Below are 59,661 nucleotides of genomic sequence, written 5' to 3' on the forward strand. Positions count from 1 at the left end.
TTGACTTTGCATTCAACTAAAGCTCCTCGGACCTCAGATGATCTCTTTCTTAGCTCTTTTTCACTTTCTACCTGGGAAGGAACTCCCAATCATCACCGAGCCAGAATAACATCTTTTGGAGTTCATCACCCTTCAAACCCGGAAGAACTTGAAGAACTTCAACACCACCAAACCTTTAAACCATCAGAGCATTCATCCGAGACTGCATCCAGACACAAAGGAAATTCAAGTATCGTACATTTACCTAAACAAAACAGAGGTTTAGTATAAATTATAGACCCCGTTATAAACGGCGCTGATGTGTTTATTCAGGTGGTTCTCTGGTTTCTTGATGTTTTCATCCATCAACTCTCATTTGTCCTTTCCCCATGTATGAGTGATTGTATGTTTGTTTGTTTGTTTGTTTGTTTGTTAGACTAACAGCATTTTCTAGAAGATTTCTCTATTAACTATTAACTATTAACCATAACAGGCAGCTCTCATCATGTAAACACTTGCATGCATTTTTAAACAGGATGTGTAAAAATAAGCATGTAAATTCACTGGCTCTGGAAACAACAAATTTATGAACAAATATTTAGAAATTGGCATGTATAGGATGATACATCATAATAAGAAGCTGTTGTTCCTTTTCTTTTTCTGTTCAAGTAACAAGGTCACACTTCAAGAATTTAACAAAGCATCCACTTCGATATTACTGTAAAACAACAACAACAACAACAACAACAACAAAACACTTTATATAAAACAAAGAAACATGGACAGGTAAATCTCAAAGACCTACAAGGCATTTTGTGCTAAAATAAGGAATATACAGGCTTATACAAACTACATTGTTGTGCTCAACAGCAAAAGTTTAGCCATTGTGAATCGGAGTGACTTCTGTATTCCTTACACAGTGAGTACAATAACTACTGGGATTCATTCTTGCATTTAAATGCAGTTATCACTCTCAAAACTTGGTCATCACAGTAAGTAAACTGCCAGTAGGCAAGTAAAAGCTTGAGAATAGGAAATGAGAAATAAAGAGAAATTCAGGATGAAGCTGACATTTCTCACCATCCCAACAGCATGTCAAACAGAAGTCTCGTCCTCTTCAACAGATGTAACTGTTAATTAAATACACAAACATCTCAATATTCACTTGTTTTTTTTCCTGTGTTAATTGCAACAGTCATCTTTTAACTCTTTTAAAGCAAATGATTACAGTGGCTTCAAATAAATCAGTCAGACTTTTTACCTCTTATCCTGTAGCATCTGAAGATCAGCACGACTGTCACTAGCAGATATGGGCAAACTGCCAGTACAGAACTGAGTGTGTGGAGGACAGAGATCTGAGATTCTGAGTGAGACACTGAAAAAGAGACACAAATTAACTTTATTAAGCACTATATCCGAACGAGAGCATATGAAGAAATAAATCAGCTAACAGTTTCATTGACTCTCACCTCTGACTGAGATCCAGCTCTTGGGTGACTCTCCTCTCTCCGGGTGTTTGCAGTAGTAGAAACCCTCATGTGACTTTGAGACATTAGAGATGATCATCTCTGTAGTTTGCTTCTGGATCAGTGATCCATCTTTATAGAAATCAGCTCTGAGGTTTGGTGGGCTTGTATACGGATATAAACAGCGTAGAGTCAGAGTATCTCCTTCAGTCACAGGATGAACAGGACTCTCCAGAATAACACCAACTACATAACAGAGAAAACACAAACTTTATGTAAACAGAGTAGTTGACTGCACTGTATAGCTGTCACTGTTATGGTTAAATTCCCATTCCACTGCCCTTGTCTCAACTTTTTAAAAGCAGAAATGTGTTCTGTGTAAATGGCTCCCTAACCCCGCTTTGCTGGGCCAAAGTTGTACAGTGTGAAATAATGCCGTGTTAAAATGTTACGGTTAGATGCTTAGCAACAAACATCCAATCACGTGTCTCATTCATGTGCTTTAAACAGTCACAGAAACACAGCAACAGACCATTATGCCAGTTGCCTTAAACTGATATTGCAATTATCTTTACCTCCATTATAATCGTCTTCCATCAAACCTTTACTGGTAAGATACTGGTTTGCTTTATTCAGGCCATGCAGACTAGTCCTGAATTTTACGAAGCTAAAACAATAGTCTTTGTGTGCAAAGAAAACAAATGACGACTTTATTCAACAATTCTTCTCCTCCAAGTAACTGTCCTCCTCCATTATCGAAAGTATGCATGCGTGTGCATTTTTCTGCTCGTAAACAAGGTGCAGCGCATGCGTGTTCTCAACACTATCTCATGACCAATTCGTACGTATTTTACGAGGTGGCTAATTCGTACGAATTTGTACGATTTGTCTAAACTCCAGTGACGGATAGGTTTAGGGGCGGGGTTAGGTGTAGGTCATTTGTAGAAATTCATACGAATTGGCAACTCGTAAAATACGTACGATTTAGCAAAAATCATATGAATTTGTACGAGTGAGGTCGTACGAATTAGCCACCTCGTAAAATATGTACAAATTGCCATAAGATTGGGTTGGTGTTCTACGTCGGCAGCAATTATGAGTAATTAATGACAAAATTTTCATTTTTGGATTAACTAACCCTTTAAAGATAATTAATAGAGTATGTTTGTTCCCACCAAGCGTTGCACAAGTTAAGTTTATGTATGATGACGAAAGCACATTAGTGCTAGCCCTCCCGGAACACATAGGTAGAGATTGCAAAGGCAGAACAAACAGTCTAGTATTGTGACAGCTAGAAAAACACTGTTGTTGAACGTGATATAAAAACATTATATTCCCCCAACAATGCCATTTTTTCTTGTGTATCTAACACCAAAATGTTTTTTAGTTCATACCACAGCAACTTCTTGATTGCTCGCTGAGTGACTTAAGCACTAAAGAATTATGTAATTACTTTCTACACACTTAAAAATAAAGGTTCAAGAAGGGTGTTTTCGTAGTGATGCCACAGAAGAACAATTAAATAAAGAAACTTTTGTGCAATGGAAAGGTTCCCTTTCATAGGTTTACTTCAACGCTACAAAGCCGTTGCTATGTGAACACCAAATGACAAATGTCTGAAGCCCTTATACCATCACAGCATTTTATTGGCCAGTAGTACTTAGCACCGGCCCGAAAATACGTCACGTATGCTCATATCATGTACAGTATTTGTGCTGTTTTCGATATCTTAAAAACATATTAATGGCTGATTTATTCAGCAAAAGACTGGGCTACAATCATATGTAAGCAACATGAATGCACATATTTGTTTTTTTGAGAAAACAATGTTTATGTGTGGTTAGTGAAAAACTAAAATTTTTAAGTCACTGAAATGGTTCTAAAAAGCACTAAAAGTGTTTCTTTGGCTCGTAATTATAGGGGAATCATAATATAGGTATACAGCACCTATGCACTCAACTGTGTATGAATTATAGCCTATAAGGTTATTGTGTCATCCAACATCAGAATCTGATAGCCACACCCGCTCCAGTTTGTAATTAAAGCTGTGATAGTACATGAAGTGTACAACAGTACAAGTGAGCAACATTCCCACACTTATTTTTTTTTTAAAGTGCATCATCTGGGTATTTGATGTGCATTTTTTCTTTTTGGAATTTTCTGTGTGAACACACTAATTACACTATTTATGCTTTAAAAAAACTAATACTGGTGTCCTTAGCCTCAAAAAAAGATAAGGCCCCCTGCTTCCTGTACTAACCAGCTTTATGCACTGACTGTAAACTGCCTGTGAAATGAATAAATAAAGAAATATATACTCACTGTGTACAGTGATATTAACAAGATTATAGCTATCTCCAGATTCAGACTGACACCAGTACACTCCAGTGTCTTTTGGGACGGTGGAGCTGATTTTACATGTAGATCCTGTCTGTGATGCCCAGCGTGATAGTAAACAATCTTCCAGCTGCCCATGTTCTGTGTATCTTCTCACTGTCCATCCAGTAGAGTTGCTCTGGTCCTCACAGCTCAGAGAGAGAGAGACCAATGTGAAGTGTTGAGTTCTGCTTGGACTGATGATCAGAGAGACTCGAGGAGAAACACCTGAGAAGGAAATTACAGCTACAATTTAGAAATGTTTTAAATTTGTGCGTTCAAAAATGAAATAAATAAATAAAAATACTGACTGGCGAGCCATAGTGGTTGTGTGTTGCTGTAGATTGTTTTATAAGCAGGGTTTTCTCTCTCTGCTCTGCACACGTAAGCTCCTGTGTGTTTTAGAGCAGCTGAACTGACAGTGTAGTTTCCTCCAGCTCCTCTGCTGCTGTCTGAGAGCAGTTTATAACGATGACCGCTGTCTGTATAAAGTGAGAATGTGCAATTGTTACCGTAAAGATGTATTTCTAGGTATTCTGACCTTTAAAGTGAATGTAATTGCATATTAGGCTGAGCTAGGAGATATTAACATTTAAAGCAGAGACGGAAGTCATCCATAGTCATCAAAACATTGCTAAGTTTGTTTGAACATCCAGATCAGTCACGACAATTGTAAGAGTTTGGGGTAGAATGTTATTGATGTGTGGTTGACTCAATCACATTAAAGGGATAGTTTACATTAAAAATATTATGAAAAAAAAAAAACACGACACAAAATCCATGCACTTTCTTTTCTGCGGTGACAACAACAAGTTATAGCTTTCATCTGTCAATGTCATGACAACAAGAGATATTCATGCCATGTTTTTTAAATCAATTAGGAAAGAAGGGGGTGAGTGCGGGAGCACACTTTTTTTATTATTCATTCGAATTTTTGCCTTGATTTAAATAATCTTCTGATCCATCAGGTAATGCCTCAGTGTTTGTAAAGTTTTCAGTGGATAAAATAAACTTCTAGACGCAATTGTAAAGGATGACTGATGTGTCACAAGTTAGCCTCATCTCTTGTGGTTTTGGTTTATTTTTGGCTGCTTCACGTCATTTATAGAGAATAACCAAGTTAGGATTTTCATTAAATAATGTATTGTTTTTCACCAAACTATATCATGTACCCCAAGAACACCTGAAATATACAGCAGGAGTCGCATGGTACCATTCTCTGATTCATTTGCGTCTTTTTTCAAAAGCTTGATGCTGATCATACCCATTGCCATCATACAGTGTGGATGAGTGTGCACAGGTGGTCCGAAAAAGAAAGAAAGAATGCATACATGCATTTAAATGAAATTGGGTGAACTTTCCCTTTAAGCAGTAATTTGCTTGAATAAAACCAGTTCATTCAGATGTTAGCACATGAAGCACATTATAACTTATACCTGATGAAACAGTTACAGTGTACCAGCTGAATGTCCATCCAGTAGAGGAGCCGTAAACTTCACAGATCAGAGTCACTGGATCTCCTTCAGTCAACCACTTCTGTGGAGAAACACTTAAAACTGCTCTGAGATCTGGAATTGACAAATGACAAATAAAACCAATGACAAATAAAAACATGTTAAATAAGTGTGTGTTTATGAAGAGATGATCAAACGCACCTGATACTGCCAGTGTAACTGCATCACTGATGTTTGATGTTCGTGATCCTCCTCTCTCTGCTCCATAACAGGAGTATTTACCTGCATCAGACTCAGTAACATGACTGAATGTGTGTTCCTGTAGTTCACTGAAAACACTGGCTGAACCATCTTTATACCAGCTGTACTGCCAGCTAGTGACTCCTCCACCATCGATGTCACATCTGAGAGTGACTGTGTCTCCTCTGAATACATGTTGAGCAGGTTTAATGCTCACTTTGGGTTTAGTTATTTCTGTAAAATGACAACAATTCACAATGAAAATAATCTACTGTTTTTACTGCATGACTGCAGTTACTTAATTTTGGATTACAACGTTTTATTTCTACAGGAAAATGTGCTGCAGAAATATATCATGATTTCTGCATCATAAAATGCAGCAGCTTATTATTGACTCATCAACAAGGCTGTAAATGGCTAATGGTTGTGTAAACTGAGGACAAGTAAAAAGACTTAACACATTTTACAATGACTGATGATCGAGACAGAAACTGAAATCAACTTGTCCAATCTCAAGACTTCAGAGGTATGAACATATTTCTGAAGATTTTGTATTCACTGGAAATGTTTTTTGTTCCTTGTCACACCTCAGAACTGTCATGTGAGTAATTTGCCTTGAAAAAAAAAAGGTGTTTGTAATGCAACAAATGTAACACTCATTGTACAAAAGGCTACCTGGGAAGAAAAAGTAAAACTTTTATTTTGATATTAATCATTTACTTCCCATTAAGAGGCAATGTTATTATAGTTCATTGACTGTTGAGTACTGTTATAGTTCACTGCTTGCAGAGTCATTGTGTAATATAGAGATTTTATGTGCATATAGGTTTTTGCCTGCCTCATTTGGATATCCATAGGCAATTTGGTCTCCAAAATGTTAGTACATGACTTCAAAATATGGGCTTGTCCAAATAACCACACTTGTGGTCTTTTCACTTGACCAGTTGTCTACTTATGACATTTTTTCCTGTGTTTGGTCTAAGTTTTCAAGTGGGCGTGAATACCACAAGTCTGTGTAGAACTTTTCATTACTTTATGGGTCACACTTATTGAAACACAACTGTTTACAAAGCTTTGTTTTGATTTTCAATGCTTTGGATTTAAAAATAAACTTACGTCTGTTCTATTACAGATGACAATTTAGCAATTGTGGTGCTTCAAATCAAGTGATAAAAATCAGTTGCAAATGTTGCACAAAGTGATGAACCGATGGTGCAATTGTGCAATACTTTATGTTTTAATATAATAAATTCTATGTAATAATTCATTATTATTAACATTTAACTTACACTGGAAAGTTTTCTGCTACCTCTCGCGAGATCTCGGCAAAAGTCTCATGATTTATTTCCAGAACATGATGCATGCTGCGTTAAGGGCACTGCGCTTTGGCGTTCACATAAATCCACAAGTCGTTCTTTTAGGTTAGGCTATTTCATTCAAGTCGAAGCAATTATGCTGTCTAGCATTCTTTTACGTTACTGAACATAGCAAATAAATTGGTTGCAAAACGGTATCCACTCACATGTTTTACTTTTAGTCTTCTTGTTACGGTCAAAATAATAATAATAATAATAATAATAATAATAATAATAATATTAATAATAGCCTATAATAATACACATTACTATATGCAATAGCCCCATGATCACTAGATTTTATACACTATAACGATTTTGTAAATGGTGATCAGCAACTAAATACTGATAATGTGGAAGTTACAGTCTTTTGCCTGGGTGCGACTTATCACTTTTTGCAGACAATGCAAAGGCAGAGTACATTAACTTAAAAATAGCGGTAAAAATCAAGTTTGAGCTCACAATTTTTTAATGTAGATAATTTGCATTACTAAATCATCTAATTGCCAAATTTCCAGTGTCCTACCTATAATTAATTTGGCTAAACAAGTAAAAAACTTTAAAGTAATTTTTCTCAGTTTCACACTCTAGCGAGCTAAGGTCTCTTGCTTTTGTAGTGCAGAATGCACTCCTTTGTGCTGCAAACAAGGGCAATGCACGAGACTCACACCAGTGCTCATATTGCAGAGGTTATGCAGAAGGCTACGGAGGAATGGAAGCTGACTGAAAAAGACCTGACTGTACTGACAATGCGTTGAATATGGCTGTAGCTTTTGAGCTGTTTGAATAATAACACGTGTTTTTCGCACATAATTAACCTGGTGTCATAGTGTGCTTTAAAACTGCCAGCCATCACTCGACTGCTTGTCAAAGTTCTTTGCAGAACTTCCAGAGAAGCACCGCAAGTGGCGGTTCTACATTGAATTACTCCCGGCGAGACCCCTCTGAGCGCCCCCATTCGAGAAATTTTTTTTTTAGGTTTTCTTGCTAAAAAATTTGGCACAAACAGTTTTACTATAACAATATAAGTGTAAGACAAGCTTATATTTCTCAATTGCACAAATCCTTCAACATGAAAAACACAATTCTGCACAAAACAGTATAAGTTATCAGAACTTAAATAAATATACTCTATATACATAATAAACACTCTGTGTTTATTTGCCACTCGACAATCAACAGATTTCCCATCCCCCAACACTGTCACTCACGACCAGAAGTCAAGACTAAACCACAAAGTGAAAATAGCAGTATTCTTTAGTGATATGTTATTTACACAGTGCAAATAGCTTTAGATTCTATTTATTCTATGTTAAAATAAAATAAAAACATGGCGAAAAACATTATTAGAGAAAAACATTACTTATTGCAAAAATAGTGGTAATTATCTGCACTTCTGCATTGTAATACATTATAAAATAGTATGCAATAACTTATTGAGTGTAATTTTTAAATTTTATTTCTAATTATTAAATGGATGCCACCTTATTGGGACAAAAGCCCTCTCTACACCTACCCTAACCCTACCCGATACTTTATGTTCAACTCTTTGATTATTTCCTTCATTTTTATAAAAAAATAAATGCTTTTCTGATGTGATGTGATTTGAAATTTAAAAAGGGAGAAAAAAAGTTCGCCAAAAGGCAGAATCGAATCCTGGTCGATCGTGTCGAAAGAAGTGTAACGCAAATTTTACCATCTGCACCACTGAATCTGACAGCTAGTAACCGTCTTTTGCATATTTGACTATCCCAATCATACATTTGTGGGTGGAGTTAATCTAAATAGCCTCTGCCAGCAACATAGCTATTTGCACTTAAATAGACCCCAGATAGCAAGCACACTCGGGCCGATTCTGGCTGAAATGCGGCACTGTCGGCTCAGTCACGACGTCGGTAAGAAGATAATGGGCCAGAGCCGCACCGACTCTACAAAACACTTCTGGCTGACAGACTGCTTTTTCTCTCTGGGCCGATCTCGGCTGAAAGCTGTTGTACGTGCGGCAATTCCGCACTCGGTGTAGTTGTGTGTATTTACCATTGGCCCGAGTTGGTTTTGTCTCCGGCGGCCGCTGCTAGAATGAAAGCCGCCTGAGAGAAAGATTTGGCGGTTAATCCTGAGGAGATTTCGGCGGGCACAGTTCTCAAGAGGAATTATCTTCAGCTGCAAACTGGTAAATTAAGTTATTTAATGATCAATCTAGTGTTGTTTGATGTTTAAATGCCACGAAGAGTATAGGTTTTAGATGGTTTCTGTTAGGGTTGCGATGATAATAGCATCAGAAAAACCGTTCGGTCCCGGATTGAGTGTTGATGATAGGCCTAACTGTCAGGCGCGGTCTCTTTAGGAAAACAATATGTAATTTTTTAATATGAAAAACCGATGAGTTGTATCCAGTGCACGATAATGTTAGGTAATTAAATTTTAATGAGTTAAATTCTATTTTGTTTGCTAGAATTCATTCGATTCGTCTTTTTCAACGAGTGATTGTTATTGAATCATAGGAGTCGGACTGCGCTGGAGGCGCCATAAACATCTATACGAGTGACTCTCTGATTCGATTCACTTAACCATTCAAATGAGTCATTTGTTTGTGAATCAAACTGAGCACGCTGTTGTAGCATTACACCTGCTAAGACAATTCAATATGTGCAATCTGAATTTAATAATAATATTTATTTTGTGGTAACACTGCCGTGTGGGAAGCTCTGACAGAGAAAAACACTATAGACACGTAAGAGAGAGCTGTAAAATGTAAGTGCATCATCTTTTGTTCTTCAATAGAGGCCTAATCTGTCTGCTGCACTTGAGCAGGTTCAGTTTTTAGAGTGAATGAAAACTTTTGAAGCATAGATATGCCGTGTGATGTGATTTAAAATCATACTTAGTTTACTGTGGTGGGGATTATTATGAGCAAACAAATTTATATATAGTGTTCAGATTAAATTTTTATGTAATCTGACATTTTTTTTTTATTTTTTTTTTTTTACAGAAATTCTGAGCTGCTGCATGAACATTCATCAAACTTATAAGGTGCGAATTCTGGGTCTGGTTCTAATGATTGTAAAAAAACTGTAATGCTTAAGATTAAATAATTACCTTACAATTATATATTTATACATATTTCAAGGCTGCAATTTGGAAAAACTTTCAAGCCAATGCTGCTGAAATAGAGGTCAAGGGACTGAAGAGGTGGCTCCAGCTGATCAAAAGGGTGGACTTCAGGAGGCAGACACACTCTGTGAGTTTAAAAGACCCATCTCTTTAACCTTCCATACACATGACACACAATAACATTTCTATAATTCAAATCTCTTAAAGGATCTTTATGCTGCACCAATTAGGGTAAGCAGCAACACTTCCTATAATGTCTAATGTACTTGTTAATTTGTAAGAAGAATGACATCAATGCTTATATTAGTTGCTTATATACTGTCTCACCCTTATCCCTAGGTTACAGTAATCAGCTGATCCAGCCGTATCCAGACCAGACGGTGGACCTGCACCCAGGAACGACCACAACACATCCCTGACTGTCAGCGGAGACCGTGTCAGCTGGATGACAGATCCTCTGTGAAGACCTCATTGATGGCCCCAGCACAGATCCTCAGCAAAGACTACGAGAATCAGACAAGCCCTCTGCACAGACCCTTTTTACCAGCTTCACCTGCTAGCGTGATATTACTTCATGCAGAAGAAGTTGGATGAAATATTCTGAATGATATCAATCCACAATCTGACTTGTGATGCAGCCTGGAATAATCGCACCACATTCACTCGTTTGGCCAGACGAGACTGTTTCCTGACTGAGCCGGGTCTTGTTTGGGTTCCTTGTCACTGTTGCCTTTTGTCTTGCTTGGTTGAAGACACCTAATATTCAGCAATATTACTGACTTGACTGCACTGACGCCATTTGATAAGAACTGAACTGAATTATGACACATAATGTTTTATATATGAAGAGTTTATTTGCAAAACAGATAACTCCGTTTTAAATATTTTTAAAAATCATGTTTTTGTTATCGTGTTTTTGTTTTGTGTTAGTTAGCAAGTATTTATTAGTTATTCTTTACCTAATCAAAATAACCTGAATGCAGTTTGATTGAGATTAATTGGAATGCACAATGAAAAACATGATTTTTAAAATTGTTAAAACAAAGTTATCTGTTTCTGCAAATGAACTCTTCATATATAAAATATACAGTAAATTTAATTTAGTTGTTACTTTGTGGTTTAAAAAGTGTGAATGTTTATACTGTAGTGCATTTGTTTATATATATTTATATTAAAGTATTTGGTAATTTTATAATTAAAGCCTTTTTAATGTTTTTAAATGGTTGTATTTGTGTTTCACTGCTGAATTACATTTAGTAGTTTCTGGGCCACATTCGGCCCGGGGACCAAGCCGAATCTCAGCCAGATCTGGCTTAAAGTGTCTGGGCCAGACCTGGGCCACATAAAATAATAGAAGTCACTCTACAGTATGCAGTATGTCAATAAATAAGAGTCATTTTACAGGGCGTGGGCCGCATCTGGGCCAGAGGAAATTGTTTGAGTCGGTTTTCAGTGTGTGTGCCAGTTTCGGGCCGGGGACCCAGCCAGAACTGGGCCAGAAGCTAAGCAAGGTTGTGGCCCAGAGATGGGCCAGACAAATTTTGCTATCTGGGACACTCCGATTTTTTTTTTTTTTTATATTCCCAACAATTAAACAGTTGCCCACATGAAAAAAACACTTCCCGCGCCCCTGGGTGTGACTGACTTTAGCCCACTTGTCCCACTAATTTGGGAGAGGTGAACTGTCCCCCGCGGCCGCACCCCCCTCCCCTTTCCACTTCTCACACAGCTTCTGTGCTCGGTACCTTCTCAACAAGCAGGGGCGCCAATTTGCCAATTCCCGCACAGTTATATGATAGATAATATGATAGATAATAGAAAACCGCTTAGCGTCGCAGATGATTTTTTTTTTTCCAAGTGCTTGTGCCGCCCCCCACGTGTCATGAAAAAATGCCGCCCCGGGCGGCTGCCCCGTTCGCCCATGCCTAAAACCGCCACTGAGCACCGCGGATGTAGCTACTGAAGAGAAACCAGAAAATGCTGCAGCTTCCACAACAACCTTCAAGATGCTTTCCAGGTTTCTCGAGCAGCAGCCTGCTATCTGCACTACCCTCTTGTCTCCTGAGGTACAAACATGCTGCTATGATCTATTTCCGTTCTATGCCATTTCCAAAGGGAATCGGCACAAAAGATATGATACGTTAAACAGTTTAATGTATCATATCTTTTGTGTTTAACTTAAACTATACGTTAAACTTGCAGTGTAATGGTTTACTTTTCGTTTGTCAGGATACAACACAAATCAGAAATCAAACTTAAGAACTATTTACACTTCTTCAAGCTTCAAATTAAATATGGTTTCAAAGAACAGCCAAAAGACTGTCTAACACCAAGCCCCTTCCTTTTTCTTACAGTTCAAACTACCAACGGTTGCTTACTCATAGGTTTTGTGTCGAAATTGACCTATGAAAAGTGATGCATGCAATACAAATATAACAAAATATGCAAACTGTACATCAAATAACAAAATAACAATCACTCTTGATATAGAGAATATAACAATAATATAGAACAAATATTGCAAAATATTTGCTGATAAAGTATTAAAAATCTGATTTCTTTCTATATCACATATTTTATTTTAATGAAGAGGTTGTTAATGAAGCCTAATATGAAGTTATGATTTCTAAGTAAAGCTTAGCTGTGTTGAATTTTAATGAATGTGCCTGGCATATAAAAATGTAAATTGGTCATTAAATTTGATATATAAGCTTTAATGCAAGAATAGCAACATAGCACCAAGATTAAAAATCACATTCGTTCATAAAATCTAAATCATGGTTTTAACCCTTTAACGCGTACGATCACACTGGTGTGATCAGTCTTGGCTGGTCCCTGGAGCGTACGATCACACTGGTGTGATTAGAACTTTCAGTGAGTCACGTCATCAACTGCTGAAATTCAAATCTGCTTTCTGGCGCGGAGCCAGATCAGACGCTCATCACCCGGTATAGATGAACTAACACGATCATTATAAACGTGTTTAAACAACCAAACACATTTACTTGCACATATTTCAGAATCGGAATATCAGATATTTAATAATATAGCGAGTATGTTTGTGAATATTAATAATAAAAAAAGGAAAAACGAAATAAAAGCAATCCATGTGTCATACAGCGCTATTAGGGCTGCGGTGTGTCACATGACAAGCATGACGCGTCACCATGGAAACAATAAGGCTATAAGTTCTAAAATAACGGTCGCCTAAAAAAACTCACGCCTGGGGCTCAGCTAGAATATTTTAAACTCACGTGCGAAAGGGTTAATGAAAGTTGTATTCTGCCCAGTTTTGTCATTAAAGGCAAGGAAGAATGCTGAAGTGAGAACTGCTGATGATGAAGGAAATGATGAGCAGAGGGGCTGCTGAATTTCCTGACAATAGTGATAATGGGAACCATTGTTCACACATCCAGGAAGAGGAAATCTGCTCTTGCTGAACTTCTTGATTTTAGTTCCAACCCTGCTCCAACACACATACCATGTAGTTTTCAAATATGCCCGAAGGACTTGATTAGCTGGATCAGTTGTGTTTAATTAGGGTTAAATCTAAATCTAAACTGAGTTTGACTTCCCTGGTCTAGATGTGGCGTAATACAGCGTGACATAACAACTGTCACGTTGTCACGATTCGACTGGAAGGAACAATCTTTATTCATCCAAATAAAGACAAACAGACAGGCAGGAACTCACACGTAGCATGGGGAACAGACGTATAACACCGGACGCTGGAGATAGGGAAACACAGGGCTTAAGTGCTGGGAGTAAATTAGATAACTAACAGAACACAGCTGAAACCAAGTAAATAATCAAACATGGGAGAAAACTGGGTCAAGGGAAAGTCACATGGGGAGAAAAACACAAGACACAGGAACACAGGACTGACATTTACTCCCGGAAGGCGCGTCCCGCGCCGTACAACATCCAACTGGGAGAGGGAGGGAGGGCGCTCTGGAGGCCTATAGGGACAGGGTGACAGGACAGAAGGCCTCCAGGGTGGTGCCCATTCCGGGACCTACTGCGGAGCAGGGAACTCGGGAGGCCACGGCAGATCCGGGAACTCGGGGGGCCATGGCGGATCAGAAGACTCGGCAGGCCATGGTGGATCTGGAGACTCGGGAGGCCATGGCAGATCTGCCTGCGAGGCCGTGGCCGTGGCCCTGGCCCTGGCCCCTGCCCCAGCCTCTACGACTGAAGCCCTACTATCTGGGGCTCTGGGGCTGGAGCCGACACTGGAGCGAGCTCTGGGGCTGGAGCCGATTCAGAGGCGAGGATGAATCCTCATCCTGCTCAGTTGGTTGGGGGTGAATTAGGCGGCCGGTTGGCTTGAGCCAGCACCGGCCAGCGGGCTTGAATCAGTGGCAGATGGTGGGCTTGACTGGGGAATGACTGACAGGTTTGACTGGGGAGCAGCTGACGGGCTGGACGGCGGGCTGGTTCTGGATTGGGGCTGGACACTCTCCAGACACCGGAGGATCCCTTCCCTCCAGCTCAGTCCTGTGGTGTCTGGGAGGTCCACGAGGCGATAGTAATTGGCCTCGATCCAGAACAAGGAGTTGAGCGTTGCATCATCCAACACTGTACACACGACAAGCCTGCAGAACTCTCGCACATACTCCACCAGAAACCGTGGTGGTTTCCATAGCCGCGGAGAGGGAAAAAATGGGAAAACAAAAAAACGGACACAAAACAGAAACAAAATGGGAGGAAGGGACGCCACTTAACACTTTTCAGTTTTGGTCCGGTGTTCTGTCACGATTCGGCTGCTGCTATTGTGTAGGAACGAGGGAGCGAAGAGACGTCGGTGAAGTTTACAAGGAACAATCTTTATTCATCCAACTAAAGACAAACAGACAGCCAGGAATTCACATGTAGCACGGGGAACAGACGTATAACACCGGAATGTTGGAGACAGGGGCTGTATCCGAAATCGCCCCCTATACCCTCAAATAGTGAACTATTTGAGGGGACAGCCATTTTAAGTGGTGTTCGAAACCATAGTGGACGTTCTCGAGTGCACTCATTCAATCCCACAATGCACCGCAAAAACGAGTGTACAACCGATGTACACTCAACGGCTAGAGATAACCCATAATGCACTGTGAGAGTCGCGCGCCGAATGAATTCCCGCGTCTCGCCAGAGGATGGCGCCCGCAGCATCCATTCATAATTTTAGAAGCGATCGTCCACGACGTAATACAACGCAGGTACAAATTAATTGTAAATTGACTATTAGGGTTTATACATAATTTCCATAACAGAGTTCAAGATAAATCCTTCAATCTTACTACTGGAGCTGCCCGTTTCAAATTATTATTAAACAGCAAGCAAATATGCAAAAGCGGCAGTCCTTCCAGGTGCACTCAGTGTCCGAATTCACTCACTCGTTTCATTCACTCCTTCAAGTGAACTGTATGAGTGGACTAATGTAGGGAATAGTGAATGAGGGTGTAGGGGGCGATTTCGGATAAAGCCAGGGAAACACAGGGCTTAAGTGCTGGGAGTAAATTAGATAATTAACAGAACACAGCTGAAACCAAAGAAATAATCAAACACGGGAGAAAACTGGGTCAAGGGAAAGTCTCATGGGGAGAAAAACACAAGACACAGGAACACAGGACTGACACACGTCCAGTGTAGACATGGCATGAGCTATAATAATACCTGTTTCTATGAGTTAGAAAAAGATTTAAAAAAAATAATAGAATAATAATTACTACTACTACTATTGAATAACCCATTCAAACCTTTAAATTATTTGTTTCTTGCTATTTTATTGCTACAAATATTGGAATCTTTGAAGGATTTTTATTTATTTATTTTTTTGTCATGCTCTTTTGTGTCAGTCCCTTAATTTGCCCACCGACTGTCAAACGGACATCTGGCATAAATAAAATTAATTGATTTTATTCAAAAATAAATAAATAAATCACCCTAAATTAAGGGTAAGATCAGGTAGAAGGTTTTTTTTTTTTTTTTAACAACTTTTTACAGAGTTGTAATGTTCGTCTTAACATGTAGGCCTATATGAAGAATCAGTCACAGAGATGTGAAATGCTGATGTTTTGAATAAAATAATATATATATATTTTTTTATCCTTAGGGATTTTTTTATTTTCTTTGTTTATTTAGTTGGTCATCTGCAATCAAAAAATATAAAAATAAAAAAGAGCAATAAAAATGCATATACCGACCAAAATAAATTAACTGAACTACCCGCACTGTGGCGTGCTTTCACCACCATATTCTTAAACTGCATCACTTTGCTCGGCGGGAACTGTTTCAAGACCAGTTAACTAATTAACCAAATTAACTAATGCCTAAAACTGTATTTGTTTGTTTTTTATTTATTTATTATTTTTATTAAAGTATATCATTTTAATAGACTAGAGAGAAAAGTACAGACACTGTAATCATTAAACATTTGAAAATTATTGATTGAAATAATCAACTCACAACAGGTAAAAAAAAAAACAAACAAACAAAAAAAAAACTTTAAATAAGAAAACATTTGATTAGAAAAGTCACAGTTCCTCACTGCTCTTCCGTGTTTTTGTCAACCCTGTCTTGTGGATCATAATGGATGTTTTCTTTGGTTACAGTTTTTTACAATCATTTTTGCACTAATAACAGAAGCTTCATGTCATTTTTCAAAACTCTAGACACAAAACTCAAAACGTCATATCTTTAAAGAAGCCTTGAATTTGAAGAAGCATTGGTTCAAAATACTAATTTATTATGAAATATCATAGGAACATTACTTTAGATCACCCACACACAAGATACCCATAGTTTCACTATTTAGTTGTTAGTACAATCATTAAATATAGTTGTTCAAAACACAGGATGCAGCTTTCATTATGGTTCTACACATTCATGCATCATTGTAATAGACTAGAGAGAAAAGTACAGACACTGGAATCATTGAAGGGGGTCATATGACGTTGCTAAAAAGAACATTATTTTGCGTATTTGGTGTAGTGCAATGTGTTTATGCGGTTTAAGGTTAAAAAAACACATTATTTTTCACATACTGTACATTATTGTTGCTCCTCTATGCCCCGCCTTTCTGAAACTTCATCTTTTTTACAAAGCTCATCGTTCTGAGAAGAAAGGCGTGCTCTGATTGGCCAGCTATCCAGTGCATTGTGATTGGCTGAATACCTCAAGCGTGAGACGGAAATGTTACGCCCCTTACCGTATTGTGATGCCGTGTCCCGGCGCGACGACACAAAAACAAAAAAAACCATTACAAACGAGGCATTTGTTGCATCCAGTGGGGACATAATGACTGATTATAATGACTTATACTGTATTTTCATTACCATGTCTGATCGGAGAAACGACAAACAACAAGCACTACTCTACACTCTACACTTGCGTTTGAATCGTCAGTGGCAAATTCTTTAAATATGAAAACATACTTACAGGCTGTGAGTCAGAAGCGCCAGACTGTCCTTGCAAAGTTGAAATTGCCCCACTTTATAGAAACAGCCTTTATGCATAGCTGGCAAGCCCTCCCAGGTTCAGGAAATAGTCCTCCGTAAAATGTGCTGCACACATCTGAATATTTGGGTTGAACTGTTCTGGAACAGTGTTGTGAATACAACTTAACCACTGATTTCTAGTTGTGTCCTCTTTTGGAAGCCCAAACAAAGTAGTTTCGCTTTCACAACGAAACACAGCATCTCCAGGACACGGCGCCGGAGGCAGCAACAACACTACAGCAAGAATAAAAGTCCCAACCTCTTTCTTTGCGTATACATTTGGGCGGTGTTTTGCAAATCTCCCCATACCGTGACGTAGACATGTGGGGGCGTGTTTGAATGAGCCGTTTTAGGGGGGCGTGTTCGAGTCTTAACTTTTATAAAGAACAGCAGTAGTTCTTTGGTAGTTGTTAGTACAATCATTAAATATAGTTGTTCAAAACACATGATGGAGCTTTCATTATGGTTCTACACATTCATGCACCATTGTAATAGACTAGAGAGAAAAGTACAGACACTGGAATCATTACACAAAATTTGAAAATTATAGATTTTTCAAAAAACTTTAAATAAGAAAAAATTAGATAAGAAAAAAAGATATTTTTCTTTACAATCATTTTTACACTAATAACAGAACCTTCATGTAATTTTTCAAAACTCTAGACACAAAACTCAAAACAGTCATTATTTGTAACACAGGCTGTCCAGTGGTCAAAACTTTGCATATTGCGTTCATATCTTTAAAGAAGCCTTGCATTTGCAGAAGCATTGGTTCAAAATACTAATTTATTATGAAATATCATAAGAACATATATATATATATATATATATATATATATATATATATATATATATATATATATATATATATATATATATATTGTGACGCGTGTCCCGGGACCTTATCAGCGTCGCCCTGGAAACGGAGGAGAAGCACCTGCACGCCATTAACGCGGGCTGGCGGCCACACCTGAACCTCATTACGAGGCAGACATATAAGCCACCAAGAGGCGCATTTGAGGGAGACATGACTCCAGTGAAGCATCACTCACTTTTCTCTCCTTCTCTCCTCAGAGAGCAGCGTTTAGCCGGCCAGCCCGAAGCACCTGCACCGCACGGACACCGGACACTGGGCACTAACGCACTCGGAGCACTGAAAAGAAGTTGATCCTGGAGCACGAAGACACAGCACCTGAATTCTACGGCACGCCACTCATTTCACTCAATAAAACGCACCCTTCGGGGCATTTATTGCACTCATCCTGTCGTGTGATTCTTCCGCCCGTTACACTGGTGGAGAATGCGGGCATAACACGTGGAAGAATCACCGACAAGCACTTTTTTTTCCCCCGCCGATAACGCACCCCTCTCTCTTTTCTTTGTGGATTCACATTCAGGTGGCGTCGACTCCCCAGCCATGGAAGAGCTGCTGAAGCATCTGACAGAAGTGAGCATTCGCCAACAGCAGATCGTGGAGCATATGGCTGCCCGTCAGGGAGAGGTAGAGCGCGAAATTGCCGCCCTCCGGACCGCCTCCGCCCAGCGGGTTCCGCTGCCCGACCCCCGCGCCCGAGCGCCAGCGTTAATACCGAAGATGACGGCCCACGACGACGTGGAGAGTTTCCTGCTCATGTTCGAGACCACCGCGAGTCAAGAAGGCTGGTCGCGGGACGAGTGGGCGCGCGCGCTGGCGCCGCTGTTGACCGGCGAGCCCCAACGAGCCTACTTCGCGATGCCACCGGAGCTGAGGGATTCGTATGAAGATCTCAAAAAGGAAATCTTGTCCCGGGTAGGACTCTCCCCCATCGCGGCCGCCCAGCTGGTGCACGAATGGGAATATTCCAGCCGGTTGCCAGCCCGCGCCCAAGCTGCCGATCTGTCTCGTCTCGCGCGCCATTGGCTGTTGGCAGGAGACCCCAGCGCCGCCCAAGTGGCTGATCGGGTAGTCGTGGACCGTTTGCTTCGGGCGCTTCCGCGCCCCATCCGTCAGGCCGCCGGCATGCGGAACCCGCTCACCGTGGGAGAGTTGGTGGACGCCATTGAACTGGCGGAGGCGGCCCAGCATCGCGAGGCTGGGGAGCGAGCGCCACCGATTCCCCGAAGGGTGCCCCAGGAGCGACGCTCGCCGGAGGGTACCTTCAGGCCAGTAGGCAGGCCGGCGGCTCCCGTGCCCCAGGATGAACCGATGCCCACAGAGCCTCCCACCACACCACGCCGGGCATGGCTGGCGGGTTGTATACTGCATCAAGAGCCCCCCCTTGCAGCCCCGAAGGTAGACGTGGAGGTCAATGGGCGTCCCTATCGGGCCCTCCTGGACTCCGGCAGTGCGGTCAGCCTGGTCCAGTCGTCGGTGGTTTCCCCACGGCCAGGATCCAGGGCCGTTCTCCCGATCACCTGCGTCCCGCGGCGACACGCGCCAAGTCCCGCAAGGCAGCGTCACCATTGCCGCCGCCCCAGGTGCTTGGCCCGTAGAAGTGGGCCTGATGAAGGACCTTCCCGTCCCAGTCCTCCTGGGGAGAAACTGGCCAGGCTTTGACCGCCTGCTCACCATGGCCGCCCAACCCGCCAGCCCGCCGAGCCGCCGAACCCGGAGGCACAGCCGACGCCCCGACGACGCCCGTCCTGCTGGCCTCGGACAGTCCTCGAGACGGTGAGTCCCCTCCCAGTCTGCTAACCTCTTCTTTGATCTGTTTCAACAGGTTAGAGGAGGCGGACCTTCGCCAAGGAACAACTCGGGACGATCGGCTGAAACACTGCTGGACTCAAGTGAGGGTGACCCGAAGGAAGGATGTCCAACCCCACCACACCCGGTCCCCACTTCATCGTCCAAAATGGCCTGCTCTACTGTGTCGCTCCGCGAAGGGGGGAGGAGAAACAGCTGCTGGTTGTACCCCGGACCAAGACGGAAACGGTGATGGAGCTTGCGCACTCCCATCCAATGGCCGGCCATCTAGGAGCCCATAACACCATCCAAAGGATCCGCGACCGCTTCCACTGGCCCGGCTTGGATGCGGAGGTGAAGCGATTCTGCCGCGCCTGCCCCACATGCCAGCGGACCTCACCCAGCACCCCTCCCCCCAGCCCGTTGATTCCTTTACCCATCATCGAGGTACCCTTCGAGCGGATAGGCATGGATCTGGTGGGCCCGCTGCCGAAGTCCGCCCGGGGTCACGAACACATCCTGGTCATCGTGGATTATGCCACCCGCTACCCTGAAGCCATCCCCCTGCGGAAAGCCACGTCAAAGGCCATCGCCCAGGAGTTGTTCCTGCTGTGTAGTCGGGTCGGCATCCCAGCGGAGATACTGACCGACCAAGGTACGCCGTTCATGTCCCGGACCATGGCAGACCTCTGTCGCCTCCTACAGGTCAAACAGCTCCGCACCTCCGTGTATCACCCGCAGACCGATGGGCTGGTGGAACGGTTCAACCAGACCCTGAAGCGGATGCTCCGTCGAGTGGCCGCGGAGGACAAACGCGACTGGGACCGGATGCTCCCGTATGTCCTGTTCGGGATCCGGGAGGTGCCCCAAGCATCCACCGGCTTCACTCCCTTTGAGCTCCTGTTTGGACGTCAGCCCCGCGGATTACTCGACGTCGCCAAAGAGGCCTGGGAGCAACAGCCGGCCGCCCATCGGTCCACTATCGAACACGTCCGGGAAATGAGGGAAAGGGTCGACAGAGTTATGCCCATCGTTCGGGAGCACCTCACGCGCGCGCAACAGGCCCAACAACGCCACTATGACCGGGCAGCCCAACCACGGGAGTTCCAACCTGGAGACCTCGTCCTGGTCCTAGTCCCAACCGCGGCCTGCAAATTCCTAGCAAAGTGGCAGGGGCCGTACACGGTGACGGAGAAGGTGGGGCCCGTCACCTACAAAGTACGCCAACCCGGACGACGGAAGGAGGAGCAGATCTACCACATAAATCTCCTGAAACGGTGGGTCGGGACCAGGACCCAGTTCGCCGCCCTGGCCACCTCCTCTCCCGTGGTTGTAGATGTCAACCCCCACCTCTCGGCTGCCCAAAAGAACGAGTTGCAACACCTGGTCGGTCAGTTCCCCGATGTGTTCTCCCCACTCCCCGGGCGGACCCATGTCATCCACCATGACGTCCGGACGCCACCAGGAACCATCGTTCGGCAGCGGCCCTACCGAGTGCCAGAGGCCCGGCGACACGCCATCGAAGAGGAAGTGCAGGAGATGTTGAAGTTGGGGGTAATCGAGCCCTCGCGCAGCCCATGGTCCAGCCCCATCGTCATGGTCCCAAAACCGGATGGCACCCTCCGCTTTTGCAATGACTTCCGCCGCTTGAACGAGGTCTCCGGTCGATGGATACCCCATGCCGCGGGTAGACGAGCTGTTGGATCGGCTGGGAGAGCCCGATATATATCCACTCTGGACCTCACGAAGGGCTATTGGCAGGTGCCCTGTCCGAGGATGCGAAGCAGAAGACCGCCTTCTCCACCCCAGTGGGCACTGGCAATATCGGGTTCTCCCTTTGGCCTGCACGGGCTCCCGCCACCTTCCAGCGACTCATGGACATCCTGCTGAGGCCCCACCAGCCCCTCGCGCGGCCTACCTGGATGATGTCGTCATCCATTCGGAGACCTGGGAGGACCACCTAGAGCGGCTGCGGAGGGTGCTCGTGGAGCTGCGCAGGGCCGGGCTGACCGCCAATCCCCGAAAATGTCACCTGGCCCTCGACGAAGCAAAGTACCTGGGGTTCCGGGTGGGCCGAGGACTCATAAAACCCCAGGAGAACAAGGTGGCAGCTATTCTCTCGGCCCCACGGCCCACCTCCAAAACCCAGGTACGGGCCTTTTTGGGATTGGCGGGTTACTATCGTTGCTTTATCCCTGACTTCTCCTCCTTAGCCGCTCCCCTGACAGACCTGACCAGGAAGGGGCAACCGGAGAAGGTTTCCTGGGGACCCGCCGAGGCCGAAGCATTTCAGAGGGTGAAGGAGGCTCTCACCGCCGAGCCGGTGCTCCGAGCCCCGGACTTCAACTGCCCCTTCCTGCTGCAAACGGACGCCTCCGACACCGGGTTGGGAGCCGTCCTCTCCCAGGTTCAGGACGGTGAGGAACACCCGGTGCTCTACATCAGCCGGAAGCTGACCCCCACGGAACAACGCTACGCCGCTGTAGAGAAGGAAGCGTTGGCCGTCAAGTGGGCAGTCCTGGAGCTCAGGTATTACCTCCTCGGTAGAAAGTTTACATTGTTTACAGACCATGCCCCCCTGCAGTGGATGGCGAGGGCCAAGGAGACCAACGCAAGGGTCACCCGCTGGTTCCTGGCGCCCAGGACTTCCGCCGTCGTGAAACACCGGGCGGAACGGCCAATGCCAACGCCGATGGGCTCTCGCGAGCTGGTCAGCTTTCGCAGGTCTGTCAGGTTTCTCTCCCACCCACCCCAGTCTCCCCTCTTGCCCGCAGGAACAGGACGACGCTTAGGGGAGTGTAACGCGTGTCCCGGGACCTTATCAGCGTCGCCCTGGAAGCGGAGGAGAAGCACCTGCACGCCATTAACGCGGGCTGGCCGGCCACACCTGAACCTCATTACGAGGCAGACATATAAGCCACCAAGAGGCGCATTTGAGGGAGACATGACTCCAGTGAAGCATCACTCACTTTTCTCTCCTTCTCTCCTCAGAGAGCAGCGTTTAGCCGGCCAGCCCGAAGCACCTGCACCGCACGGACACCGGACACTGGGCACTAACGCACTCGGAGCACTGAAAAGAAGTTGATCCTGGAGCACGAAGACACAGCACCTGAATTCTACGGCACGCCACTCATTTCACTCAATAAAACGCACCCTTCGGGGCATTTATTGCACTCATCCTGTCGTGTGATTCTTCCGCCCGTTACAATATATATATGTGTGTGTGTGTGTGTGTGTGTGTGTGTTTATGTGTATATGGGACAAGGAAAAGGACTGGTTGGACCAGGGAGAGGACAAGGTGGACTAGGCAGAGGAGTAGTTGGACCAGGACTGTCTGGTTTGGTTCAGCTACCAAATCAGACATCAAGAGACTACAGCAGACAGTCAAGACTGCTGAGAGGAACATTTGTGCCCCCCTGCCCAACCTCCAAGATTTTTACATCTCCAGAGTGAGGAAAAGGGTTAAGAAAACCCTGCCCACTCTCTCTTTGAACTGTTGCCTTCTGGTCAGCGAGAACCAACCATCAGAACAGCCAGGCACAAGAACAGTTTCTTAATGCACACTGTAAAAAATGACCGTGATTTTAAAGGTAAAAAACTGTGAAAAAGCTACGGTAAAATCCTGTTAAATGGTTAATGGTAAGTTCCCCTAATATATACGGTGAAAAACGTGGGGTTACATTGTAACCTTGGTTCTCTGAGTGAGAGACTATCTCTCCACCAGAATACATACGTATGGGGACTATGACACCACCTGTGGCATGTGACGTGGATTTATCTGTAAGACATTAATTATGCCCATGCGCAGATCATACTCACCTGTGTATATAAGGGATGATCATAGCGCATCACTTCCTCTAATGAACGCATCTCTGAGCAACAGTGCGGTGGAGAGATAGTCTCTCACTCAGAGAACCAAGGTTACAATGTAACCCCACGTTCTCTATCGTATCGAGACTATCTCTCCACCAGAATACATACGTATGGGGAACTGTAAGACACGTCGGGAAGAGGAGGTGCATAACTTTATTAACAAGTTCTACACCAACATACATTTGTGTGTAACAAGAGTATTAACAGATCACTGAGAACATGCATACCCAATTTAAGTAATCATCTACCACATGCTATCATGGCAGCTGCCTTCTCCTGCCATAAGCATCATTCCTTAGATAGTCCCAACACAGACTCAGAAAAGGATGTATTTGCTGCCACATTTACCCTGTAATACCGTGTAAAGGTGGATGGAACAGCCCATGAAGCTGCTGCACAAATATCACCCAGGGATGCCCTCCTGAACAGAGCCCATGAGGTGGACACACTGCGTGTAGAGTGTGCATGAAGTCGGGAGGGAGCAGGTAATCCAGCACCATCATACGCCTGCCGTATTGTATCAACTATCCAATGAGAAAGCCTAGCCTTTGACAGAGGGTGACCAAGCTTCTCTGTCTTAAAGCAAACAAACAATTGGTCCGTACTTCTGATTTGATTTGTGCGCCTAATGTAAGTTTGTAGTGTTCTCACAGGGCAAAGCAAGGATGAAGTAACTTCATCTTGACCCACTCCCTGGAAACAATGTAGTTCAGTCAGTTGGTTTAAATGGAGAGGGGACAGGACTTTTGGCAAAAAGGCTGGATTAGGGCGGAGCATAACCCCTCCATCATCTGGTAGAAATCTACAGCAGTCTGCATGCACTGACAAGGCGTGCAGCTCACTAATCCTTTTAGCTGAAGTAATAGCTATTAGGAATGCAGTCTTCATTGACAGCCATTTCAAGTCCACTGAATCCAAGGGCTCAAAGGGAGCCGAAACAAGAGCCCTGAGAACAATATTTAAATCCCATGGAGGCAATGTCTCAGACCTCCGTGCCTTAAGGCGTCGAGCACCCTTAAGAAACTGACTTATCAGCTTGCCGTCATGAAGGGAAAGACTCAATCTACTCCTCGAGCTGCAGAAATAGCAGCAACGAATCCTCTAAGGGTAGTAGGTGATTTTCCTGAATCCAAATGTTCCTGCAGAAACTCCAGAATGTCAGGCGTTGAACATGTCATTGGGTCATGATGACGAGAAGTACACCAGGAAGAAAATACACACCATCTATAAGAATATAATGTCCTTGTTGATGGTGCCCTGGCACTTTGCAAAGTGTGTACTACAGGCTCTGAGAGTCCCATAGCTAACAGCTGGGCCCTCTCAGGGGCCAAGCCCACAGTTTCAGTCCCTGAGGAAATGGATGGAGCAGTGTTCCCTGAGCCTGTGACAGAAGATCTCGTCTGTGTGAAAGCTCCAGGGGAGGGCCTACCAAGAGTGGTTGAATGTCTGAGAACCAGGGCATTTGGGGCCACAATGGAGCAACAAGAACCACTTTCACTGATTCCGTCTGTATCCTCTGCAGTAAAGGAGGAAGTAGCCCGAAGGGGGGAAAAGCATACAGGAGACCCTGAGGCCACTCTTGTGCCAATGCGTCGTACCCCAGAGGCGCTTGCCTCTTCTCCAGTGAGAAAAGAGAGGGCAATGAGTTGACTCCCAAGAGGCGAAAAGATCTCGCCTGCCATCCCAAAATGATCCCAGACGATCTTCACCACATCTGGGTGGAGACGCCACTCTCCTGGCCAAGGACCCCCTCTTGACAGCATATCGGCTGCTTGATTCTGTAATCCTGGAAGATACACTGCCTTCAGTGAGAGGATATGAGGCTGTGCCCAAGTGAGAAGGTTGTGAGCCACTTTGCAGAGTAGAGGGGATGTCAGTCCCCCCTGTCTGTTCACGTATGATGCTGCTACCACGTTGTCTGTCCTCACTAGGACGTGACGATCTACCAGGCGAGGTAGGAAGTAGTCCAGAGCTAAATGAATGGCCCTCAATTCCAACACATTGATGTGCCGAGATGTCCAGGGTGGTTCCCAAAGGCCTCTGGCCCACGTACCATTGAGCACCGCTCCCCAACCTCTCATGGAGGCGTCTGTTGAGATCAGTTGCCTCCGCAGAACAGGACCCATCCGAGAACCCTTCATGGTATTGCTCGGCTCGTTCCACCAGCGGAGGGCTCTCAGAAGTCCTCTTGTGACAGGTACCTCACACATCAGATCTGTCTGTTGACAGTGGCCAGACCTTAGCAGACACCTCTGCACTGGACGCATAAAAAGGAGCCCCAGAGGGATTATCTGAGCAGCTGCGGCCATGAGACCTAGTAGCCTGAGACAGGTCCTCCACTGAACTTTCTGGCCGGACCGAAAAAGGGAGAGACAGGTCACAAGAGCCTGATGGCGCTCTATCGTCAAAGAAACCTTCATGCTCAGAGAGTCCAGGTTCATCCCCAGAAACTGGGCTGTCTGAGAAGGAATGAGTTGGCTTTTCTCCCTGTTCAGTTGGAGTCCTAAGGACTGAATGTGATTGATGACCAGCTCTACATGCTGCTGACATATCCTCTCTGACTGTGCACACACCAGCCAGTCGTCCAAATAATTCAGTATTCTTACACCTTGAAGTCGGAGGGAGCTAGTACTGCATCCATGCACCGTGTGAAGGTGCGGGGAGCAAGGGACAGTCCAAAGGGTAGGACGCGGAACTGAAACATCCTGCCATTGAAAGCGAATCAAGAAAACGCCTGTGTCCCTCCCAGATTGGAATCTGGAAGTAGGCATCTTTCAGGTCTATACATGCAAACCAGTCCCCCTGACGTACAGCCTGTTTCACTCTTGGAATAGTTAACATCTTGAACCTTAGAGGTTTTAAAAACTTGTTCAGACCTCTGAGGTCCAAGATGGGTCGAAAAGTGCCATTTTTCTTTGGCACTAAAAAGTAACGGGAGCAGAACCCGGTCTGTGCTTCGTCCAACCTTAATTCCTGTATGGCTTCTTTTTCCAAAAGGGTTTTGATTTCCTCTAACAAGGTTTGTTCTTCCGAATGACTGGACATTGAGGACATTGTCAGAATTCTTGAAAGAGGTGGTTTGGTTATAAACTGAAGCTGATAGCCCTGAGTCATTGTAGTGATGATCCAAGGGTTGTTTGTGATGCCTCTCCAGGCTGCTAAATTGGCTGAGGGAGGCGGGAAGCACAGTGGGTTCTGGGAATCCTCAGGAACGAGAAGGAGGCTCATCCCCCGGCCGTTTATGGGGGCTGCTGTTGACTGCATCTATGTCTAGGTTGCTTACCACCCTGGTGTCTTCTATTGATGCCCATCTGAAATCTCAGATTTCTTGCATCTACAGCATCTCGCCTTCCAGATGATTTTTGGCCTTCATTACGAGCATGACGATATCTTGACCAGTTTCTCTCAGCAGCTGCTGGAGTCTGCCCGAAATTGTGGAGAAATCCCCTCATCTCCCGCGCACAAGCCCGAGCATCACGAGCTTGCTGCAGAATTTCGACAGCACCAGGCCCAAACATTGCTGAAGGTACCACAGGAAGCCCTAGCAAAGACGTGCAATCCGCTGGGGCCAATTTGGACTGAGAGAGCCAAAGATGCCGCCTTGCAGTCCACAAGCGAGCTGTTTACCTCCCTACTGAGGTTGCTTGTCCTTTCGACACCCTTAACAAGGTAGAAGAAACAAGCTGTAATTCAGCTATTTTCTCTGGGCTCGAAGACTCATTGAGGCCTTGCAGCAGCTGATTAAGATACAGCTGAAGAATAGCTCCCGTGTTAGCCAGGCAAGCTGTTTTAGCAACCTCTCCGTGAAGCAGATGCAAAATTCTATCCATGGCTCTGCAGTTCTTACTTAGTCCTTCTGAACGCCCAAGAAGTGACTTAGGTGGTGATATCACTGCTGCAATTGGTTGGTCAATTGAAGGAAGAGAACCACATCCGATCTTTTCTGCATGTTGGACAGTTGCAAACATTTTAAACTCTCTCGGAAATGGTGGAGGTTTGGAAGGATGCTCCCACTGAGCCACAACCTCTCTCAAAATCAGGTAGGAGGGAGAGAAAACGGACTGGATTGTGAGGAAACACTGGCCACATCAAATCGAGATGGAGCAGTCGGTGCTTCAGAGACGAGTGGAAGCTTTAAAGCTCCAATTGCCCTCTCCATCAGAGCTCTCAATGGATTGGAGTCACGTGACTGAGGGGCCAGATCCTCTGACTCATCTTCTTCATCCCCTAGCTGATCAAAACTTTGTTCAGACACGGTCTCAGAAAAGAGAGAATAGTCTAGGGGGGCATTAACCTCTAGCACATCAGTTAGAGAGGTAAGAGACTCGTAGTCAGCCTCAGACATCTCTGGCGCTGATAACCCTGGGCTAGAATAGGGGTTATCATGTTGCACTGTTGTAGGTGCTGGGCTTGAACCCTCTAAGCGGGAAGCAAGGTTTTTGACCTGTTGTGCTAAAGCAGCAACTGTAGCAGCCACATCCTGTCTAGCACGCTTTGGCTGAGGAGTGCTGGTGGAAGAGCTCATGCGTTTGCGCTTAGAAAACTGCCAACGTGCCTCCCTTACATGAGCTGGGAGAATAAAGCAACTCATGCAACCTTCTGGCTGCTTATAGCCATCCCAGGCATGCTCTATACCAAGACATGATATACAGGAGTCATGACCATCTTGTGGTGGTATGGAGGCATGGCACTGAACACAAGTATGCTCACTTATTTTAGACATTTCTAAATAAGTGGCCACTAACTATCGTCACTCACTCAATGCTGCTACCGCCACGCAGATAGATGGCGCTGTAGTGCATGCTATGGGGAGAGCAGCGAGTAAGCGCACCCAAACACACAGCACTGGATTATCTCTTGCTGTACTTCAGGATGTCTGTGAAAAACCGCGTTAGCACAGGTCGTGCAATACAGTATCGTGCTTTGACTGCACGTAGAAGATGACTCACCTAAAGTCTCCCGCGTTAGCGATCTAGAACACTAGACCCAATACGGAACTACAGCTCATGACCGCGTTAACGCCTCGTTAATGGTGTGATACGGTATAGCTGCGAGATGAATGAATATATGAAGATCTCTATACAAGCGACAGTCCTCCAGAAGAGGTGTAACAAACAAGCTCTTCTTATCCTTGATGGATCGGAGTTTTCACACTGATGCCTGCAACAACAAAATCAGTCAGGTAAGCAAACACCGAATGAATAGAGAAAATACAATAAGCTTAACTGTAAAAGTTACCAGCAATTACTAGCCACATGCACCGTAACGCGTGGAATCAAAAGAGGAAGTGATGCGCTATGATCATCCCTTATATACACAGGTGAGTATGATCTGCGCATGGGCATAATTAATGTCTTACAGATAAATCCACATCACATGCCACAGGTGGTGTCATAGTCCCCATACGTATGTATTCTGGTGGAGAGATAGTCTCGATACGATAGAGAACTGTAATAGACATTTCAGACAATTGTATGGTGAAATACCGATTTTGGAAGTGAAAAAGAATGTAAAATTTACAGGGAAAAACCGTAAATTGACGTTCCCAGAATTCCCTGCATTGCATTTCAAATTTTGTTTGAATTTGATGTTTTTTCTTTGAAATAACTAGGTTTCTTCTTAGTTTTTTCTTATCAGTTATGTTTATTAGGGTTGTATGTTACATCTAATGTTGTTAAATGAATGTTTATTGCATATTTCAGTTTAATGAGTCTCACCATGATGGTGTTTAGTGTTTGTGTGAATGACACTGTGCACCTTCTATATATGTTATTATTTAAAATCTGCTTGTGATGGGCTTTGGTTCATCATGTGACTTTCTCATCACCACCTGCATTTGGTAGTTATCAGTGTAATACAAAGGTACAAAACAGATTTCAGTACTTCAATAGGTTGGTATATTTACATTATATCAGTTAATGAAATTACGGTATTTAACTGTAAATGTAAAAACCTAAAATGTTGCTACCATATATTTTACGGTAGAATTCTGGCAACCACAGCTGCCGTTTTTTTACGGAATTTTTTTTACAGTGCAGGCTATATTCAGCCTGAACAATTGTAAAACATACATAACAATACATTGTCCATCATAACTGATGCATTTATACAGATAAACGGAAAATTGTTCATTTGTGAACTGCACACTCATTTAAAGTTTTTTTTTTTTTTTTTTAATCACTGACAGCAATTTCATTTTGCCAGTAAAGCCTTAATTGACTATATGTTCCTGCTGGATAGAAAACCAGTGCTAATGTTTTGACCGAATTTTGACGAATTTTGAATTGGGCTTGCTGTGTTTTGATAGAGTTTCTATATGAACAAAAATGTATTCAGCATTTTGAAATGTAGAGTTTGTATTTATTTAACAAAATGGGGTTTTGGCCAGAAAATTAACTATTTGGCTAACTGTGTGATGTAGGTGTGTTGCTGTGTTAAGAGTTTAGAAAAAGTACTTCAAGTATTGGTAAACGCTTGTTAGCAATTGAAAAAAAAAAATAAAACCTGTAAGGGGGTTTTGTACACCTGGGGCCAGACCTTCTGTAGTTTTGTTGTTGGACTGTAGATTAAATCTATTTTGCGTTCTGTGTGATTTTTAAATGGTATCTTTTTTAAAATACAATAATATTGGGGTATGTCTGACACTGGGGTTTGTATTTCTTTATCTTTTATTATATGACTCACTGTGTATTGATCAAAATATAACTGAATATCATTGGCTGAAGCAAAAAGACATTTACATGGCCCACTATTATGCAGAGTATTACATAATTGTCAAAAGTACAAACTTAAATAGCTGAAAAAGTGTCCCTAAAGGTTGAGGATTTACAGAAAAGAAACACAATAACAATTAATGAAAGCATACAATTTGCAGTGAATGTGGGTAAAGCTAAAACTGATTTAAAATAATACATTTGTTGAAAAACAAGAAGCATTATTGTTCCTGGCCCAATTATTGTTCTTTCCCAAGCAGAAATATATTTATAAGGCAAACTGAATTAACATTTTTATAATTTGTTGTAATTACAGTTTTTTTCAATTGCTAACAAGCATTGATCAATACTGAATCCACATTTTCAAAACTGTTCATACAGTCTGCATTACCAACATGAATCTTGACCAAACAGTTGCTCTCACCTCCAAAACTCACTCAGACCAATAAAACACTTCATATATGTCTTAAAATAAGCTTGTTTCATCATAACATTGTAAAAAATTAATAAATAAATAAAAAGTTGAGCAAACTTAAAAATTTAAGGCAACCAGCTTCAGCAGATTTTTGAATTCTCTAAACTTATTTAGAGAGAACTCAAAAATCTCCTAAAAGATAAGTTGAGAGAACTGTGGAAACAATTCTCATTCAAAAAACATACATTTCATTCATAACACACTGATCTAAAAAATACTAACAACAAGGAGCATTACATAAACAATTAACTTTTATCTTTGAAGTTTGAATGATTTGTCACATAAGTATTTCATTATAGTATAAGAATAACATCTTTTCATTTTACTGACTGTATTACAGCACAAAGAATTAATGAGAAAAGCAGCATTTCCCCCTTATTTCTTTACATACCAAAAAACAAAAACCCATCAACATTTACTTGTGAAAAATTTACACATACAAAATTCACTTGTGAAAAATAAAAACACATCAAAATAAATATAAAAAGTTGAGGAAAAATATACATATAAAATAAAAAATAATAAATTCTGAAGCAATAATTACTACTGCTAATCATTACAAAAAAAACAAACAAAAAAAACTGTTTGTGCGCTGTTTGTGCAGTATTGATCTCACAGAATTCCGTGTAATGATCACAGACTTAATTAACCCCGAATCTGTGGTGGCATCACCGAATCGCCTAAAATTCGGTAATGTGCTCACAGAAGGCATCAACCGTGGTCCATGCACGGATTCACTGGTTCAACACCAGCGCTGCATCGGACCACGTAAAAAGAGTGACTCCGATGCAGTTATATTTTGTATATAAATGTATACTTTCACTGGAGTACCTGACCCCACCCCTACCCTAAACCTACCCAGTTCTGAACAATAATTATGAAGATAAATTTCCCAGTATATCGCGTCGGCATATTGATGCTAAGGGTTTCCTATTTAAAGTGTTGAACCAGTGGATCCGTGCATGGACCACAGCTGATGCCTGTCACTGACTTACATTGGTATCACTTCTGTGAGCCCACCACGGAATTTTCGGCGATTCCGTGATGCCACCACAGATTCGGGGGTTAAGAGTCTGTGGTCATTACACGGAATTCTGTGAGATCATGTTGGGAGGCCAGCTGCTCCAGGAGTCTTTCTATGTGGAGTCTGTATGTTCTCTCTGTGTTGATGTTGGTTTACTCTGGATTTCTCCCACTGTCCAGAGACATAGAGGACAGGTGAACTGGAGACTGTAAGTGAGTGTGAATATGAATGTGTGTGAAGGACTGGCCATCTGGTATTTTTCTGCTCATGAACCAGGAAAGGCTCCAGCCTCGTGACCCTACATAGGACAAGTGCTTTGGAAAATGTATGGAATAGATGGATGGATGTTCAGTACTGTGAGGGTTCTAGTCCTCCTCCTCAAGGAGAAATGGAGAAACAATTCTCCATTTTCTCACAACTATAAACACAATCTCAAAACTACACACCAACTTGTGCAAACTTCAAACTTCCAGGTCAAAATCAAATAGTTTAGTCAAAAACATGTTCTCTATTGTCAGACTCAAACTTTGGCCTCAGTTGATATACAAACCTGTCAAATACACAGACTATTTTTGTAACGGGAACAATGAGACGTGAGACGTGCGGATCCATCTGCAGGGCTTTATTCAAAGACATGGTCAGAAATACAGGCAGGGTCGAACAACGGCAAACAGGTATGGCATGGGCAAGACACAGAGTAATCCTAGGACAAGCGTGGGTCTTCGATCATCGAACAATATCCAACAGGGTAAGGCAGAGAGATAATCCAGGTACAAGAGCAATAGTCCAGGCGAGGCATAAACAGAGCCTGAATGGTTAGACAGGGGTAAATACAGGGAACACAGACTAGAAAACAAGAAACAGGTTTAGTATCACAGCTAACACTAGGGGAGTGATAAACGCAGGACAATACTGGAACTGAACAGAAACACGGAATGGCACGGTAAGGCAGCTAGCACTTGAAGAGAGCTATACACAGATCAATACTCAGCCATCTGTGAACGGAAGTCCATGGTTTATATAGGGTGTGTGATTGTGTGATAGTTCTTAGGTGTGAGCGTGTGATTGAGACAGCTGTGTGATAATGACAGTGTGCTTAGTGCAATCAGCTGAGTGATCAGTGCAATCAGCTGTGTGTATGTGTGTGTGTGTGTGTGTGTGTTGCCAGTGCAATGGATGATGGGTATTGTAGTCCGTGGGTGACATGCAACAGTAGCGTAGTGCAAGAGTCAATGTGGTGAGCGAGTGACCTCTGGTGGCGAGTGGACGGAACAATGCTGCAGGCAGCATTCCTTATGCTCATTCCATGCACAAGAACATGCTCAACTATAGTGCTTTATATTTCATCAGGAACAAATGACCTTTGATCTCCCCTTCATTTTTATTTTCCCCTCCAATTCCTCTTTGTCTCCCACTACCAGGATTCATTTTCCAAAACACATAATCACTTGTGCTCTTGTTCATATCATCCTGAGGTTATGGCCTGTGTGTCATCAGTTTTGCTACTGAGTGTTCAAACACGGATAAATGTGTGCTATTTGTGTTCATTTTGTGATTCTTGAGGTAGTTATATTGTGTATTTGTGTTTTCTAAATGATAACATGGTTAAACCTTTGCAAAATGATGCTGTTATTGTGTAGAGTTTTGCAGAAAACATTGAGAAAATTGGAGCATGTATGAAAGCAGGTGGAATGTGTTAAAAGTTTTGAGAAACGTGTCTTTGTTTCAAGAACTGTATGAATGGTTTGGAAAATTGGGCCAAATGAATCAGTTATAGTGTGTTAGCAATCGAGAAAAACTGTAATGTTCACACATGGATAAATGTGTGCTGTTTGAGTTCATTTTGTGATACTTGAGTTAATTATATTGTGTGTTTGTGTTTTCTGACTGAGAACATGGTTAAACCTGTGCAAAATGATGGTGTTTTTGTGTAGCGTCTTGCAGAAAAAATTGAGCAAAGTGGAACGTGCACTGTAAAAAGTGAAAGTTGACTTACAGTAACTTAAAAAAATTGAGGAACCCCGTTGCCTTAAAATTATTAAGTACATAATATTTTTTTTTTTTTAAAGTTAAGTGAACTTGACAATTCAATTAACTTATTTTTTTAATTATCATTTACTTAAAAATTTTAAGGCAACGGGTTTCCTCAATTTTTTTAAGTTAAGTAAACTTATCACTTTTTACAGTGTGTGTGCAAACTGGTGAAATGTGTTAAAAGTTTTGAGAAATGTGTCTTTGTTTCGAGAACTGTATGAATGGTTTGGAAAATTGGGCCAAATTAATCAGTTATAGTGTGTTAGCAATTGAGAAAATCTGTAAAAAGTGCGCTTGCTTTTCAAGGACTGTGACACTGGTATTGTTCAGGTTTATGAGATACATGCATTTTCATACCACATACAACCTTATTCTAGAATCACACAAAACAATATTATTAGTATTATGTTCTGTTGTTTGAGTATCGTAATACTGTAACCAATATAAATAATATATAAACAAACACATTTTACCAGTCAAAACTGAGATTCATATTCCATATTAACTGATGCAGCCAAAATCAAAGTCATGTGCTCGTTGTGCTAGTGCATGGATAAATTCAATCCCCCTTGTCTCCAGGGCAAATTCCATCCAGTGTTAGAGCTTGTCCATTATCAGCAGGGATGAGGATTGAGATGAGAAAACTAATGTAACTATTATTTTTAAAAGCTCTTCACAGTAAGGACAACAAAAAAACATACCAACAACAACGATAAAACAAAGCAGCCTTTGAAAACATGCCTAAAAGAGCAGGTAGGTTTGACATTTCTTCACAACAGCTTATCCTTTTTTTTTTAAACACTTAATTGTACTTGTATTGAATGAACTTCAATTCTTAAATGTATGTTTTTAAAACACTGGACTTGCAGAAAATATTAATGAAAGAAAAGGCCACTTAAGAGTATTTAAAGAGAGTTTACTTTCATGACTATGCTTTTTTAACACACTCAAGGACACTTTAAAAAATGCACCCTGTAATAATGTCAAATGAAATATTTTATAACATTTGTTTTCATATGACATAATCTTCTGTCATGTTTAAAGCAGTACACTTATTCTGATGTGCCAACTAACATACTAAAGCGCTTGATTTATTTTGAACTGTAAGTTAAATTGCAACTTGATCATTACAAATGTGTAATTACAAGTATATTTAAATACATAGAAATTACATCAAAGTATGTTAGTTTATGCTTGTGCTTTAAGTAAGTAATTTTGAAATTACATGTAATGATGTAGGCTACTTAATTACTGCTTAAGTGGGTCAAAATGCTTCTAATATATTTGTTTAAATTTATATATTTTTATTTGATGTTACTGTTTTTTTTTTTTTTAATTGCTAACAAGCGTTTACCAATACTTGAAGTACTTTTTCTAAACTCTTAACACACCAACACACCTACATCCCACAGTTAGCCAAATAGTAAATTTTCTGGCCAAAACCATATTTTGTTAAATAAATACAAACTCTACATTTCAAAATGCTGAATACCTTTTTCTACATATACTAACTCTATCAAAACACAGCAAACCCGATTCAAAATCGAGTCATTCAGTCAAAACCTCAGCACTAGTTTCTATCCAACAGAAACATATAGTCAATCATAGCACAGTGACTGTCAAAACACTAACAGTTGATGGCTTTACAAAAACTGCATTACTTGTCATGTTTCAGTTCTACCTGGATATACTGTAATAGACAATATAAAAATCCATAGTTTTTTATAATTTAGCCTCCAGTTTACCTTCAACTGAAACCCATTTTAAATTTTTTAAGTGTTGAATGTGTTCATTCTTGGCAACATACTATCTAAAACTGAATGAGTCATTACTTTATAGAATGTACAATAGAAAAAAAAATATCCCCTATGCAGAAATTCAATTGGAACCTTGATTGAAATTGCTTTCCAGTGGGTGGGGGTTGGATGTGGATGGTGCCCCCGTGGTAGCTGATGCCAGTGATCAAAAAATTCCAACATACATGGCCTTTGGTTACTATGCAAGCTTGTTTTGATCTCAGAATTAAAAAAATTAAAAACAGTATTTGTGACCTTTTTATCTCACAATTCGGATTTCTATTATTGGAATTGCGAGTTTATGTCTTGCAATTCAGACTTTATCAGAATTGTGAGATTTTGTAAATTCACAACTGCAAGAAAAAAGTCAGAATTCTGAGATAAAGTCACAATTACCCTTTATATTCCATGGCAGAAATAAGCTTTCATAGGTTCCACATGTGTAAGGGGAAAAACAAACAAAGAAACATAGAAAATGCACAGTCTAACACACATTCTCACTCCTCTCCCCTACCTCTTCTCCCTTTTTCTGATCCAACTACTCCTCTCCCTCTCCCAGGCATTATTTTTCTCTCTCTCTCTCTGATTCTTGGTGTTGTTCTGCATCCACAAAACCAATTCAAAGAGGTGTTTTTTACTCTATGTTGTTGATGTAATGGAAAGAGCTTTAACACCTCACTATTCCTCCAACTGAGACTGGAATCAGCTATTTCTAAATATTTCAGCGATCTGTTACTTAAAAATGCTCATCAGTTGTTACAATATTTTATATAGAGTGATTTTTTAAATACTTTTGAGCTGCTGTTGTTGCAGAAGTAGAAGCTTTATGGAGATTTGGAACATTAGGTCTTAATTTCTGACATGTGTTTAAGCATTTGTAAATAAGACTAAAAAGATCCATGATTTTGGTTTTGGGTAAGCTTGTATGAAAAGAAAATGTAAGCATTTTAGATACATGGTAATTGACTGCATATTGTGTGAAAACTACAGAGCCCTGCACATGACATGTAGGAAAAAAATAGTAGGCTAAATCGTGTGTACGATTTACGATTTCATTCCCTCGATTTATAAATTGTGCAAACGATTTACTAATTCGTTCTCTCGATTTGCTAAATTGTGCACACGATTTATAAATTGAGGGAACGAATTAGTAAATCGTGCGCACGATTTAGCAAATCAAGGGAACGAATTAGCAAATTGAGCACACGATTTAGCAAATCGAGGGAATGAAATAGCAATCGTGTGCACGTTTTAGTAAATTGTGCACACAATTTATAAATTTTTGTCATGTGCAGGGCTCCATAGAAAACAACATTAATTGTGTTAATGGTATGGTCATAACAGACGGATGTGCTAATTTTGTTTACAGTTTTGAAAGTATGACTAGAGATTGGACAAAAGGATGTTAGCAATTGAAAAAAAAACTGTAAATGACATGCAATTAGTTAATCAAAAAAATAAATAAATAAATATATATATATATATATATATATATATATATATATATATATATATATATAATATTAAACTTGTTGGCTTTATCAGGTAACATCATATAATAAATATGTTGGCTACACAGTATATTTAAAGGATAGTTTACCAGTACAGACGAAATCAGCCACACTTTAGTTTGGGGCTTTAGTTAACTCGCTATATAATTTGCTGCTTATTAATAGTAAGGTAGTTGTTAAGGTTAGGTATTGGATAGGATTTAGGGATCTAAAATATGGTCTTGCAGAATAAGGCATTAGTATGTGGTTTATAAGTATTAATAAACAGCCAATATGCTAGTAATATGCATGCTAATAACATTTAATAGTGATAATTGGTCCCTAATCTAAAGTGTTACCAAATTGTGTCATTGTTTACTCACCCTCAAATTGTTCCAAACCTGTATTATTTTCTTTCCTCCAAGGGACAGAAAGGGAGATTTTTCATGCTACTCAACCCAAAAGCTTTGAATGGGACAAGAAAATACTATACAGTACAACTATAAAAATACTTAAATATGTGCTATATTCCAAGTCTTCTGAAGTCAAATACAATAAAATATTGGTTTATTCACAGCATAATCACAGAAGGGTATTCAAAGATAATCTTCCCCTCCGTTGCAGTTATCAAATATCATTCTCTATTTTACATATTTGAACTAGTAAGCCGTACACCATTGTGGCCAAACAGTTGTAGTAGCATGAAGCTGGCACAAATGCAAATAATATTTTAGAGTTATGACATAGGAGAAGATTTTCAGTAAACAATGACTTAAATTTCAATCCGTCCCAGGCATCAGCAGACCTGGAATATGGCACACAAGCCATAGACTGCTTTTATGGTATTTTACATTCTTTGTGGTCATTTTGGGTCAACTATTCCTTTTACATCCCTGTGTTTCATTCCAAATAGGCTTTGGTGATGTGGAACTAAGGATATTGGTTATCGGGAGCAGTGGTCCATCTCAGTTCCTCCTCACCAACTTTATTTTGGGAAGGGAGGTGTTCTCCGAGGAAGTCTATAGTATTACAAGCAGCCAGAAAAATATGGGAGAGTTAGTAGGAAGACGGGTCACAGTGGTCAACGGACCGAACCTGTATGACAAACACCTGTCCAAGTCCAAGATGAGAAAAGAGCTGAGAAGATCAATGTGCTTGTCGACTCCTGGACCTCACGCCATACTCATCGCATTCGACCTTGAGAGGATCTCACCCAACGATATGAAGACTCCCAAGCTGGTTAAAGATCAATTTGGAGAGAACGTCTTGAATTACACAATGATCCTCTTGGTTTACGACGGGCATCTGAGAGGCAGAGCGCTCAATGATAAGGTCATGAGAACCGACTGGCATCTGAGGGAGCTCGTAGAGCAGTGCAACTGCTGCTATCATGTCTTCAGTAAGAACTGGAGGAACCGCAGCGGGAACCGAGAGCTCCTACATAAGATCGAGCGGATGCTGCAGACTATGGGCGGGCACCATTATATTAACAGATCTTACAAGAGAGCAGAGGAGAGCGTCAGAAACGAGGAAAGAAAGCTACGCAAGAAGAGACAATCTGAGACCCAGAGGATGTGCCGGGAAATGGAGGCGCAGTTTCGGGGGGATGAGCTGCGCTGGCAGATGGACTCCTACAATGCAAGGGTTGGGGCAGAAATCAGGGCAGAGGCCGAGCTGCAGAATAGTTGGCTTAGGACATCACTGGCTGTGGGACTGGGACTGGGGTTTGTGGTTGGAGCCACCATGGGAATGATCGTGGGCTCTGTTGAAGGGCCGGCAGGGATGGCAGTGGGAGGGGCTTTGGGCGGTGTTGTGGGTGGGGCTTCGGGTGCTGCTGCACAGCTGGCCATTGAACACTTGGATGACAGAGTGGGATCACATCCAGCCAATTTTAATACAGCTTTTATTAACCGCTTCTATCGGGCACCTCCAGTCTGAATGCAGAGAAGATTTGGGTGGGGATTTTTTTGTCTTTAAAGCTGACCAGGTTTGCCAGGTCTGCGTAACAATATTAGCTCAACTGGTTCTTAAAACTATCACAGCCAAAACCAATCACGCTCTGAGGAAATGGCTATACAGTAGGCAGAAAACAGTATGTGAGATGGGTAGTATATCTGAACCCATAGTACATTCATAAAGCAACACGCAAAAAGTACTGGAAGTCCTACTTCTACAAGTGCACATCTGATTCGACACTTTTTTCTCTATAGGGAAATTGATTTTGATAAACCTTTTAAAACAGACCTGTTGTGAGCACAGAGGTTATTACTCAATGGTATATGCTTTTGTTGAAGCCGCCAGCCTTCATTATTTCAACTTATTTTTTAAATAATTGTGTTTAAGAGTGGAAAAACTACATTACCCATTTTCTGCTGAGAATCAACCAATCAAAATCTTTTTTTCTTTTTTTTTTCAGCATCATTTTTAATTTGATTATGTCATTTACAGTGCTTCATGGGATTGCAGTTCTTTACCTCACTAATATACCTTTGGCTGGTTGGGTTGACTGATTGCCTTAACACTTACACAAAATACTTTTTTAAAAATCCCTATGGCATAAATAAGTCGCAAAATACACAAAGAACTATTACATGCATCCAGACAACAAATAGGGTGCATTTTCATTTCATGCAGATTTTAAGTTGGAATGAAAAGTGTTTATATATTGATATTGATATTTCTTATGAGCATTTGCATTAATCAGTGAAATAAATATATTTTGGATCTGTATTAATCTCTAGATGTAGTTTTTAGAGTGCATTACAAATTACTCTGCAGAGAATTCCATAAAAGAGAAAAAGAACTTCTCACACACACAAAAATAAATAAATAAAAAACTTTTTTTATAGTATTTCGACACACCCCTGGACACACAGTAACTTTTATGACGGTATATAACTAACTACTTTAGAGGTTATTTAACTTGTGTTACATCAGGTATGGTTTATATGGGGTCCAAAAGTCTCAGACCACAAGACACCATTTTGAATTTTTCTAATGTTATACATGTTATAACAGTTTACTGAAAAGTTTGCTAAATTGTATTGAATTCTACATTCTAGAATATTCTTATGTGGTTTGTCCTATATTTTTGCTTTGATTTTTTCTGAACATGTTATCAAGCACCTTTCTGTTTTAAATAAAAATGTATCTTGGATTTCTAGCTGCCATGTTCCAGTGTTTTTTAAGTGTGACAGTAGCAGATATATATGGCAGTATTTTGAGTTAATATTTTGAACCACATTAGGGCTGTGCACAGACATTTTGAGGGGCAGTTTATTCCAAACCAAGAAAAAGGGCACCAAACCGCCACCCACCCCTAACCTATTTCAAATATACCCTTAAAGCCACACATTATCCCATACACTGCAAACTAGTCCTCTAAAATTCTTTGCTGATGGTGTCAAACAAGTAACTGTGTGACCATCTTGTAAGTTCCCGTTACAAATAGGCTATAGCTAACACATTTTGAAGACTATTGTGCTCAGTTGGAAGGAAATTTGTTATGTAACTGAAACGTGTAAATTAAAAAAATAAATTTGTAGCCTATGTGTATTTGCATAATTTTGTTTCTGATGTGTCACTGCGCTGCACTGATAGCCCCAAACACTAGTTTTAATAAAATTACATTTCTCTAAAACTATATTTAAAAACGGTTAGGGGTCCGTGTTGCCTTGCGTTCGTTCGTTTTTTATTTAAAATTGAAAAAAAAAGAAACATGAGAAAACGGCACCATTTTCGTTTTCCGTTTTTCAAAACCCCCCCCAAAAAAACAAGATGTCATCATGTCTTCTTCAGTTTTGTGCAACAGAATAAAAGCGTTTATTGCAACTCCTGCGTTCATCTCCCTCTTATCAAAACAACCAGACTAACACGGCTTGACACACACCATACTGGGGCAGCGCCTATAGACAGGGCTTACTTCTGTGTAGGCATAGATTCGGTGCTAATGTTATGGATCTTGTGTTGTGCAGCGATAACTACATGTACTTGACACTGACCCCTACAGAAACATGCAGCTATTTCAGTCGTAGTACACGAGGCGGCAGTCATGAGAAATACAAGAAGGCTGTACTTTCATTTTCGTATTCTGCCAAGTCTTTTCGCACTTCCATCAACCTTTGGTGAAAACCACAGGAAATAGGTATGTACACATCTATAATATAGGCTATTTGAGCATTGTTATGCGTTGAGTAGCCTAAGAAATTAGGCTATTTGAGAAAGCGTCCGTCATGCAAATTCAAAAGTTCACTAAGTGACTGTTATAATACGAGAAAACATTTGGATTAGTAAATAATTGTTATGGATATTGGTTGCGACTGAATTAACGCAAATGCTGCACTTTTAGTGCACGTCGTGACAGATGGCCTATGTTGTGTCTTTTTTATGAATAAACTTTCGCGTTAGCAACTGCATTTAAGGACAGTGAACGCTAAATAAAGTATTTGAACCCATGGCCGCAGGAATAGTGACACTGATTTTCAAAAATGAAACTTTTGAAAAACGCTTTTTGACTCGATAATACATATTAAAACTAAAGCAGTAGAGAAAGACAAGCGATCCAAGCTATCAATAGTTAGAAAACAAACATGTCAGAAAGAGGGTGGGACTCCTGGACTCCTGCTTTAGGTAGGCCTAGTGACTTTTTCTGTTGCTGGAGTGTGTTGCTTTTTGCTGATTACAAACCTGCAAACGTACTTTTTTTTTTGGAGAAACGCGTAACGCGTGTCCTTAAAACCTACACCATATGCCCTTTTCAGGTCCTAGCAAATATATTGTAATGATTTCTTATTCATTCTGATGATTCTTACCTTCTTATTGTATAGACCAAACTGTGAACACAGTTATGATATGATAGATATTAAAGAGCGATTTATTTGTATGATATTTCATTTCTGATTTATTACACAATCTGTGTAAAGCAGGTAGTACACCAGTACTGTGAAATACGACATAATAAAATTGAATCTGTGTGCTTAAAATGTTCTGCATTATTTTGTAGTGGGATGCTGCTGGATTGGTGTGACAAGTTCATGACCTTCAGAGGTAAGTTTCAGGGTTTTTTTTTTTTTTAAATAAAAGCACTATATTTAGTCTACTTCATATTAACAGTCATGCTTTGGAATGTTTTATATGTTACTTTTATGCCCTATTGTTGTAATGTTACATTAAGCATAAAACCTAAAATGAAAATTCTGTCATTTACTCACCCTCATGTCGTTCCAAACATGTATGAAATTTATAAGAAGATACTAGTGTTCATTTATATTTTGAATAAGTTCTCATTTTATTTTCTGTTTTTAGTTTTAGTAATTGTGTTAGTTTTTTGTCATTTTTACTAGTCTTAGTTTTTTTAATGTCTGTATAATTTTTTATTAATTTCTATTTCGGTTTTAGTCATTTTACTACATCAGTTTAAACTAATTGAACATGAGAAATGCTAGCAACTAGCTGAAATAAAATAAGTTTGCTTTTTTAATATATATTTTTTATTTCAGTTCGTTTTTATGGTAAAATATATAGTTGTTGTTGTTTTTATCTAGATTCTATTTGTTTCTGAAAAGGTATTTTACTTTAATAGGATAGCATATCCTGAATTCTTCAACCCCTGTGAGTGTTATACTTAAGATGGCATCAGTCAAAGGGAAACCACGGAGAAGATTGAGCTCAGACATTCCACCTAACAGTGAGTTGATGAACAAATCAGAACATTTAAGGAATTAAGAGTTTATTTGATTAACAGTGAAAGATGTTCTAACTTCATCTCACAGTGAGCAGAGAAACACCACTGAGGATGCTGGTCTTTGGCAACTGTGATCAGGTCTCACTGACGCAGTCTGTGTTGGGGCAAGACGTCTTTACCGGAGATGAAGTCAATATTTCAGCTACCAAGAAAAGTTCAGGATTTGTGCAGGAGAGAAACATAACCCTAGTCAACACACCAAATCTTCAGAATAATGACTTGCCGGACAGTATACTTCATAAGGAGTTCAGGAAGGCAGTTTGTTTCTCATGTCCAGGTCCTCATGCTATGGTGTTCGTTGTAGACCCATTTCACTTGACCTCTGACACTATGGACATACTGAAGCCTATGGTACACTACTTTGGGGAACGTGTCTTGAAGCACACATTGATTGTTTTATACCATGAGCGAGGCATGAAAACTCTGTCCATAGAGGACGTGGTAAAAAAGAATAAGAGCTTTAGAGAGCTTGCTGAGAAATGTAGTCAGAACTACATCTTCTACAATGAAGAAATAAACCGGACTGAGAGTAGCCAGACAAAAACATTGCTTGACAAGGTGGATGAGATGGTCTCGGAGCATGGAATGTTTTCAAACATGGAATTTAAGGATGCCGAAAAAAGAATTCAGATAGAGGAGCGTTTCATCAGAAAATCAAAGGAGAAAGAGATCAGGGGGACATTGAAGGCGCTGGAGAACCAACATTCAGGAGAAGCTCTTGCCAGTGAGATCCTGAAGTATGAAGAAAAGATACAGTTGGAGTGCAGAGAGAAAGCAGAGCTGGTTGTTGCAGACAAGCTTGGCTTTACTGTTAGAGTTGTTGATTATGCCGTTGCAATGGGAAAAGGAGCGTTTGTTGGTGCATTTCTGGGATTTGCAGTAGGATATGAAGGTATGGCAGTGGGAGCTGCTGTTGGTGCTGGTCTTGGTGCTGTGTTTGGAGGTGCAGCTAATGCAGCATGGAGCTACATTTACAAATCCTTCACAGATGCCCATTAAGGGTGTGACAATAAATCGTCGTGCATCGTAGACATGTGCCGGCATTTGGTAATGCGATATATCAAGATAATGAATATGCACGGCATTGTTATTGTGGGCACTTTAAAATACCAAGAATAATTATTTATTACAAATTATTCACAATTTTGAATGCATTTAGGCTAAGCAATATTTTGATTAGTGTGTTTTTGTACTGGTACCTTGGCTGGTTTGGGCTTGTTATGAATAAATAAACATGACACTAAAACCACCAGATGGTGGTGGTAAATCCCTTCTTTGAATCATTCATTCAAACAATTTGTTCAAAATGGCTGGTTTATTTAGAAATGAGCCATGTAGCTGCTTGTCTTAATGATTCATTCAAAAACAGATTCATTCAGGAACTAAACACTGCAGTGTTGCTTTGAGACACACAAATGTTCTGCTCCAGCTTTGTTTGGAAATGGTTGTGTTGGTGAAACAGAGGGGGAAAAAATACAATATTGTGTCTAAAATTTCACTCAATATTAACTTCTTGTTTTTGTGAACTGTTGTATGAAGTTAATAGGAACAAAGTTGGATAATATTAATATATATAATATTAATAGGAATTGGAAGTTAATAGGATCACACTCGAGCACTAATATTCATGAAAATGGCACTCTTGCTTATCTGATTTTACATCATATTGTGTAAATATAAATGACGTAATATTAAATATAAATAACAACCCATATAGGGCTATTTTTTTGCCCTCATAACTCATAGGGGCTTTTTTTTTTCATTGTAATAGACTGCATCATGCAGTGAATGCTTTTGGACTTTCAAGGTGTGTTTTTGTTTGTTTTTTGCAGAATAACTTATAATGTGAGCTCACATATCATTAAAACAACAATTATGATATTAACGTACACAATAAATTTTGCACATCTCTACCTCCCACTAATCATCTAATGCATATTGCAATTAGAAGCTGATTTGGTTGGCTTTAAACATTGTCTGGAAGTAAAGAAAGTTTTTTTTGTTTGTTTTTTTTAAAATCCACAATGATACAATGAGGGTTTCTGAGGATGAAGTAGGCTAGTCACTACATTTGCCAATGTTTGTCATGGCTTTGTGGGCAGCTACTGAGTTCCAGTCCCAATTTAAGGTCCTTTCCTTATCCTTTTCCTATTAAAAAAAAAAATCCCTTTTTTTCCACTCAATTAGCAAAGCACAAACTATAAAAACATATTTTAACTTAATTTGTATTCAAATCATATAAAGATAGTAAAGCTATTTATAAATTATGATGTGTAATCACCAATCAATCTGCAATGCTATAAAAGTGTTCTGACTCAATAATCTTTACAGCTGCCACATCTTACTGTGATATCTATATATAGCCATTATTTTGTAATCGAAATGGAAATCATTATTGCTGGTCTTCAACAATAAAAGCAAGTCATTTTAATGCATTTACATAAAAAAATAAAATAAAATGATAAGGATTTATGCTGATATTGCCCTATAGAGCATATCTAATCTTTTGGAGGGCACTGTGTGAATGTATTTTTAATACATTTTAAACTAAATATGTTTGTACAAAGATATTTTATATGAGATGTTGTTTATTTGTAAAAATAAATACATAATCTATTTAGTTGTATGAAATTTGTTGTATAAAGCTGTACATTTGATATGTTGTCTAAATTGCAGTAATAAAACCTACTGCAACGCTTTAAAGCTGTTTGAGTCTATTTATCATCTGGTAAGGTGTGTGACTCAGTATAAAGTACAAGGCAGACATTGTTAGTCTCCTCCCCTTGCTAAAAACACACCTGTGTACTTTATGGTCTAGTTCACTTTATGAAACTCACTGTAGGAACAACTCGCTTCGTCTGCTGAAGTACAGGTAAGATCCAATGAGATTTCCATTAACTATTGTCCTGTAACTTTAAATGTTAGCTCACAATGTAAAGGGCAACAGATACAATATAGCTTTTTAAAACGATGATATGAATAAGTGGTTAAAAATTTTAATGATGTAATTGTATAATACAGTTACATTTTGAAATACATCAAAAAGTTCATTTTTAAGTTAGATTTATTGCTCAATGTTTATAGCTACCATTTCAAAAACATGTCTGAAAATCTGTCCCGAAAGCTGCTAGATAAATATTTAGATTTGTCCTGATGACGACATGAGGTTTCTGGTTGAACCCGTTCTTCTCCATACCACATGCTCAACAGAGGCCTCTGAAGATCCCCTTTACACTCAGTGGAATGCTACACAAACTCATTATATAAAGCGTTTGTAAATATTTGCAGAGACACAGTAGCTCAAGCTATCCTCTATAAATGACAGTTGTTGCAGAAAGTCAAGTTAGCTTACAAAGAGCACAGCATAATGCTTTTTTTTGTTGTTTGGTTTTTTTTCGAAACTGGTATGTTGTACCTGGTAAGTCTGACAAGAATTTCCCGGTCTCTTATCTTAGTTAATGTGTTTCCATGCTACACTAGACCTCAGACCATCGCTAGTCACTTATTCATGATTCCTGGGACAAAACAGGCTATACAAATAGCCATGTTATGTGCAGCAGACATTTATTTAATTACATGAAGTTGCGAACTTATACAGGGTTTATGGGTCTTAAAAATATTAATTTGCAGATTGAGGCCTTAAAAAGTCCTAAATCAGAGCAGAAAGTTGTAAATTCATGAAAGTCATGCTGAAAATTAAGATCTTCCTATTTTTGTCTTGTTTTCCAGTACAAATATATAAACATCCTTAAATTAAGCTGCGTTTGTACTTTAAATGCAAAATATATGAAGTCTTGTTTTGTCTTTTCCCTCTGAATTATATTTGATCTTTCTTAGCTCGTTGGAAAATATATCTTCTTGTCTTAATTATAAACTCACTTTAATACACTGTAAAAAGTGATAAGTTGACTTAACTTTAAAAAATTGAGGAAACCCGTTGCCTTAAAATTTTTAACTAAGTGATAATTAAAAAAATAAGTTAAGTGAATTGTCAAGTTCGCTTAATTTTTTAAAATTTGTATTATTATTATTATTTACTTAATAATTTTAAGGCAACGGGTTTCCTCAATTTTTTTTTAAGTTAAGTCAACTTATCACTTTTTACAGTGTAGTTATTTCCTTCTAGTATTTGGGAGCAGTTTTTTATTTATTTATTCATTTATTTTGCTAAATAAGTTAAAAATGAATTCTTCTTGTCAGTACACTGTTAGACATTTCAAAGGGTTTTTACAGTAACTTACTGGCAACACTGTTGCCAGTAAGTTACTGTAATTACAATTTACAGTAGCAAACTATATTTGATTTATCAGTATACTACTGTAATTCATTCATTTTAATATAGATTTCATTGGATTTACAGATGTACTACAAGCGCTCGCGCCGTTTCTGACACGAAGTACAAACGGATTTTCCAATCATTAGAAGCGATGTAACACATCCAGTAGTCAGTCTCAAGCTGCTGCGGCATTATAGACACAGTGTAGGGCAAATTGTGTCAATCCAAATGTAAGAAATTAGGAAAATAAAACGACCTCAGTATAATGGCGTCAAAGAGACCGTTACAGTAGTATACAGCAATTTTAAAAAATACAGTTAGTCTCTGTATGTGGGGTCTGACGTCACAGAAAATTCCCATGATGCAAAGGGTATTACAGTTATTTACTGTAAAGGGAATTTGCAGTATTATACTGGGTGATATACAGTAAATAACTGTGGAAATTACAGAAATGTCTAACAGTGTACATAACAATTAATTTGCTACATTTTATTTGGTACATTCATTTGATACATAATACATTCATGTGGAAATGTTGTGACATTGTGCTCTCTCAGGAATGGAATCTACCATCAGTCTCCTGTCCGAGAAGCACTTCCTGTGCTCTCTGTGTGAGGAGATCTTCAGCAACCCAGTGACAACACCCTGCGGACACAGCTTTTGTAAAGCATGTCTCCGTGTTTACTGGAGCCGCAGCGGGTCAGACGAGTGTCCGCTCTGTAGGAAGGCCTTTGGCTCCAGACCCCATATCAGCGTGAACCGCATACTGGCGGACGTCACTGAAAACTACAGGAAGACACGTTTGGCTGCTAAATCCAAGTTCTTCAGTATGGATGAACTTCAAGATGAACCTGTGAGTACTTTCATTAAAAAAAACTAAAAAAAACTAAATGTATACTCCCATTTATAATACTAAATTTTTTTTAAAAATGTTTTTGAAGGAACTTATGCTCACTAAGGCTATATTTATTTAATCAAATATATAATAATACAGTCAAATAATACAATTTAAAATAACCTTTTTCTATTTGAATATATTTTACATTTTTAATTTATTCTTGTGTTGCAAAGCTGAATTTTCAGCATCATTACTCCAGTCTTCAGTGTCACATGATGCTTCAGAAATCATTCTCATTTTATGCTGATTTGCTGCTCAATAAACATTTCTTGTCATTATCTGTGATGAAATCAGTTGTGCTGCTTAATATATATATATTAATATGCTTAATATATATATATATATATATATATATTTTTTTTTTTTTTTAAATAAATAAATAAAAATATACTTTTTCTAAGGATTCACTGCACAATGTAAATTATAGTTTAATGATTAACACAACATTCCTAAAAATAATAATAATAACAATTATGTGGATTTGTTCTTACTCGTGTACTGCAAACAGAAGAATGCAGGAGAGCTGCAGAAAATGGTTCAAGAAAGAGTTCAGAAGATTGAGAAACTTCAGAATTCCTTAAAGCTCCTAAAGGTATGTGACCGACTGCAACACGGTGAACACAATTAATATTTCAATAAATAAGGAGGATTTCTTTCTGGCTAATCTTATTTTTTTTAATTAGGCTATTTCTAAAAGAAAACCTGTTCTTCCTCCAAACAGAGCACATGTCTTCGAGAGGTTCAGGAAAGTCAAAGGGTGTTTTCTTCTCTGTTGAGCACCTTAGAGAAGAGCCATAAACTGGTAGTGACTGCTGTTGAGCAGAAACAAAAAGAGGCGGAGAAAAGAGTTGAAAGACTTGTAAAAGACCTGGAGAAAGAAATCCTGGAACTGGACAATGGGCACACCAATCCTGAGCACTTGGATGACAAGGAGCGCCTTAAAAAGGTAGCAATATTTAATTTCTCTTTTGATAACAGTGAAACAAAGTTTTGTTTTTATTTTTAATGTTTCTTTATAAAGTTTGACATGCTGAATACAAAAATCACATTACTTTTTGTGTATCATTAACAGATGATTGACGTATGAAAACTAAATAAATAAATAAATAAAAATGTTGAAAAGGGAATCTGTTACTTATGCATAGAAATGACATAGACAGTTACCAAAAGTGAATCGTCCAAAACTTCAGAGCATTTTTTTTGTTTGCTTGTTTGTTTTATTTGACAAAATTTAAAACATAATACAAAAAAGTCCAAAAAGACTAGTTCATACACATTTCAAAACTGTCGAGGATAAAATACACAAAAAAGCCTTCGGCTTTGGCTTATTTCCATTGTGGTCCTCGGTATTTCAAAAAAATGGATGAACAAATCATAAATGGAGTGCAAACCACATCAAGTTCAGAAACTCACCACACAAACTTCAAAAAGTCAATGATAAAACAACCATTTTTTATTACTTCCCTTTTAAAAATACTATCAACTTGTATCTCTTGGATACACCCAGGTAATTTATTCCAAGCAACAGAGCTAGTATATAAATTATTATTATTTTTTTTTCCATTTCACTCTTAAACCTACAAGGATATATATTATTACTACTCGCCCTTGTAGAATAACAGTGAATCTCTCTTACAAATAAATAATATTCTAACAGATACTTTCGAACCATTTTCTTTAATATCTTAAACACCATCACTAGTTTAAAAAAAAGTTACCCATTTTTCGACTTTTAAAAAACAAATTTTCCTATAATGTTCATCTCGCAAATGCATCAGTGGATGTACGGTACTTTCAAAATAACCCTTATTTTGAGCAGTCTGCAGTTTATTTTTTAATTTCTTTGAAATACCGCTATACCAAAAAACTGCAGCATAATCAAAGTGTGACTGCATTAATGCACCAGCCGACATTTTTAGAGTTTCAGTATTTAAAATAGCCGCCTGTCTTGCTAAAAATTTTATTAGATTACAAATTTTTGAGTGAGCTAAAGCAGCCATCTTTTCTCCTGTCAAATTACTGTCCAAAACACAACCCAAATATTTTACTTCTCGTTTAGGTGTAATAATTTGATCTCCAACCTTTACCTCTAATCTAAAGAATTTTTTTTTTTCAATTTAGCAGCCAAGCCAAATAATATAACTTCAGTTTTCCCCAAATATAAAGACAATTTATTATTCAATCTCTCTACTTAATTCATTTTCAATATCTTCCTTCCTCTCATGAGAGACAGTTATTGCTGCATCATCTGCATATAATAAAAGCTTATTTGAACAGACCATTTTTAAGTCATTAATATATAATAAAAAAAGTAAAGGACCCAATACACTCCCTTGCAGAACCCCATATGAAATGGTCAAACAATTCGAAAACACCCCATTTAAATCTACTATTTGACACCTATTTTCAAGGTAAGACTTAATCCATTTACAGGCCATATTACTAAAACCCATCACTTTAACTTTTAAAAGCAGAATACTGTGATCGACTGTATCAAACGCTTTTTGAAGATCTAACAGTACCATCCCACTTAACTTCCCTTTATCCATTTCTTTCCTTATATAATCCGTTAAATATAAAATAGTTGTCTCAGTGGAGTGTTTTCTCCTAAAACCAGATTGAAACTCATACAATACATTATGTTTAAGAAGATAGTCTTCAATCTGCTCAAAAATAATCTTTTCCATCACTTTTGATAAAGCACTCAGAATTGACATTGGCCTATAATTATTACACTCAAACCTACTACCTTTTTTAAAAAGGGGAATAACTCTTGCTTGTTTTAACTCATCAGGAACCTTACCTTGACAAATTGAAAGATTTATAATATGGGTAACCATTGGAGTAATAAAATTGGCTGAATCCTTAAGAAACTTCACTGGAATATTATCTAACCCTGTTGCTTTACTACTTTTAAGATTGATTAATTTCTTAAAAATGTTACTCTCCTTTACTTTAGTGAACAAAAAACCTCCCAGCATAATACTGCATTTAGCATAATACTCCTTAACTAATTTATCATTAAATATACCAATTTGTGCTGGAAGTTCATTTACCAGTTTTTCTGCGACCGTAGTAAAAAATCTATTAAAATGATTTGCTACCTTTATCAGATCAGATATCAACCTTCCATCTATATTATGGCTAATTTTAGAACATTTTATCTTAGTCTTTTCCTGATACCCTAAGTCATTTAATACTCTCCATATTTTTTTGAGAATCCTGCTTCATTTCACTAATCTTATCCTTAAAAAAAGTTTTTTTTTAGCCTCTTTTACCTTATCTCTTACCTCATTCCTCAAAATTATCATTATTTCTATCCCTTTTAAAAACCTTAAAACTATCATTACGCTCTTTAATTGCCTTTTCCAAGGTTCAGTCTTTGCTTAATTCTTATTTCCTTATAAGGTGCAACCTTACTCAAAACGTCTAAAAAATTCATCTTAAACCTATCCCAGGCCATATCCACATCCTCACACTGCAACACCGCAGTCCAATCAACCTTACTAAGTTCTTCTATAAAGTCTTGTGGACTGTACATTGGATGATTTTTGTCTTTTTTGACTAGTCTTACTATGTTCTGGAATGTTAGAAAGCACTAGAATATTACAGTATATTCTCGAATGTTACAGAAACTTGTTTCCATCCTTGCAAAAGCAAAATATATTTTAAAAAACATGCAAAATTAGTACAAACACATATAAACCAATGATTTTGTTTGTAATCATTATTTTTACTTTTTCATTTGTGTAACCATATAGTCTTTGAATTTATTATGTTAAATGTTGTAAAGTATTATTCTCCTCAAAGTGAAAATTCAGTAATCATTTACTCACCCTCATGTTGTTCCAAACCATGTTCTATTTTTTTTTTTTTTTTGCTCCAGTACAACATGAAGAATTTTTGAAGAATCTTTACACAGCTCACACAACTAGTGATGTCTGTTCTGAAAAGGCTCAGAAAGAACCATGGAACACAATAAAAGTGGTCAATATGACTTGTGCGTTATATTCTTGCAGTCATGCAATAGCTATAAGTGAGAAACAGACTGAAATTGATGTCGTTCTTATTTGAAAATCTTTCCCTTTGCTTTTAGTTCTTATGCCTCACAAGCAAATAATGACAGTTTTATTTTGGGTGAACTTTTCCTTTTAGAAAGTGTTGCATAGTATAGAATAATTGACATATTTTCATCTACAGAGTTTCAGTGATATACCGCGAGCGATGAGAGACTGGTCTAAAGTCACACTGGAGAATGATCCTTGTGTTGGCTTCACCAGGCAGGCTGTGGTGGATTTCATGGATACAGTCACGATGGAAGCTAGAAGACTTTCTAAAGCTGGTATGACTGCATGATTAGAATAATGCTACAGTATATGCTTCAGTATTTCATACTGTCCTCCTAGCTTGTCCTTCTGCTTTTGCCTGTTAGTACTAAACATACTTCTCACAGCTTCTTCTGTTAATCACGCCTATGCTTATGCTTTTTTTTAGCATTTAAAACATGAATGTTTCCAAGTTCTGGGGTCAAAAGCTGTACAATTTTAGTGTATGTCCACATTTTGCTTCTTAAAAGAGCCGATAACATAACTGGAGACAATACATCCATGCCAGTAGGTGGCAGAATAAGGTCCGTGACTGTTGTGGAATTGGCCCATGAAACATAAACAAATCTGTATAACAAATATGTTTGTGTTTCAAAAATAAACAAATTTACTATATATACAGTGCTGGGTATTAACTGAGTACATGTAAACTGGATTACGTAATCAGATTGAAAAAATGAAAAAATAAGTACTTGTAAATTAGATTATATTACATTTTAAAATCCTCATAATCCGATTATAGTTGCTTTTATGTATTATTCACACAATAGCAGTACATTATTAATAATTTATTGATTCACCCCAGTTATTTTTTCTTTGAATTCTTTTTTCTTTCCAATTCTTTCTAAATGAACCTATCATTTATATACAGGTGCTGGTCATATAATTAGAATATCATCAAAAAGTTGATTTATTTCACTAATTCCATTCAAAAAGTGAAACTTGTATATTATATTCATTCATTACACACATACTGATATATTTCAAATGTTTATTTCTTTTAATTTTGATGATTAGAGCTTACAGCTCATGAAAGTCAAAAATCAGTATCTCAAAATATTAGAATATTTACATTTGAGTTTGAATAAATGACCGTATAAATACTACAGTATAAATTCTGGGTATGTCTTGTTCTTTGAAACCACAATAATGGGGAAGACTGCTGACTTGGCAATGATCCAGAAGACGAACATTGACACCCTCCACAAAGAGGGTAAGTCACAGAAGGTCATTACTGAAAGGTGTGGCTGTTTACAGAGTGCTGTATCAAAGCATATTAAATGCAAAGTTGACTGGAAGGAAGAATTTGGGTAGGAAAAGGTGCACAAGCAACAGGGATGACCGCAAGCTTGAGAATACAGTCAAGCAAAGCCGATTCAAACACTTGTGAGAGCTTCACAAGGAGAGAACTGAAGCTGGAGTCAGTGCATCAAGAGTCACCACGCTCAGACGTCTTCAGGAAAGGGGCTACCAAGCCACTTCTGAACCAGAGACAACGTCAGAAGCATCTTAACTGGGCTGTGGAGAAAAAGAACTGGACTGTTGCTCATTGGTCCAAAGTCCTCTTTTCAGATGAAAGTAAATTTTACATTTCATTTGGAAATCAGAGTCTGGAGGAAGAGTGGAGAGGCACAGAATCCATGTTGCTTGAAGTTCAGTGTGAAGTTTCCACAGTCAGTGATGATTTGGGCTGCCATGTCATCTGCTGGTGTTGGTCCACTGTGTTTTCTGAAGTCCACAGTCAACGCAGCCATCTACCAGGAAATTTTAGAGCACTTCATGCTTCCTTCTGTTGACAAGCTTTATGGAGATGCTGATTTCATTTTCCAGCAGGACTTTGGCAACACACTGCCAAAGGTACCAAAAGCTGGTTCAATGACCATAGTGTTACTGTGCTTGATTGGCCAGCAAACTCGCCTGACCTGAACCCCATAGAGAATCTGTGGGGTATTGTCAAGAGGAAGATGAGAGACACCAGACCCAACAATGCATATGAGCTGAAGGCCAGTATCAGAGCAACCTGGGCTCTCATAACACCTGAGCAGTGCCACAGACTGATCGACTCCATGCCACGCCGCATTGCTGCAGTAATTCAGGCAAAAGGAGCCCCAACTAAGTATTGAGTGCTGTACATGCTCATACTTTTCATTTTCATACTTTTCAGTTGGCCAAGATTTCTAAAAATCCTTTTTTTGTATTGGTCTTAAGTAATATTCTAATATTTTGAGATACTGATTGACTTTCATGAGCTGTAAGCTCTAATCATCAAAATTAAAAGAAATGAACATTTGAAATATATCAGTATGTGTGTAATGAATGAATATAATATACAAGTTTCACTTTTTGAATGGAATTAGTGAAATAAATCAACTTTTTGATGATATTCTAATTATATGACCAGCACCTAGGCTACATGAGACTAATAATTGTTTCTTACTTTAAAGTTATTAAATAGTGCTGATGCATAGCTGTGAAATAGTGTGTATTATCCAGTAACCTTTGCTAATTATTAATATTGGAAGCCTGGACAAAAATATTTCAAGCCTGGAAGACTTTGACCATGTAATGTCATGTTTCCATGTTTAATAATGTTTCATGTAATGTAAGGATCCCCAAGGTTTTGACATTTTTATGATTTCATTAATTATTAGCTCGCAACCCAAGAAGGTGGAGGAGTACACAATAATCACATTAAAGTCTATGCGAAGTTAGGTCAAAAGTAATGCAATCTAAAAGTAATCAAAAAGTAGACTACATTACCTAATATATGCAATTCAGATATGCTACTGACTGCAATTTCCGTCATGTAAATTTGTAATCAGTAATGGATTAGTAATCTACTCAGCACTGTAAATATAGATACTATATAGATACTGTATATATATATATATATATATATATATATATATATATATATATATATATATATATATAGAAAGAGAGAGGAGGGAGGAGATATATACTTTTGAATGTGTGCCGAACTGAATAAGTTAACTTGCCAAGCTCTCGATCCTTTGAGAACAGTTTAAATGTAAATGTTAAAGAAAGTAACTTTTCTGCCATTTATGTTTCATGTGCAATTATTTTTCAGAACTGAAGAGACTGCAGAAATACTCAGGTGTGTTTTCATTGTACATTTATGTATGTTTTTTTATAGAGTTTGTTTTCTGTCGTTGTTTTCGCTGGAAAGCTAATCGTCCGTCTTTCATTTCAGTTGATGTAAATTTGAATCCTCGGACAGCTCACGCTTACCTCTACATCTCTGAGGACAGGAAGGAGGTTAGACATGTGAATAAGCGACAAGAAGTCCCAGAAAACCCCAAAAGGTTTGACCGGGTGGCTAACGTAATATCCAAGGAAGCCTTTAGCCATGGAAAGCACCTTTGGGAAGTGGAGGTTGGAGACAAGACTGACTGGGATCTGGGAGTAGCCAAACAATCTGTCAACAGAAAGGGAAAATTCACAATTTGTCCAGCCAACGGCTTCTGGATGCTTAGCTTAAAGAATGGCACCCAATACATTGGTAACACATCCCCTCCAACTTTCTTCAGCCTCAGTCACAAACCCAAAAGACTGTCTATTTACCTGGACTTTGAGGAGGGACGTGTGTCTTTCTATTGTTTGGATACCGGGACTCATATCTACACTTTCAAAGATACTTTCACAGATAAGCTCCACCCCATCTTCAGCCCGGGACGACCCCACGGGGAAAAGAACACTGCTCCCCTTATCATCAGCAGCAGCTGCTGCAGCATCTGAAACAATATGCTAGATCTTACTGCCCCTTCTCTTTCTTTACCATTGCCATCATAGGATGCAATTAATTGCATCATTATTATTATTATTATTACAAAAATAACTTTTTATTTATTACTGGTGCTTGCTAAAACCTTTTATGTGTTAATGTGTTATTTTTTTTTTTAGTACTACACTACAAGCATGAATGATACCTCAAACTGTCCGATTTTTTTCAGGAGAGGTAGACTGTTTTTAAGCGATTAGACTTACAATTGAGCTGATAAATGATAATAATAATAAAAATCCTGTCAATCCCCTGTGAAAAAGAAGTACACTTAGTATTCTTCAAATCTTAAAAGTATATATTTTCTAAAAACTTATCTTGCAAATAATATAATATTAATGAAAAAAGGCAACTTGTAGTAAGTGTTCTTAAAGAGCGTACAGTTTTATGATTATGTTTTATGTAACACTTTTTTTAAAAAGTGCAGTTTGTAAACATGTCAAATTAAATGTTTGACTTTAATATACATTTTAAATCCTTATGTTTTATCTTTTCTTAATCTTTTGTGAAGCGTTAAAGTACACTTACTTTGATGTGTTGACTAACATACTAAAGCACTTTATTATAATTTAAATGTTGTGTGTTATTTGATATTACTTTTAAAGTTAATATATTTTAATTGTACTAAATTGCAGCTTTGTCATTACAAATGTGCAATTATAAATATGTTTAAATACATGACTTTCAATAGAAATTACATTAAAGTATATTTTAGCTTACCTTGACTGATATGCTCGGCAGTAAAGATTAACCATATTTAAAAGACGATAATTATGAAATGATATACAGTATAAAGATGTACTACTGCATCGACTAAATGCATTTAATATTAATTTAAACTATAATAAATATTCATTTAATTATAAGTAACAATAATTTAATTATCGTTTTTTAAAATCTTTTTAAAAGTATGCTAAAGTGTACTACTTTCTCAGAAGGGACCACATAGCAACATGCTAAGAAACGCTCAGATCACTTGAGCAACCCACAACACTGCAGCATCATGGTGGTGAAATTTTGATATTATTACAATTTATTTAGGTTATGATAAAACCAAAATGTACATTAGCTATAATTGTACTTTTGTTACTTATTTATTCCTTAAATGTTATTTATAACTTTACACATATTAGTCACAAATCATTGTCATGAGACATGAAAGTAAGACGTAACTTGTATTCGCTCTGTGAACTTCATGAAAGCAAAACTGAATGAAAGGTAGTAAGAAACGACAGAATTCACTTCAAGGAACAAGAAGGCGAAGGATGAAAAAGAGGACTAGATGGATGGCTTGGGTTGGGGATGGAGGAGCGCGAGGGCGAGAGAACAGCGAGTCATTGTGCTGGTACACCAGGCACTGGGAGACACACTCAAGACACATTAACGCATTCACACACTGACACGAACGCGCACATAAGCGCGTGCTTCTGCCCACCGCTACACAGACCCGAGCTGGCATCCCAGAGGGCAGCACTTCACTCCTGTCCTTGCCTCTGAAACTTACAACCCAAAAGACATTCACCCAAGCTGAGCCTCTTCAGAGGTCTGAATCTATAGGTCTCACCTCCATCACAGGTTTATGGCATTTTGGGTCAAGCTCTGCATTCAGATCGAAGGCACCCAACCCAAGAAGGTGGAGGATTAGCAGATGAGTGACTGTGGAAGGAGTTAAACTTCAGAGACCTCATTGTCGTCCATCAGGTAACAACAATTTCAGTCATTTATAATGAAAATCTGAAGTTTGGTTCAGTAAATAACTTTGTCTAAGCTATTTTTAAACGTGTGTTTTTGATGTTTATGCTTTAAGCTAAATGCTTATGCAGCACTGTTACAGCAGCATTCAGAACTGACATAAACAGACTCAAGTCTGCTTGGCCCACTCTGAATGTTTGAAAGAAAGCTTCTTGTGTCCAGTGGCTCCTCATGTTTTTCTGAGATAATCCACTCACCCCACCAGGCGTAGCTCTACACCCACCACAGTGTGAAAAGAGCCCATTCTCTTGGATGTATAGGGAATCTAGTAATGCTCACTGTACATAACAGTGCCCAAATATTTATGTATAAAACCACATGAATATTTAAAGGAATGTTCTGGGTTACAAGTTAAACTGCATAAACAGCATTTTGTGGCATAATGTCGATTACTACAGAAATGTATTAAAAACATCATGGTACGATACAATAGAACCACACAGGACCAGGTAGTAAACAATAAAATAAACAGTTTACAAGACATATGGTGGATTTATACTACAAGGTTTAAGTCTTGATTTTCACAAGTTAATGGAGATCGTTGGCAAAAGCCTGAAGTCGAAAGCAAATAGGTGCTTGTTCACATGACGATCTGAAGAATTTACATTGCAGATGCCTGAGAGATAGATCTGTCTGTGACTCCAGATCCTGCCAAATGAAATGTGTTTTGACTGGAAAAGAGCTGAGCAATGACAGACAGTTAGTGTGAAAACAACAGGAATCCAATGACTTTGGAAGTTGTGTAGTTTGGGCAGCATTAAACATTACACTTGTTAACATGCGACTAGTGTGATTAATGACTTGCTGACCTTTCTGTAATCTAATCTTTCATCTTCAACGTCATAACCATGTAGTACCACTAAATCAGGCAAACGACATGTGAGTTAATACCAGAAAGTGGCTTTTTACCTGGACCAAAAAAATATTCAAATAACAGGAATGATCTCCGAAACAAATAACCAGACTTTCATCCACCTGAAAAAAAGTAGTTCCAGCACAACGTCAATTTAGGCAACAGTCAGTTCACATAATACAGGTTTACTGAATAACACATACAGTAAGTACATTAACAAAAACATGAGCTTCACATTTCTAAGCCCTTTGTCCTTTTGTCCATTTTAAAACAAAATGAAATGATCTGAGAAGAGAAAAAAAAAAAAGTGAAAATGGTACCTTTAGGGGTACAATAGCTTGTCACTGAGATAGTCCCATGAAAGGGACATGTTTGTGCCTTATCTACCTCTAAACAGTTCATAGTAGTACCTCACGGGTACTCTAAGGTACTTAAATGCATCTGTTATGAGTAGATAAGAAACAAAGCTGTCCCTTTCAGGGTACTACCCCTGTGACAAGCACATTTTGCACATTTTCTTGCAGAGTATGCCACAAATGCTGTCGATAGTGCTTAACCCAGGGATGTCCTAAGAGCTCCTCTAGGGCAACCTTCAAACAAACCTTACTTCCAACCCCAGTTAAACACACTTGCACCAACTAATCAAGGTCTTAAATATTGATAGAAACTGGTGTGATTTAGGAAGTTGGAACA

General features: G+C 39.4%; 4 protein-coding genes across 7 annotated transcripts; 3 read left to right on the plus strand and 1 right to left on the minus strand.

The window, feature by feature from the left end:
• Window positions 1–724: 724 nt before the first annotated feature.
• Window positions 725–8,910, minus strand: LOC131534909 (Fc receptor-like protein 5). The gene is made up of 8 exons (XM_058768030.1): window positions 8,868–8,910; window positions 5,477–5,749; window positions 5,258–5,389; window positions 4,133–4,303; window positions 3,768–4,049; window positions 1,449–1,691; window positions 1,241–1,354; window positions 725–1,109 (listed from the first exon to the last, which is right to left on the minus strand). Exons 1-8 carry the CDS (start codon window positions 8,908–8,910, stop codon window positions 1,075–1,077), a joined length of 1,293 nt encoding a protein of 430 aa, XP_058624013.1. The 3' UTR covers window positions 725–1,074.
• A 20,089-nt stretch (window positions 8,911–28,999) lies between these two features.
• Window positions 29,000–40,853, plus strand: LOC131537822 (GTPase IMAP family member 9). Of its 3 annotated transcripts, none has more exons than XR_009270396.1 (2): window positions 29,000–29,188; window positions 38,452–38,576. XR_009270396.1 is itself a non-coding variant. In XM_058771487.1 (2 exons), the coding sequence occupies exons 1-2, from the start codon at window positions 34,990–34,992 to the stop codon at window positions 39,474–39,476; spliced, it is 1,041 nt and encodes a 346-aa protein (XP_058627470.1). In that variant the 3' UTR covers window positions 39,477–40,853. The 3 variants fall into 3 exon arrangements, 2 of the variants coding, with proteins under 2 accessions (XP_058627470.1, XP_058627468.1); XM_058771487.1 differs by lacking the exon at window positions 29,000–29,188 and adding an exon at window positions 34,990–35,005 and having other exon boundaries at window positions 38,452–40,853; XM_058771485.1 differs by lacking the exon at window positions 29,000–29,188 and adding an exon at window positions 36,867–36,986 and having other exon boundaries at window positions 38,452–40,853.
• Window positions 40,854–41,408: 555 nt separating this feature from the next.
• On the plus strand, window positions 41,409–45,978 carry si:dkey-120c6.5 (GTPase IMAP family member 7). The gene is made up of 4 exons (XM_058770239.1): window positions 41,409–41,682; window positions 42,541–42,584; window positions 43,120–43,224; window positions 43,310–45,978. Exons 3-4 carry the CDS (start codon window positions 43,167–43,169, stop codon window positions 44,278–44,280), a joined length of 1,029 nt encoding a protein of 342 aa, XP_058626222.1. The 5' UTR covers window positions 41,409–41,682; window positions 42,541–42,584; window positions 43,120–43,166; the 3' UTR covers window positions 44,281–45,978.
• Window positions 45,979–46,119: 141 nt separating this feature from the next.
• btr02 (bloodthirsty-related gene family, member 2) lies at window positions 46,120–56,335 on the plus strand. Of its 2 annotated transcripts, none has more exons than XM_058771563.1 (7): window positions 46,120–46,153; window positions 48,115–48,410; window positions 48,964–49,047; window positions 49,177–49,401; window positions 52,656–52,797; window positions 55,653–55,679; window positions 55,776–56,335. In XM_058771563.1, exons 2-7 carry the CDS (start codon window positions 48,117–48,119, stop codon window positions 56,318–56,320), a joined length of 1,317 nt encoding a protein of 438 aa, XP_058627546.1. In that variant the 5' UTR covers window positions 46,120–46,153; window positions 48,115–48,116; the 3' UTR covers window positions 56,321–56,335. The 2 variants fall into 2 exon arrangements, with proteins under 2 accessions (XP_058627546.1, XP_058627545.1); XM_058771562.1 differs by lacking the exon at window positions 46,120–46,153 and adding an exon at window positions 46,580–46,699.
• The last annotated feature ends 3,326 nt before the right edge of the window (window positions 56,336–59,661 follow it).

Source organism: Onychostoma macrolepis, chromosome 03 (assembly GCF_012432095.1).
Source record: "Onychostoma macrolepis isolate SWU-2019 chromosome 03, ASM1243209v1, whole genome shotgun sequence".
In the NCBI taxonomy this organism is placed as follows: domain Eukaryota; kingdom Metazoa; phylum Chordata; class Actinopteri; order Cypriniformes; family Cyprinidae; genus Onychostoma; species Onychostoma macrolepis.

Bases quoted from the DNA above. Each gene is read 5' to 3' on its own strand.
- LOC131534909 (XM_058768030.1), bottom strand. From the start codon at position 8,910: ATGGTAAATACACACAACTACACCGAGTGCGGAATTGCCGCAC. The intron at 1,692-3,767 runs GTGAGTATATAT...TCTGTTATGTAG, and splicing joins TGTTAATATCACTGTACACA to TTGGTGTTATTCTGGAGAGT. The intron at 1,355-1,448 runs GTGAGAGTCAAT...TCTCTTTTTCAG, and splicing joins GAGCTGGATCTCAGTCAGAG to TGTCTCACTCAGAATCTCAG.
- btr02 (XM_058771562.1), top strand. From the start codon at position 46,600: ATGACAGTTGTTGCAGAAAGTCAAGTTAGCTTACAAAGAGCACAGCAT. The intron at 48,411-48,963 runs GTGAGTACTTTC...TACTGCAAACAG, and splicing joins ATGAACTTCAAGATGAACCT to AAGAATGCAGGAGAGCTGCA. The intron at 49,402-52,655 runs GTAGCAATATTT...TTTCATCTACAG, and splicing joins ACAAGGAGCGCCTTAAAAAG to AGTTTCAGTGATATACCGCG.
- si:dkey-120c6.5 (XM_058770239.1), top strand. From the start codon at position 43,167: ATGGCATCAGTCAAAGGGAAACCACGGAGAAGATTGAGCTCAGACATT. The intron at 43,225-43,309 runs GTGAGTTGATGA...TTCATCTCACAG, and splicing joins CTCAGACATTCCACCTAACA to TGAGCAGAGAAACACCACTG.